The sequence below is a fragment of the Poecilia mexicana genome, unplaced genomic scaffold (genome assembly GCF_051168715.1).
Source record: "Poecilia mexicana isolate PSO_F unplaced genomic scaffold, ASM5116871v1 scaffold_10, whole genome shotgun sequence".
In the NCBI taxonomy this organism is placed as follows: domain Eukaryota; kingdom Metazoa; phylum Chordata; class Actinopteri; order Cyprinodontiformes; family Poeciliidae; genus Poecilia; species Poecilia mexicana.
The window spans coordinates 21,957,007-22,029,095 of record NW_028263379.1 but is presented as its reverse complement, the minus strand read 5'-3'; the positions used below and the strand labels follow the sequence as shown (position 1 = coordinate 22,029,095).

The following is a 72,089-nucleotide window of genomic DNA, read 5'->3' as shown; positions in this document are numbered from 1 at the left end:
ACTCTGATTTATTTCTAGTATTTTTCTAAAAACAAAAATGACCAACCTGTTCACGGGGACAAGCTCCAGTGTATCTTGAGGCTTAAGGGAGCTGAAAAACGGCAGAGATGTCCATTTCCTTCCTCTCACTACAAAACAAACTGCTGATTTGACTTTTACAAATGAAGCTCCGCAAATCCTTTCAGCTGGAAATGGATACCTGCAGACGTAGTGGAAATTTTGTAGACATCCATGACCAGCTGCAAAATAATTTAATAAGCTGTACTATGAATGCGCGACACATCTACATCCCAGACTCTTTAGCCGTGTAATTTCAGAATTTATGTGCAAGCAGAATCCATTTTATTACCTAATAGTGTCCTTGTCCAGTTTCCAAGGAAAGGAGTGCTTTCACATCCTTCAAATCTTCCTGAATTAGGATTTTGCCTTCCTGTCTGACAGTGCACTGACATCACATCACTGAAGATCTGCATGCCAACAGCTAACTTATATTCAAAATGAAGTCTGACAGTGGTCCAGACAGCTTTTTTTATTATTATTATTTTTATGATGATGTCTATCATCTACAGGGATCCAAATGAATAAAATCAAGTTCTGCAGTTCATTAAACATGAACCACAAATTGAGCTACGCATTCAGAAATCACATAAATTTGTTCTGGAACTGTCCAGACACTTCCACTGTCTTCTGCTTCTCTGAGGTCTGGTTTAGGGACAGCAGGGCCAGAGTGTAATCCCAGGCCTTCCAGAGTCACAATATGATCCATTTCAACCCCTTTTGGAAGCAATTTCATTATTGTTAACTCCACAATTCACCACTACACCTAATAATCAATAACAATAAACTAATAATGGTTAACAGTGTGAGTAGAAATGCTTTTCTTCTGGGTAGAAAAACAGAACAGGTTGGGACCGAATGGTAAGAACTAGGTAAGAAAATAAGTTGGTGATGGAGTGAGTCGACCTGGAGCCCACAGTGCTAGCAGACATCATAGACCTGTCTGAGAATCACTCTGCCTTGAACTCACTCTGCTTTCTAATAACTTTGCAAAGATGATCAGAATAGATTAGGCCGTTTTGGACACAGATTAATATTTGCTGCGTTATAAGAAGTCTACAGCCACATGTGTATCTGGTTGCCATGATGTACCGTCAATCCTTCACTTTAGCTCAATGTCTCAGACATTCAGTTCCACCGTTCTTTGCTGTCCTGTTGATAAGTTATCACATCTGCCCATATTGTCACAAGGACTTTTTTCCCCTTAGTAAAATAAATATGAACTGAAAATAGGATTAAAAATTATTAAACACATGAATTAGATTATTAAATGTGTTTGATAATCTGAAACATTTAGATAGGACAAAAATACAAAAAAAAAAAAAAAAAGAAATCTGTAAAAACTTTTTCGCAGCACCTCAATTGTCAATTACGTAATTTCGATTAAGACCTGACTGAAACGCCCCTGGATGACTTCATCAGGAATGCTTACAGTTGCAAAATCTGGGTGTGAGGAGCACACACTGTTTGACAAAGACATAAAACAGGATGAGGGCAGAGGGGAGCGTGTTGAAGACTAACGTGTGGCGCTGCTGTTGCAGAAGGTACGTCCATCAGAGGGGATTCTTGGCTGATGATGCCTAAAGCTGGATATGGTTTGGCAGGAGCCCAGGCTGCACACACAGAGCGCTGCTGAGTGGACACTTTGGCAGTGAGCGGAGCTCCCCCCCCCCCGCACCCTCCGGCTATTAGATGATTGCCTCTGAGGTTTTATGAGCAACGGTGAGACTTGTTATGTCTTCAAAAGTTTCTCCTGCAGTTCATAAGGATGTGAGCTCTTTGATCCTCTACAGTCAACCATGGTGGAAATTTGTGAAACTGAATTGTGCATGCTTTATTACTTAGGTGGATTACATATTGTGGCCTCAACTGATTGCTGGGCTTAAGGCCGTTCTATGCACAGGCAGTTCTACTTCTCTATACCCAGTTTCCAGTAAAGAGCCGTGCCATTTCACCTTTACTACACAGGCGTTTACCGACCGGATAAGGTTCATCATGATTAAAACAATTGTATTGCACAAAGCTGCACTGCTTCCAAATACCTGCCATTTACCCTAATAATGCCTCCTGTTCCACCCGAGTGTAAAAACCAAATGTCCCTGCTGAAAACTCCCTCTGTTTTAAAAGTGAGTGTGTGTCTGCGTGTGCATGTGTTGCATTATGTCTTAATAATGATTACCACTTTGAGATAAAGTTGTGATTAAAGAGTATTCTGGCTGTCACTGAAAGATTGCCTGTGAGTGTAGCACAGATGTCTGTCAGAAGAGGTTTGTGGAACAAAGTCAGCTGACAAACTAGTATTGACATGAGAATAAGAACAGATCAGATAAATTATAGTGTTCAGGTCTGCTTTGTTCGTCCTCCTTTGATCGGAAAAGCTTCAGCTGATGTGACTGGAGTCAATGTTACAACAAATCAAAGTCTTTGCTGTGAGAAAAATATTCTGTTCTCAGGTTTATCTTGAGCTTTCAAACTGTCTGATTGTTTAGAAAAAGACAATTAATGAGCAAAACTGGGAATGTTACCTTTATTAGAAACTATTTGTTGTCTTTGTATGGAAGTCCCAGAATCGTTTCTCAGATTTTCTGGACCTGAGATCAGAAAAATCTTGATCCGATTTGGGCTGCTGAAGTTAGCCTGAGTTTTACATAAACATTTACAACTCAGTTTAGCTTAATTTAATTCTATTCCATTTTAATTTGATCTCAAAGCCTTTGATTAAATGTATTTTTTTAATTTAGTTTTTAACCACTATTGTAGATTTCAACCCTACGTGGAATTACATTTTGTTTTATTTCATTTATTGTCTTTCTCTTCATTTTGTTCTTATTTATGATTATGATTGTTCCTTTTCAATTCAGAAAAAAATATATACTGGTGTGTGTTAATAAATTTGAATATTATTAAAAAGTTAATTTACTTTTCACTGAGTTAAAGGTAAAGGTCATTTTATTTATATAGCACATTTTCAGCAACAAGGCAATACAAAGTGCTTTACAGGAATTAAAAGGAAATGCAAACAAAATAACAAACCAAAGGAAAGAGCAAAAGAAGACAAAGCTAATAATGTTGATCTAAAGTATGTAAACTAGATGCTCCTGTTCAGGGTTGCTAAGTTTCCTCTGGTCTAATTCCTTCTCTGGGTTGGGAGAACAGGAGTCTAAAGTATTTGCTAAACTAGTTTTTCTGGATTCCAAGTACTAATCCCTGTTCTGGGTTGATAAATAAGTTTAAGTAAGTAAGAAAGTATCCTCTGGACTTTCTAAGTGTGCTCTAAGTTTGTAGAAGTAATGAGTACTCCGCAGTTCCTAAGTAATAATAAAAACTAAACACATTGTATAGATTGAGTACACAGACTGATGTTCTCAAGCCTTTATTCTTGCTAATTAAGATGATTTCCTGCTTACAACTAATAAAAAAAATAATATGTGAAATTAAAATATTATATTAGGGTGATGAAAACAAAGCTTTTTAAATATGGAAATGTGGGAGAGATGGAAAAAATACTTTAATGCAAACCTAAAAGTTTATTTCCAAAAGGTCCATTTTTTAATCTGACAGATGAATTCAAACTCATGTTCCAATTTAGTGAGATGTCTGAAAATCAAATTACACTGGATTGGATGTCAAGTTCTCTTTGGATGAAATACTTTTTGTTAGATGGTTAAAAAGCATTCATTGACCTCCAAACAATGTCTAAAATCAGTGTGTCATTCTTTTGATGTTTTATACATCACTGTTGTGATTTGGGACTTTGAGGCCAATTTATTTCATCAACACTGTAAAAGCCTGTCTTGCTGTGAGGAGTCGGAGGTTGTCCTCAACCTCCGAGGTTCAAACCTTTCGAGGTTTGAAACGCTGGCCTGTTAGCGTAGGCTTCTGTTGCCTTTGATTACTCATAAAAGACACTCGAAATTCCTTTTTGGACACACCTGGACAGCTTCAAATCTGCCAAACACATGCAATATTATCTCCACAGGAATCTTACAGACAGATAAATTGGACTCAGATTTTATCCTCCTTTTATGCAAATATACGTGTTGCTTTGAGAAACAAAGAAATGTTTCCCTAAACTCACCGCCACATTCAGTCACCTCTAGTAATGAGAACCAGCTTTACAGTTTCAGATGTAAATACACTGACCAAGAAGTTCAAAGTTCAGATACGATATGCAATATAATATGCAAATGCTGTGAGATTTTTTTTACTTATTAGAAAACTCTCCAAAGACCAAGCTAATTGATGCTTTACAAACAAATGGAACCTGACAAGCTATTTGGGAAAAAAAAATTGAGGATAACAAGTCATATTTTCTTTCAGATTTCAATGTTTTGACTTTTCATTTGTCTTGCTTATCAGTGCTAGTCTTTCGATTTTAGAAAATTCATTTACTGATTGAAATATATTAGTAGTGCAGCCAACTGTTTGAAAATTTTATTTTTCTGTCTTCTCTAAAACTATTAATCTTACTGGTATTTGGCCAAAGCTTATCTGGGTTTCACTGAAAAAAAGAAAAGAAAAGAAAAACAAAACTCAAAAGTTTCATTATTTTCTAAGCAGTTCACTTTTAAGAGATGATGGTGAACCTTTGTGAATAGAGGTTATTTGTAATTTATTTAGTAATTCTTAATTAGAAGTTTACCTTCTATTTGTATATTTTCTGCTCCTTATAGCAGCTAATAAGAGTGGAGCTCGAAATGAAAACCATTTTTTGTTTGCAAAGCAGACGGTTTGAAACTGGTGTCTGGCTAGATCTTTACCTAAATCCATTGGTGGGACCTTGTGGAATAAAATCTCTGGCTGGAAAATCAACAGCATAAATGTGAGTAAGAGTGATGAACTGTCCTGGGAGTATATGTTGCATTGGAACGCCTCTTTTTTAAAGAACTCAGTGTTTTCCTGTTAGAGACTTTCCAAAAAGACATCAGTTCATACCGACAGGAGAAAGCTTAAACTCACTGAAAATGTAGCTTGATACGCTTTAAGTGAATTTAAAAAGCCTTCGGGTTCCTGCTGTAGGCAGGCAGTCGTGTTTGCAGCAAATATGTTAACCATAATGACGCATAACAGTGAAATATTGGAAGAATCTCACACCATCACAAAAAAATGTTGCTCTACAAGCGAACGGAACCTGCCAAGGGTCAGGAGGTGAAGTGAAAGTAGAGGTCTTTAAAATCTCTTTGTTCGAAAAACTTTGTGCACATTTTTTTTTCCTCTGTTGAGTAACTCTTATGCACAAATTAGAAACAACATTGGTGAAGTCTAAATAGGCGAAGAGGGCTGAACACAATACCAGATGTGAAACAGGGTTTTGGGAGCAACTACACTGCAGATTGAAACCTTTTTCCATGAAATTTAATAAGATTATATACTACAGATTCACCAAAATCACATTAGACATCTAACAACTACCCATGTCTCCTATTCCTGTTGTTTAAATGCTTAAACTACAAACAAAAGTTTGAGCACTTACCTTTTGATCATTTTTGTCTATGTGCTGTTTGTTGACTTTTCGTCAGCATTCATCCAGTTTGGAGTATCACTGATTTTGATTACAACATGAATGAAGTATATTGTCTGCTGTGAATGCTCCTGGAACTGCACAAGTGGACCAACCAGTAAGAATTTATCTGATTTTCCGACGATAGTGGAACGAAACGGTGATCTCAGCGGTCACATGGTCCTGATTTCCCTGTAGCCTCTACCACAGTTATGCTATTGGAATCCCAACGTACTTTTGGGATTCATTCTATATATCCTGATGATGTAACTCATTTGTGTGCACACAAGGGAGATTTCGGGCACATGTTTGTGCCTGCTGGTTCTGGTCTTGCAACAGACATCTGGCAAGAGAAATGGCCGTGTGGAGTCTGCACAAACTTTTTTTTTACAAGTTGTAGTGATGAATGTAACCAAAGAAATAATGTTCTTTGCAAAATTCCTGCTGCATCTTCAAAAACACCTAAAACTAAGGTCAGAATGTGGACTAACATGAGGAATAGAGTTGAGAAGTGTCTTAGACCTGAGGTGGGACTGCAACAGGCAATGCCGTTCATGTTGAAACCAGAACTGACTCAATATTGGACCCATATAAAGTTGAGCCTTGTAGATTGGTGCTTTGCTCCTCTGGTGGTGCAATAAAGTCTCAACTTATGCTCACAAATTGAGCCGTGTGCCTCATCATCTGAGCTGTTATGACCCCTAACTGGATCTGGCTTTTGGTGCAGTGACATGTTATTGACCATTAGTTCTTTCTTGGTGTAGTCCAATTTCCCATGCTTCACATCAGTTTGATTCTTACTTGTTGTCGTAGTCGTAGTTTGCTGTGGGCAGGCACTACATCCTCCAGGGACAAGGCACAGGTATGACATCACATCCTCCTATTCCTATGTTATTCTCCTGCAGTTTTTAGTGTGCCGTCAATGTATCGACTCATTGATGAAGCATACACTCTTTGACCTTCTAATGTCGTACCGGTCTTCCATTTAGTGGCAACACAACAAAGAACCATTGAGGCCTGGTCTTCACTAGCACTAGCCTCTTGAAGTTGTGCTGTGGTACCAGTGTTGGCAGCAGATCCTTTAAGTTCTGTAAGTTTCAAGGTTTGGATCAGAACTGATCCAAGCCACAGATGTTTGATTAGCTTGAGATCTGGGAAATTTAAAGGCCAAAGAAAGACCTTAAACTTGATGTTTTTTCTCCTCAAAGGATTCTTCAAAAACAGCTTAATTAACGACAGGGTGCATTATCATTATCACGGTCAAACAGATCACAACTATGTCAGCATGACAGAGATTGATCTATCTGTTCAGTCTTTCAGGGAAAGATTGAACATAGTCTGAGAAAAATGCTTAGTCTGTATTTTTTTAGTAAATTTCCTAGAACTGACATAGCAGAAAGGTTTAAGAAGTTTACTTAACTTTGATGGTAAATCAGCTAAGAAGAAACTAATAAATTTAGGCGGCCCTTTCCATTGAGAAAAGACAGACTGATTAGGACCAGTGTAAAAATGGCGAATCTCCAATGTCTCAGAAAATGTGACTGGAACACTGTGACAGGAAGGTAAGAGACAATCTGGCAAGACTTTGAGAAGAACAGCAAAAATAAAGAGAGGGAGGTACAAGTGATGGTAATTAGCAGAATAAGGTGGGTGGGAGGATGCATCCAAGGCAGAGCAGGCATAAAGTTTGACAACGCTACTTGTCAAGTAATACCAAAATAGATGGCAGGACTCGTGGTTTTCCCACATCATGCTTCCTGGCACCGTTTTCTTCCACTGCTTTTTGTCCAGTTCAGACATGGCTCATGTGGATTATAATATAAGAGCCGGCCTTTGCTGCCCATGTAAAGTGTGCCTTTCTGAACCTGTTGTCACTTCATTTTCACTTTCATCCTTGTTTTCTTCCTTGAATCTTTTTTTAAACCAGAGGCAAAGCAGAAATAACCTAAAAAGGCTACAATTTAGAAGGTGTCTAGCTGCCTATATATAGTTTGATCCTTGACAAATGATCATAGTTGCCTGCTTTTCCAGCTGCTAACACATCAACTTTGAGAATAAAGGAGGTCACTTTGTCACCCAGTGACAAGTGTAATGATGACATAATCAGCCATCATTATTAATTATTCTGTAGCCTGTCGTATTTTGTTTCTTTTGCAAAGCAGAGAGGCAGCCTAATTTTTGTGACCAAACCATCCCAGACACACAGAGTATCCACTCATTTTTAGACAAGAGGCTATTGAGTTTGTGTGTCGTTTGATGGCTAGTCAATGAGCAGAATGATCCCATTTTCCCAGAAGATCTCATTAAAGTTGTTCTAAATTCATCCCTTTGCCTGGGGATTGGTAAAAAAAAAACCCCACCTGAACAAATAAATGTGAAAAGTAGTTCTTTTGCTTGAGGCAAAAAGGTTAAAACAGATAAGAAATTGCCCAATAGTTGTCTGATAAAATTGATTTCCTTTGCAAAAGATAAACATGTCGTTTTCCTTCAGGTCAAGCTGCGCTGTGCTCATCATACACTTTTCTGATCTCATCAAAACGTACTTTAGATCTGCTAAAACTCAAACAATCCCCAGTCTGTCTAAATGATGAGCGCATCATGATAAAAATCATAATTAAAATCTAAAAGAAGACTCTCTGAAATGTAAAAACGAAAGTCGAGGTAAGGCGTGTGGACAGTGAATTTCTGTATGGGAAGAAAAATTGTCCTTACATTTGTTTTGCTAGACTCAGCATGTGAAACTAAAATGGTACTTTGAAATCAGCAGGACATCGTTGGTGACCTGACCTCAGCCTTCGACTCTATGCAGTCGCAGCAGCCCTCCAGTGAAAACACAAGCTGTCAGTGAAGAAAACTCATGTTCTTTCATAAAAATGTGATCCCCTGCTGGGTTTGTGAGACTTAAATATACCCAGGACTAGCACAGCTGTGGTTTACGTGGTATGTGCTTGAATCAAAGGTCGTTACCTTTGTACAATTTTCCATCACATCCTCAAAAAAAAACATGAACTGACATCTCGGAGCTCTACTTTTATTACATTACAGCCATTTAATCTGAGGTTCCTACGCAAACCAGTGGATCGACTTTGTCATGTCTGGCATTAGGAGGCTTTCATTACTTGTTCCATTTTCTGTTGCCTGGCCAAAGGAAAAAAAAATAAAACTGTTTAAGATTTTTTCTATGAAAATGTACAACGTGTGCTTTACTATACCTTTTAACAGCATGAAAAACAACTAATAAACATAATCGCTAAACAACTTTTGATTGAAGGTCAGGGAAAAAGTTGTGGCATGTGACAAAAATCTTGACAAAAATGAAAGAACTGAATAAGTTAGTGGAACAAGAATTGGTTTTATTTACAGAAAAAGTCATGTTCATGTTATTGGCTACTGTAGTCATGTTTGCTGCCAGTGGTACATTACATCAGCCGTCTGCTTAAATCTACCAATTTTGGATTTTTAAAAAAATTTTTATAAAGGAAATACAATTTTTTCCTGACTACTTTTTCTGTGAAGATTTGTGTAAATTTCCAAGCTGCTCTCAAAAAATTGAATGCTTTGTGTGGGCTAATCATTGCAGGCATTTTCATAGCAATGCGGTGCGTATATAATCTTGATACTTTTTCAAACAAAATGTTTTGCAAGTGTTTTTACCTCTCCAACTAACTTTAGATGATTTGTTTCATTGCAATTTTATTTCATAGATCAAAATTGAGATCCTGAGATTGAAATCTGAAATGGAAGAATCTTTACACAGAAAAACTGTAAAAAGAAAAAAAACAAACAAGTGAGAAACCTTCCATTTGCACTTTGACTTGGAAAACATGTGGAAGATGTTCATTTTGCCTGGTAAAGTTAAAATATGGTAGCAAACAAACGCTGCTTATCAAACTACACACATAATCCCCACAGTGAAGCATGACAGTGGCAGCATCATACTGAGGTGATACTATTCTTTAGAGAGGTGGAGAAACTGCTCAGAGTTAAAGGAAACTTGTGGAGACTTTAGCACAGGGTGATAATAGAAAAAATACTGCAGTGGAGGTTTACCGTCAAGCGCGATTTGTGCAACTGTTGCTCAGGGGCTTGAATATAAATGCACACAGGAACATCCTTTTTTCCCACTTCAAAAATATCTCAAAAATATCTGCCACTTTGTGTTGTTAAATCCCAAAAATTCCTAAATCCCACTGACGTGTATGATTGATCAAAAGTTTGACGGTTTGAAATGCTTAACCGCAATATTTTGCTTTACTTTTTGCACACTTTCAATCTTAGACTGTGTTAGAATGATTGCTTTTGAAAAATTCAAAAACAGAAAATAACAGAGACGTGTGAGAGGCTGATCAGTAGTTGGCCTTCTTGAGATTTTCTTTTCTTTTCTTTCTTTTTGGCCAGGAATAAATCTGAAGAGGCTGTTCTGATGCTCCCTTTGTGCCTGCAGCGTAAAGGTCTCATCCCATGAAGTCTCAGAAGAGAAATGCTTTTAATGCTGGACAGTTTTATAATTTAGAAGGTATATTAATAGGGTTACATGTTTTTGCAGTCATAAATCCCTGCTCCCAATGCCCTTTCCAAATCCTAAGAACAAAGTGCATCTTGAAAGCTTAGTGTGGAAAAGGTTAACATGAACGTACAACCAAAGGACATCACAAACCTCTCTAACAAACTGGAAAATATCAATCTCTTTGTTTTGGTTCGCTTTTATAATATGTACATGTGAACACTTCACATAAACTTAAGCACCACAAAAGTTTGTTTGAGGCATTGTGATCATCTGAGTCTTCCAGGAGGACTTGCCAAAAGGGGAAAAAGAACATGAGTCTAAATAAACTTCACATGGAAGTTTGTAAATAAGTCCCAAAATAAGGCCTAACAGATAGCTCTCTTGACGCTGACCATGGCCAAAGTTCTGCGAGGAGGGAGATATTTTCATCCTGAGAATTGTTCTACACCATGAGATCGTTAGGAAGCGAGGAGAAGCAGGGACTTTCTGCTAATGATTGAAAAATTGGCCTGGAGACGTTTAGACACAGAGAGGAAGATGGATGGTCGGAGAGCTTTTTGCTAAATTCCAAATGAGACGTGCAGGGAAGCATCCAAGTTTGAGGGAAAACTACTTTCAGGTGCTCTACCTCACCGGTAATCAAACAAAGATATCAAAACCACTTTGTTTATTATCATTCATCACTTTTCTGGTGCTAGCCTCACTCTAAGGGTTAGGTTATCCTGAACTGTCTCTGTTGTTACGCTGCTATACACTTGCGCTGCAGGACGACAAACTGACCCACTTCCTCACTCTGCTACTTTCTGGTTCTACTACCCTCCAACTTGCATTGTCTCTGTTATTTTAACTGTCAACTTTGTTTTCTGATTTTATTTTATTTTTTTTGCTCCATAGAAGCTACACCTGGTCTGGCGTTCTGTTTGACTGTGACACCTTCCAGAAAAAAGACGTCAGCTGAAATATGCTGCCAACAACTAAACATTTTCTCTCTCTTGCTATTAACTGTTTTACTTTTTTTTAATGTAGAAAGCGCTGGTTCATCAGTTTCTGTTTCTTTTCTGTGTATTTGCTTTATCTTCTCAAACCCTCAGTTGATTGTAGCAGATGTCTGCCAGGTTTTCCTGTTTAAAGAGGACGTTTTCCTCTCCACTGTCGCGACATGCATGCTCAGTAAGAGGGACAGATGTAAATTAATAACACAACGCAAGGGATTGTCCACTGTTGCTATGTTCTCGTCTTGACTTGCAGGATTGAATGCTGCAAGTCAATCACTTAACCTGTTTTTCTAAGGTTAGCTTTGAAAAAAATATAAAACTAATCTGAATAATGACCTGAACTTGATGCAGAAAACACACGTACTTGTTGATAACTAAGATCAATTGGAATGTATGATTGAACTGAAATGAATGATTTTTGTGAAGTGCCTGGAGATAAAGTGGAGTTCATGAACTTCACTTTATCTCAGTTTTCAAACTCTAGAATACAAATAGAGACTTATGACCTCTTTACTTTTGGACATTATGTTTGTTTTTACAAATTACAAAATGTTTTTTTGACGACACAAACAGCATCAACTTTTGGTGTTATGGTTCTTTTTGCCATCTCTTCAGAAATGTTAGGCATAAATAGATTTTCTAATGCAAATCTAAAGACCACAATGCTGCTGACTGACCACTGTGAACAACTAACTGGCCCTGAAAAAGTATTTACACCCCTTGACATTTTCACATCTTGTCAAATGACAACCTCAAAGTTGTATTTTACAGGGACTTTAGGGAATGGACCAACACAAAGTAGTTCATTGCTGTGGAGTGGAAGTAAAATGGTGAATAATTTTCTGTATCTTGCAACCAAAAACAAACAAACAAACAAACAAACAAACAAAAACATCTGAAAGATGTGTGTTTATGTGTAACCCCTTTGAGTTGATGCTTTGCAGAGCCACTTTTGGAGGTATATCGCTACCACATTTTCTCATTCACACACTGATATTTTTGAACATCCTTTTTGCAAAGACTTTCACACTCAGACAGACTGTTTAGGAACATCAGTGTAATCATGCTGGATTTTTGTGAGCCAATAGCTGTGTAGAACTGTTTACAACGAAAAGCAGATTTTCCGTGTTGCAAACACATGGTTGCAGTTATGCTGGGACAGACGCTAAACATACATAATGACATGGGCTAGTGTACGTATGTTTTATTTATTTGAGTTTGAGTGCATCCACTGCATGTGCGTGCAGAAAGAGTGAGGAGGCATCAAGGAAAGATGTTGAACTGGACCACAGAACGAACATGCAGTAACCTTTTGGCAAATAAATACCAATGGATACAGGTGGTAATTAACAGCTTCAGTCAAGCCAGTTGGTGGACAATTATTTCCTCAATTTCTTTCCTAAGACTAAAATAAACTGATCAATTTGTTGCCTGAGTTGGTTCCCTAAATTGCTCCATTCTGCTGATAAATTAACATGTAAACATAATTTTTCATTGCTGAATATGGTTTTAATTTTTTTTGAAGAAATACCTGAAATTGTTTTAAGTTAGTGAACACCAGAGATGAATGTTTTCAAATGTCTTGTGCCCTTTGAAAACTCTCATATTAACGTGAGTGAAAGCATATTAATTTGTTTAGGCTATTTCTGCTGCCATCTTATTTGGCTTTAAACTGGACCAAAATGCAGACAAATCAAATCAAAATCACATCAAATTTTATTTGTATTGCACGTTTCAGCAGCAAGGCATTTCAAAGTGCTTCACATCATAACAAACACAAAGGGAGATAAACTATGACACAAAAGGAAGTGAAACTAAAAGGTAAAGACCAACACATATCAAGGCGTATAAATCAAAATTCACATAGAACAGAACACAAGAACAAGAAAATAAACACAAACAACTGAACTAATATGGGACCATATTTTTAATAACAATGATCACTTAAGTGAACCGAAAATGGCAAGACCTACGCAAAATAAATCAACAAGAAAATAACCAAAACACAACACAAAAGGAAATGAAAACAAACTCCCCAGGAAAAACAAATGCAATTTGCTTGATTTGTATCTAAAGAAATATATAACCTTTCAGACATTTCCACATTGTTTGTAAAATATTTACCTGCTCTTTGTTTTTGCCTGTGTGCTTTCCAAGCTTTATTTGCTAATTGGAGTCAAAAGGTGCCGTTCAATTACTGTTCAAGTAACGGATCAGTGCTCTGCATGATGGCGGATGAGTAGCATCTAATTTCGTTGGTCTCTTCCATTTGCCATTTCTACTCTAATCCTTGTCTTGTTTTCCCCATACACCTGTTATATTTTTATATCCCCTCTATTTTAGGGCTTTTTTGCAATCCTTTATTTTTAATTTCTGTTTCTAAAATCTGCCACTCTGAATTACAGCCCAACAAATGTGGCCGTATTAGTCCACAGCCTCTTTTACTCGCATTCCAAAAATGGTTCATGGCTCAAAAGACAGAATTAGGAACGAAACAAACTTTGACAAGTCATAGCAGAAATGTAAATAAGTGCTTCACTTTCATGGGTCTTATACTGTCAGTGCTCTGACAGTTACTTTAAATTTAATTGGTATCACCTGTTCTTTCCCTTTATCTAAGCAGTCAGTGAAAGAGAAGAACCCACTAAGAGCAACTTAGCCCTGGAATCACATGAATGTTGTACCGAAGAATAAGAGCCACCAGCTCTGAGGCTGCTGACTGCGATCCAGCAGAACAATTCACTCTTGGATATTTCCATTTATAGAGAAATGCTTTCCTCTAAAAGGGACAAAAGTATTTATCACATCGTACTTTTGAAAGGAAGAATAATATGAGGAAATTTATCAACCGCCTTCACACTTCAAATCGAAAGCATTTATCCAACAGTTTTCTTATATTTTAAAAATGCTGTAAATGATCAGTTTCACTGAAATATTTAAGTGATGCAATAAAAAAAATTGTGAAGGAGGTTTGCCTCGTTTAGATATCAGATAGTTTGGTTTGGAGACGACAGCCAACACGCCCAGGTGTCCAAGCAGTTTGCAAGATGCTCAGACGAGTCTTTAAAACTCAAAAGTGTCATCATCGTGGGACCGGCATCAGGTTTCTGCTGCTGTTTGTGTAAAAGTGCATGTCTCTACAATAAGAAAAAGACTCCACAAGTTTAACTTCAATGGCAGGTGGGCAAAGAGGAAATAGTCGCCATGAAAGACAATCTGCAGACTAAAGTTTGCCAAAGAGAATACAAAGGATTTCAGGAGTGATTTTCTTTAGACACATACAAATGATTTATCTGGGAAACAAAAAGAGGATGTGTTTGGTGTGACCATCTCATCATCATAGGATCCACAATGAATTTTGCTGATTCATGCTGGTGCTGGAAGGAAATGTGACATTATCTGAAAAGGACCTGGTGCTGAAGCAGAACTGGATGCAGCACCACCATGTCAATGATCCAGAGAAGATCAAATAAAGGAACCTGAAAAACGGATCCTGCAAAATGCAGAGGACCAAAGTTAAAATGGTGGGAATGTCCCCAGATTTATTTTGTCAGTTAAAAAAGAAAAAGAAAAAAAAAAAGCAATTTGCACCACCTGTAGACACTTAATGGACGAATAACTAATCCCAAAATAAAGTGTGTTACAATGACCCATCTTGGTTCAGAAAGCTGTCTCAAATCATAAAAGCAGGATTAAAAATCAGCTCTAATCTGGCTTTAAGGTTTAACTCTCCTTCATCATTTTAACTCTCAGATGAGTGATGATGGCTCAAACATGGAACGAAAACCTGGTGGAGGTCTCAGACGTGCCACCAAAACCTAACACCTTTTGTTTTTTTTTGTTTCTTACAATTTAATAGGTTTAAAGTAATGACATGCTATACAGTATGTGATTAATGCATTTAAACAGCAACTTTACTGAGATACTTCTGGGAGTTGTCTGAATAATAATGGAAAGAAACTCCACGTTTCCTGAAATCGGAGCCGTGGAGTGGCAGACAGAGAGAGGAAAGGAGGGGGTTTAAAAATAATTCCTGTGGGGCAACACATTAAAAAGAAGCACTGGGATGTAAAGGAAGAGTGGGATGTTAAAGAGAGAAAGCGATGGAGTTGGCCTCCAAGGACATTTTATGGAGTGTCCTAATTTTTTATGACGATCGCAATGGGACCAAGCTTTATAGGGACAGGTAGCATTGCTTACAGGTATAATCTATATACCTCTTTTCTCTTTCCAAGCCAAAAACAGTGGCAGTAGTTGTAAATTGTTGTGTCCTTGTGAGGGAGTTGTAATTATTCCCAGCCCCCAGCAGCTTGCAGCGACTGAAATTAGCAGACCAAATGCATCTGCTGTGCTGCACCCTGTTGTTTACAACGTTTTCCTCCATAGCTTGTCTCTGTGAAGTTTGATAAATGTTTGCCTTCTTGATTGTAATCATTGAAATCGTTGGCCTTGATCCCTCAGAGGAGGCTCTTATCGCTCAGCGAGTTTTAAAATGCATTTTACAATCATAATGGTCATCTTTCATGGATTTAGAATGGGTTATTGTGCTGTTCTTTAGGCAAATAAATACTTTTTACTAGTTATTTATTGTACATTTTAAATTTATGTGATTGCTGGTGAAAAAAACATAAAACCCCAAGGGAAGTGAGCTTTGGTTCCCCCAGGACCAAACGGTCCTGAAATAGCATCCGGCTCTAAAGTACGGAAATTCTTATGCATGTTAAGCATCTGTTCAGGACATGAAACTGAACAGGAACATTTTGTGACTGATGTTGAAGATTAATTAGAATCTCAATCTGCCTAAAACCATGACAGAACATAACATAACATAACAGAAGATGACTATAATAAAGTTAAACTATTCTTAAATCAAGAATATATTAAATTCTGTCTTTTTTTGTTTTTATGTGGAAGGAGTTTTTGATGAATTTACTCCTAATCAAGCCTGTTGTGACCCCTTGCCCACAAACATGTTTACTTTGACAACAAAGTCACTCAGGAGACTTTCACAAATACACATGCAGACTCAAATGTCTGCAGAACTAATTAAAAAGAAATCACCTGCGGAAAGATTCACATAAGCTTAGTTGAAATCTTTTTTTTCTTATTTATTTTTATATCTCCAGCTGTGGTCCATGACCCAAGGCCATCTGACAACTTGTCCGGAGGGTAATCCAAACAAGTACACGGTCAGTCTGGTATGTCCTGAGCTTCTGTTCTTATTTGTCTCTTCCTGTCTTCTTTGTGAGTCACAACCAAACTGCAGTGGCCAGCTTCCCATGTGAAAGCAGACCGGGTCTGCCTCACCATCTAGTTGATCTGCGGTTATCTGGATGCACATTTATAGCTCCCAACATTTGTTTGTACAGATACCCAAACTGGACCACAGAATTCAGTTCCAGTTGACGTTCTTGAAGCGTCCCACCTGCTCACACAGATGTAGAAATCAGAACAACCTTTTGATTCAGGTTTCTGACGTGATGTACTGAAGAAGGCATGTGAGGAAATGTGAGGGTAATTAATATCCCTCGAGCCTCAACCTCTATGCCTCTCCAACTTAAGTTAAGGGCCAACATCTTGGAAAAACATTAGTAGTGTCCAACATCCAGTAGCAATAAAAGATGCATGTTTGCTTTAAGGATGATCCCATCCAGTCAGTAGCTCATAACCAAAGAAAATTCAGTAAATATTGTAACACCAAAAAGCTAACGTTAGCTTAAATGTGTCAAATTTGCTTCGGTGATCACTTTAAAACCAGACTTGGACACAAACAACAGATCTAAAATTGGAGTCACACAATTGTAAATGCCACTAACAACCAAACATATAAAGAGGCCATATGAATACATCTTGGCAATTACAGCCGGCTGTCTCTGAGATTTACAGGTTTTATCCATTAAGCAGCAACAACAACATATGCATGAAATCAAGACAAAGAGCAGCCTGAAACCTGCTTTTCTCTGCCCTCTCCACGTTTACTCCAATAATGTAAGGTCAGTGAAGGCACAGAGTGGACATAAGGAGTGATTATTGGGAGCATTAAAGCCCTGCTGCCTGTGTAAACAATCTGTGCTTCGAGAAGGCACCATTGACCCATTAGACCAACGCTGCAGCAGCCAGGAAGGAAAACTTTGTTTGGGGAACATGCAGCGTGCCATTTATCACACATTTCTTCCACTTTTGTGTACAACATTATAATCTTATTGTTTAAAAAGCGAGCAAGAGAAATGCTTTGTGATTCACAGCGGAGCTTCCCAGGGAAACTTCATGGTACACAAGAGGCATAATGATAATTACACTGACTCATATTGTTATGGTGAATCTGAATTCCTTAAAAGAGATTAGTATGATTTGAAGGAACCAAAAAAAAAAAAAAAAAACATAATAAACTTTCCTAAAAATAAAAAAAAATATTTGCTCAGTTTATGACCCAGAAGACACAATGAGAGCCCACCATAAAGCAGTAATGGCATTCCCAGCGAATGCTAATCACCCATAGAGAGTTATAACTTATCAGCTGACAGCTTTATGTTTGAAGCTGCCATTCAAATTCAAAGTTTCTTTACATTTTCTTTACACCAGTGAACTGGAGATAAAGTACAGTTAGGTGTGCAGCTGGAAAAGTTTTTACCTTATTGGAAAAAATTTGTTTCGGTAGCATGGATCTGTGTGTACATCATGTCTCTGTTTTCTTTATCAGGTAGTTTTGGACACAAAATACAAAAATTATCATTCAGTTATGAGGTGTGCAGTTGTGGGACTCCACAGTTGATTAAATGTGTTAAATTTACACACGTGGACAAATTTGTCTCTGTTAATGACTGAAAAACCCTCAGTGCTCAATGAAATAACTTAAAACAGACAAAAGTAACAGTAAATGAAAAAAAAATAATATTAAAATTAACCAGTGAAAATCAGCCATAGTTTTTGAATTGTGGTTCATAATCACAATCACCACAAGCAAATAGTTTCTGTAACTTTCAATGAAACTTCACCTGTAATTTGGCTCTCTCCTCTTGGCCAACCTGCTCCAGGGGTCTCAGGTTTGAAGGATGCCTTCTCCAGACAGCACGTTTAAGCTCCTTCCACAGATGTCCGGTGCTGTCAAATCTATCCAAAGGACATTCTCCCATTCTCCCCATGAAACTATTACCTGTTGCTGGTTGTAAATATCCCCGTACGGATGAGCTGATTGATGTAGAAGTTGTCAGCCCATCTGCCTCATTGCTGAGTAAACAAAACCCTCTGAGTTCCCTGCAGGGTCAACCAATAGTCTCAAAATTATGTCATATTCATACTAAAGCCACAACATTTCCCTAACTTTAACAGTGCACAATCGAAAAGTCCGACTGAGCAAATAATGAATGATCTGCCAAATGAATTTACTTAAAAATTTTAACAGATGAATGAAATTAGCTCAGATGTTATGAAATGTTCAAATCTCTGCAACAGTTGAAGTGCAGAGTGAAATGAGATAAATGACTTCTAAAAATATATAAATACTGCATTTATATACGCAGGTATTTTTGAGCTGCGCAGCACTGCGAACAAATATGATAAATATATAAATAAATAACTAGCAGATTTAGATTTCAAGTTTCCAATTTTGCTGGAACACTGGCTCATAATATAACACAGATGAGAGTACAGAGTAAATTGCTCCCTGCATAATGTGGCGTGGTTGGCATCAAAGCCTTCACAATTATCTAAACACGGTTAGTTCATAAAACAGAGCAGGAAATTTTAACAATGCCCACAGCTGTGATAAACAGCTCACCTGGCACCGTTCCCTGAACCAATCTTCATCACCTCTCTCTGTGTAGAAAATGGATGTGGCCACATGACCAATTAGGCAAGCATTAGATGATTGAAATGATTTCATGTGAACTTCATCACAAATCCCCTTTATAAGTAAAATACAAAAAAATGTATATGACTTGTTGAATGTTATGGGTTATAATGTCAGAAAAGAAACTACATATAAGTTACACAGAATCGCAGCTAGAATGTAGGACTCTGTTTTACTTACATCTTTACTGAAGTCTTTAGATTAAACATGCTGCGTAGTAATTACTTCCTGCAGACAGTTTTATGAACAGTTTTGCTCATGAGTTACTTTCTATAAACTCCAAAGTTAAAAAGTTTGTCTTAAAAAGAGAAGCTGAGTGCTGCTCACTTGGGCCATATTAAAAATATATATATATTCCATTTGTGCAATTACAAAGTTTTACATTTAAAGTGGAGTGTGCAGGTTCAGCTCCATCAGTATTTGTGTTGCACCCTTAAAAAGAACTTAAAAGAAACTCAAATTAGCTTTTGTGCAACTTTATTAAACAAAATCCACGGTTCGAGCATACAGCGTGTGTAGTTTTCTCCTTTTTTTTTAATAATCTCAAGTCATGAACTTTCAACTCCCATCATGCATTGCGGCACTCTTAAAGGGGTATTATCATGACAGAAATTTATGAAATAAAAAAATAAAACAGTTGGAGCACATATTTAGCTATCAACCAATTGAATAATTCCAACTAAACACTAACTCAAACAAATGCTTGCCCAATATGATCAATATACCTATTAAACAATATCACGTTCGCAACATGTTTTCAGGGCTCTACACCCTCCCCTACTAAAATAATAAAATGTTTTCCAAACATTTTACACTTTAAAACTTAAAGAATGTATCCTTACTACTGGCTTCTAACATTGAACTCATCCAGGTACCATTTAGTTACATGTTGCTCTTCAAAACAATATCCAATACTACACATCAAATGACTACAAATGCATGTATACAGGATAGGTAAATTTACTTATATTCCTGTCTCAGTGTATTAACTTAAATAATCGGTACATTGGTAGGCCTCCCAAGTCCATTAAGTCACATATGGCTAAATCTACCATTCCACCTTATTAAATGTATCCACATTAAACATGCTTTACATGTAGTACGACCTCTTACAGACTACTTTTGTGTCATCTTATAAAACACTCACTTCCTTCTGTAAATGCATCAATAACTTATAAGTGTAGCTTTAGTCACTAGAAATACATTTCTGCAAAATGACTCTTGTAACGGAATATTTTGTACCAAATGGATAATCAAACATTTTCAATTAACTTTAACTTTAACTGTAACTGGAACTAGATATGGTTCAAATATTATTCCTATTTCTTCCAAGATTTGAAACTAGGTTTCCCTAACTCATCATATGTAAAGATGGATTTTGGTTGACGTGTTCTTGAGGACCGTCGCTCCTGTTCCACCTCCCCCTCCTGATCACCCTCTGAAGAAGCATTGATGTCTTCCTCAGGCATTTCAAGTTCAAGTGCTTGATCTTCAGGATCCATCTCCGGATTTTGACTGGTGTCTTGGTTCTGCATGTCTTCTTCCTCATGTCTCTTGTCCACTTGATTACTGGCGTCAGCAGAATCATTCTCATCCTGAAACTGGTTTTGTCTTTGTACAAGTCTCCTAGTTTGTGTTTCTTCTGCAGGTTGACTTGATCTGGATTGAAAGACTGGAGCATGTGGATTGAGGCTGGTAGTCTGGCTTTGACGGGCAATCCACACAGAATACTCGTCCTCACTACAGCTGTCAGAGTCCTCATGAACTTGGTCTTTAGTTTGGCGTGTTTGTCTGTTTACTTGTCTCTTTTGGTTGTGTTTTTCTTTTGGTTCTTTGGTGTCTTGTCCATCAATAAGATAAGGACAGGGTAGTAAGACATTCCTATGAAGGATTCTTTCCCTCCCTTTACCATCTAATGGTGTCACCACATAAACTGGACTGTCGTGCCCTCTTCTTTCTTTTATAACATGCATTTTGTTTTCCCAGTAAGCACGTATTTTTCCCGGTCCTCCTCTTTCAGATAGGTTTTGAACAAGAACGTGGTCGCCAGGTTGAAGTTCTGAACTCCAGGCTTTTCTGTTGTAATATTTTTGTCCTCTTTTACTTGCTTTTCTCATGTTTTCTTGTGCAATGCTGTAAGCTTCCTGCATTGACCTTTGCCATTTGTCTGCATAGTCTTGATGAGACTGTGACTGTTTTTGCTCTTTTGGAAACAATAGGTCAATAGGTAGGATTGGCTCTTTTCCAAATAACAGAAAAAAAGGGGAAAAGCCAGTTGATTCATGCACTGTTGAGTTGTATGCATGAACTACTTTGTTCAAATAGTCTTTCCAGTTAGGTTTTTGTGTCTCTTCCAGTGTTCTGAGCATGCTTAGTAAGGTTCTGTTAAAACGTTCAGCTGGGTTAGACTGGGGATGGTAAGGTGTTGTCCTTGAATGTTGTATCCCACTGTAACTCTGCAACTTTCTGAACAACTCATTCTCGAATTCCCTTCCTTGATCATGATGAATTCGAGCAGGGTATCCAAATCGCAGAATAAAATCGTCAAAGATTTTGCGTGCAGCTGTCTTTCCAGACTTGTTAGATGTTGCATAAGCCTGCGCAAACTTAGTAAAATGATCTACTATTACAAGAATATACTCTACTCCACCTTTACTTCTCTCTAGATGCAGATAATCAATCGAGATTAGTTCAAAAGGTGCAGAGGTTGTAATAGTTTGTAGTGGGGTTTTAGTTTTTCGGTTGGGTTTCTTTTGTTTCAAGCAGCGGCAGACTCTCGTAACATAATGTTCGATCTCTTCTCGCATTTTTGGCCAAAAGAACCTCTCTCTAGCCAATGAGATCATTCTGTCCGCTCCTAAATGACCCATTTCTTCATGGAGTTGCTGATAAATCAATGTCTTGAGTTTAGCAGGAACTACGAGTTGATTTCTAGTTTTTGTCTTTCGTCGTAAAACGCCATCTTTGTCCAGGTAAAGATGAGGCCATTCTCTCAGAAGTCGTTTTACTTCAGTTGGCTCTTTCACCTTATCCCTGTATTTAAGTCTCTCATTTTTCTGCTTTAATGTGATTACTCGTTGTGTCACTTGATCTTCTTGTTGAGCAATTTGAATGTCCTTCACTGCTATTGGCTCAACTGGAGTTGTACATGGAACAGTTAGTTGTGACAGTACATCTATATTGCATGTAACGGCTGAAATCCAGTCAGTATCACCACTGTGATCCGCTTTGAGTCCTTGCTGTAGTGCCATTATGTCATCAGCTTTACATTCCTCTGTACATGCTGACATTATTTTGTCCATTTCTGCAGGTTTGCGAGATAGAAAATCAGCATCTCGGTTCACTTTACCAGGTCTGTACTTCAGAGTAAAACGGAAATCAGCTAATTCTGAGACCCAGCGATGTCCTACCGCATTCAGTTTAGCACTTTTCATCACGTATGTCAAGGGATTGTTATCACTGTACACTGTAAAGTGTGGGGCATGGAAGAGGTAATCTCGAAATCGCTCAGTGACAGCCCACTTCAGAGCTAAAAATTCAAGCTTCCCTGAGTGAAGTTTGTAGTTTTTCTCAGTTGGAGTGAGTGTACGTGAACCATAACCTATTACTCTTAATGCTCCCTCCTGCCTTTGATACAGGACAGCCCCAAGACCTTCCTCTGAGGCGTCCACCTGTAACACAAATGGTTTCTCAAGGTCTGGGTAGGCCATTATTGGTGGATCTGATAAAGCGTCTATAAGCCTTTCAAGTGCCTCCTGCTGTAATGTTGTCCATTCCACAGACTGAGATGGTGGCAACTGTGAAGAACTTTTCTTTGAGGATTTGTTCTTTGTCTTTGGCTGTGACAACAGATCATAGAGTGGTTTTGCTATCCTTGAGAAGTCAGCTATGAATGATCGGTAGTAGCCTAGAAAGCCTACAAGGGACCTTACTTCTCTGACTGTTTTAGGATTTGACTTTTTCAAAGCTTGCACAGCTTCTACTTCTTTTGGATTCATCCGGTATCCATCTTCTGAAATGACACGGCCAACATAACACACTTCCCTCTTAAAGAAATCACATTTCTTTGCTCTGAGTTTGATTCCACATTCTTTTTGTCTTTGTAAAACTTTTCTCACATTTTCCACATGTTGATCAAAATCTTTGCTAAAAACTAAAACATCATCGAGATAGGGCACACATATCTCATCTCTGAGGTCTCCAAGACAACCTTCCATATACCTCTGAAAAGCAGCTGGGGCATTTGTTAGTCCGAAGGGTATCCTCAGCCATTCATAAAGTCCCCATGGCGAGATGAAGGCAGTGCATGCTCGGCTTTCTGGACTAACAAAGCCTTGATGGTAGGCTTTTCCTTGGTCTAGCACAGTAAACCAGGAATTTCCGCCAAGATTTTCCAAAATTTCCTGAATTCTTGGAATGGGATGTCTGTCAGGGTGTGTCTTTTCGTTTAATTGCCTATAATCCACACAAAGTCGGATGGTAGAGTCTTTTTTTCTCACAATTACTATTGGTGATGAGTAAGAAGAAGTTGACTCCTGTATCCACCCTCTACTGAGTAGATCTTGAATGTGCTTTTTCACTTCCTGATACAAATGACGAGGGATTGAATTGTATGTTTTTGTCACTGGAATGCTGTCTTTGAGATGTATTTTCATCTGCAGTTCAGGTATGCATCCTGTATCCCACTCATTTTGTGCAAAAACATCACTTTCCTCTCGTAGCATTTTTCTCACTTTGTCTTGTTGTTCTGCTGTTAAATGTGAAACATCAACTGGTGGATCCCATGTTTGTTTGTCAGTTTTTCCTTCATTTTCTGGTGTCACTTTCATGTCTTTGAATTGTGCATGTCCACTTTCACTTTGTGAATTCTTTGTGACTTCTTTTACATCTTGTATGTTATCCACTGTGGATAATGAACCAATTATTGTCCTGTTTTGTAGTCTGATATCGTTGTCTGTGTTATTTTCGACTACAACTGAAATCATAGCTCCCTCATCAGTTGGTATATGTATTAGTTGCTGTTGTATTTGTAATCCTTCTGGCCATGGTGTGCTTTCATTTGGTTCCAAAACTGCATGTTGTCCCTTTAGCACATTTTTCTTGAATTTTCCACAGATTACTTTGAACATTTGATGTTTTGGGATAATAACATCTCGTCTCCCTAGTCTTACTATTTGATTCTCTGACGAAGATTTGTCTTTACTTAACACAGAGAATACTGCTTTTGCCTTTTTGTGTCCTACGTCTAACGCTGACCCAAGACTGTGCAAAAACTTGTTGGGAAGAGTTCTGTCTGATGATATGTTGGACTTTGCAAGTTCTTCTATGACATTGAAACCCACTATTGGCTTGGTGATTGGCTGAGAGCTTACCAGAAATGGTACCAACAGTTCATCGTCTCTGTTCTCTGTAAGACTGAACTCAACTCCTACCCAACCCTCATAAGGTATCTCAGTCCCATTTGCTGCAGAAAGGTCTAACATACCTTCCTCAAGAAGCTCTTTCACTGATCGAATCTCGGCGTCTGGTAGATGTTCTCTTTTCCAGTCTAGGTCCACAATTGAAACTTGTGATCCCGTGTCCCAAAGAGCTGTGACTGGAACACCTCCAATGTTGCACTGGACAAGGTTCTTGCGTCCTATTAGTTTTGCTGTCTTTTCCTGTTTTTTTGACAAAGGCACATCTTTCTGTGGAACAACACTGTCAATAAAATTTGCAGTATGTACTTCAATTTTGTTGACATTAACTATTGAGTCTTTCTTTTTCCGACAACCAATAGCCCAATGTTCACTGCTTCCACATTTAAAGCAGTGTGTACATTTTCCTTCTGGGTTTGATTGTTCACATTGACGACATTTTCTGGGACTCTTTCTGGTAGTACTTGCATAGTATGCCTTAGTTTTTATGTTTTTGTCTTCAGTTTTCATTTTTGCCTGAGTCAAGCTAGTGACTTGGGTTGAAAGATTTTGGATAGCTTCACAAATAATTTTGTTATTGGCTTCCAGCTTTTCCACGATGGGGTTTGGCTTTTCTATCTGGCTTTTGTTTTTCTTTGAGCTTCCAACATTTTCATTTTTGCAGTTATCTTCTTCCTGAACTGAGGCCACTTTGATACTCTTTTGTCTGGTTGACAGTTTATTCCTTCTTTCGAGTTCAACACTGTAGGCTGCACTCATTTTTTCAAGAAGCACTTCATCACTCACAGTTGCGTTCTGCAAGTAAGGTCTAATTTCCACTCTTACAGCATCATCTTGTAATCCAGTCAGAATAGTTTGCAAAAACTGTGTCTGCACAAGTTCAGGATTATATTTTAGTCCAGCTTTGGCTCTATCAGAAGCAGTCAATACTTTTTGTCTAAGGTCCATTGTGCGTATAAGAAACTGAACAGGAGTTTCTTTGGGATCTTGTACTGCACGTGTTAAAGCGTGATAGAGTTCTGTTGCATCTTTCTCTATGAAGTGTGTCCTAAGCACTTGCCTGAGAGAGTTCAATGATAATTCTGACCTACTCTCTAGATAACTTTTTAATTTCACATCAGGTGCAATGGCTTGGATCACTGCTTCAACGATCTCTCCCTCATCGTATCCTTTTTTCAGTCCTCGTTCCATTTGTCTTTCAAGACTAGTAAAGTTCAGTTTATCCTTCTGTCCCACGTCACCGATTTGTCCAATAATCCGAAAATCCTTTCTGTATATTGGATGCAAGTTTACTTGGTCTTTGACTTGCGATGACTCTCTTTCAGAACTCGCTGAGCTGCTTGATATTTGCGGTGGTAAAACTGAAGGGGTAGTACCGATTTGTACCAGCAGAGGTTGCTCAACGACCACTTGTTGCTCAGCAGCGGTGCGCTCTGACGCAGCACCTGACAAAATACTCATATCGGTTTTCTTATTCATGTCATCTATTAAATCATTCGTGGTCAACAACACTGATAATCCACTGTCCTCTAAAGAAGTGACATCTTCGCTTTCCAAGTGAATAAGCATTTTTCTTCTTATTAACCGACATGACGACTTCACCTCTTCACTCAGCTGCAGGCCTAGCGCTTCACTTAAGGCATTTAGCTCGTCCAGTGACAGAGTAACCAGCTTCTTCTCAATATCGGCAAATAGGGATTCCCACTCACTGTCCATGATGCTTTGTCTTTGGTTGATTCACCACTTGTAAATGTTCATGTCAGTTTCTTTATCGGTTGCTTTTCCTTTTACAGTAGATGTCGTCTGGCTAGCCGCATTGCCACTTAGCTTAGCCACTAGCACGCTCGTGTTGCTCCGCAGCGACGTTGTTCCTCTTCATAAAAAAATTTGCAAACAGAACTGTTCTTTCTGAAGTATGCCTGCACCAGCTTTATTTATCTACGCAAATATTATTTGTGTGTCAAAGTACATGGTATTTTTCCAAGAGTGTCAAAATGATTGCATCAGGAATTTGTATTTTTGTGGAAAACAAAGAAAGAAAATAAATATATTTTACTTTTTTCAACTCTGTTTCTAGATTAGCCTCTTGTAACCTCAAAAAGGAAACATTTAAAGTGCCAGTAAAAATAAGGTGCAGTGCTCATCCTGCAGGAGCATGATCTAGTTGTCAGCATGCATACAAATGAGAGAGATGGCTACTCTACGTGCAAATGCAACATGTGCTTCTCTCCCAGGAGGAGTTTATATTTGGAGTTTATCTCCCGAAATATACTGAAAAAGAATGTGCCTCTAGATTTTGGCAATCTACTAAAAGAATTTTTCCACAGCTGTCTCGGTTCATTTGTCTCGACCGTCCTGCTCAGCTGCCACGATCCATAGCTGCCATTTATGTAAACATGCTGCACTGGTATAGGAGAAGCATTTGGTTTGATGAAGAAAGCCTTTTTCATCCAGAAATATAAACATTACACTCCAAATGGCCCACTAACTAGATTTTTTGTTTTTTAAGCTTTCAGCCATGCTTTGTCAATGTCAAAGCAACTGTCTGTGGCCTTTCTGTTGACTTAAAGATACGGTTGCCACTAGTGCTGAGCAGTTTCTTCAACAACAAGCTCAGAAATCACAGTTCACTGAGCAGCATCCCCAGATAACAACACCGTCTTGGACTTCAAACAAAGGGCAGCTTCGTCTTCTAGAATTTAATTTCCTATACAGTGAAATTGCTTCTCAGTGCGAAGGTGCAATGCAATCATTTGCTCCATTATGTTCACCAGCATTCTCAACAATGCAATAACAAGATGATGGCTCAGGTTAAGAAGAGAACGCTTGAATGTGAATTAATATTTCATCATTCAAGTCATGTGCCTTGTCTGCTGAACTTGGTGAAATGGATCCTAAAATATGTGCATTACCTATGTTAAAACAACAATAACTTAATTTTTTGTGCTGTGAAACTAGGATATAGGCAAAATTAAATCAACAGCCTCCTTATATTTCCTGTTTAAAAAGGGGAAAGAGTGCAGGAGCTAATGAAGACTGAAGTCTACCTCACAGGAGACCCTTGGTGTAGGCTGAGCATATAAAAACCCCAAGGTAGTCCAGCACATTGTAGCATGTGGCTGAAAATGATACATGGATATCTGTTAAAAGTAAAAGTTGGAAGGTTCTCAGTCCAGGTGGGAGACACTGACAAAAGTAATGGAAAATGACATGACAAAGGTCCTGTAGGACCTCCAGATTCATGTTGCAAAACTCAGCTAATGTTGTGATGAACATCATCTACATGAGAAGAAGAAATGAGGATTCAGGGTTATCAGTGCCAGACTGGGAGCCTGACTCCCACAGCTCCAAGGAAGAACCCCAGAGATGTTTGCATAAGTCAAAGGAACAGCTAAAATATTGTGCAAATCTTCCAGGTCCTTAGCAGAAGACCCCATAGTTGCACAGTAAATATGGTTTTTCTTGATACACTGACAAATGCAACCAGTCTTTCACTGATACAGTTTCTTTCATAGTGTTTAAACACTGTAAATCTTAAAGTTATGCCACAGATTCTCAACAAGATTTTTGTCTGATTTTAATCCAGCTGTAAAATCTCTGTCCTGCTAGAAGGTGAACCTCCATCACGGTGTGCATCATCGTAGCTGCTTTTACATGTACTCTGATTAAATTACACACATATATTTACCTATTAGGTGGCCTCTTACACTGGATTTTATTTGAAGGTTTTTGAGTAAAGGGGACAAATCCAAATATATGTAACACTTTTCAAATATCGATTAATAAAACATGTTGAAAACCATGTAGCATTTACCTTCCACTTACATTCTGTAGCACGTTGTGTTGGTCTATTACATTAAATCCCAGTAAAATAGAATAAAACGGGAGAAAACGGGACTGTACAGTCGACTTGGGCTCATATGCCATATTACAGCAAATATGCTCTGCTGAATAAAGCCCCCTTTCCATTAAAATCTCCCCTTAGACAGGTTTTATTTAGATCAGATACCTGTCTGGCTTGTCTGTGGGCTCTCACTGGCACTGTGTGTTCGGGGAGGCTCGACCTTCTCTTGCTTTTGATAGAAAACAATGGATGCCTCTGTTTTGCTCGGCCTGTAAGTGGGGTCTATGTTTGTGGCCAAATTTCTGAAAAACAACTGTGCGAGTGAGGCAGTGACTCTGTCTTCCTGTTTCTGCAATACCTCAGCGGCGAAGCTGCATTATATAGAGTCCAGCAAAAAATGTACAGCAAATCCTTAACAAAACGTTTATTTAGTAATTTTTCAGCCATTCAAGACTTGCTGGTGTGCTTTTAATCGCTGTCCTGCTACAAAGAACAACTATATTTAGGTTGATGGTGAACAGACGTTGTTGTTAAGGATTTTCTGGTAGGAAGTTGAGTTAATGGTTACATCATTTGCTGGTTCAGACGCTCTGATGAGTCTGAATCAGCAAAACAATCCCAGACCATCACACTACTGCTGTCATGTTTGACTGTCAGTATTATGTTGTTGTTTTTTTTCTAAAACGCTGCTACTTTGAAACCAGGTTCCAAAAACTTTAATTACTGTCTCGTCAGTCCACAAAATCTGTCCAAAATTGCCTCCTGGCCATTGACCCCTGGAAATAGGCATCAGACCTCCACGGCCCTCCTTGGTTACAGGCGGCGGATGTTCATATGTATGGATCTTCATGCATGTAAGGTATTAATATACTGTGAGCTATAGGCCTGAACTCAACTGAAGAGGGAATTTTGATTTTAAAAATGTATGATATATGTCCTGTCCAGACTTCACTTTTAGGAGAAATTCTGACTTTAACACCCAGTGATGCTGCCTGGATGCAATTTAAGCTTCTGCAATTACAGCATTATCTAAAATAAGGAATATGTTATAAATGCAACATCGAGCCACTTGTGTATCAATTTCCACTCTGAGAAGTCTTTCTAAGTCTTGTGTTCTCTGAGGCCTTTTCAGGTTATAATGACCCAGAAATGACTGAACTATTCAGGTGGATGTTTTAGAAATTATTCAGGGCAATTTCTGAAAACAATCTTTGAAAGGTTCTGTCCTTATGCTTTTTATGTGTGAGGTACACATCAATGAGGGAATGTGCTTATGACTTATTCCCCACTTATTTCTTTTCTCGCATTAGTGATTAATTGTTATTATTATACCCGTCTTGATTTAACTTCAGCAAAAGCAGCATGCCTACACCTAGAAAAAAATAGTTTTTTGTTATTAATTATGAATCTAACAGTTTTCCCAGTGGAAGAATCATGAGCTGCAAAGTGTATCGGTTTTCATGTGTCACTGTCAAACACAGATTCAATCGTAAATATAAAAATTAACTCTGGCCATAAAAAGTGAAGTAAAAAGTAAATCAAATGTTCTGCACTTCGCCAAGAACTCAGCAGATCAGAGAGAGACTTGTGAAGGGTTTGGTGGTAAAACAATATCTCCAGCTTCAGTATCACCATCTGCCGTTTTTAAGGATTTTTACTGTCATACCATTTGACAATTGCTGGCTTGTGGTATGAAATTAAGGTCCCAGATCAAGAAGTCTAATACTTTTAAAAAAGTTTTTGTTGTTATAGATATTAACTCTGAGAAGAAGCCCTCTGTAATCTGAGGTATGCAACCATGTGTGAAAAACAACTTGTGTATCTCTGAGTCAGTGTGATCCCAATCTTTAAAGGAGCAATCAACGACTTGTTTGCTCTCTTTGGGGCAGCAGGGCTTTTTGACGTATTTCCTCGACAGCTGATAGGGCAAACATGCTGTCAGGAAGTTACTACATAAAGATGAAGCTGGCACAATGATGAGTATCTCTCACCTTTTATCTTTACTTTCTTACACCCAGCGGCCTGTGAGAGACACCTGATTGATTAGTTCTGCTCAACTTTGTCTGAGCAGGTAGGGCTTGGTTAGTTTTATTTTAAAATGCCTGTTTTAGCCTTAGAATGATGAGTAAAATAGTTGCAGCAAGTTATGCCTCTCCTTAACTTTGCAAAATGAATGATGAAGTCATTCATACAATGAATTTTTACAACAAAAACATTTTTGTTATAAAGTTTTTGAAAGCAACAGACAATTGAAAAGTTTTTCAGCTGCAGAATGGCTGATCAGATTCATATGTTAAGATTCACTTTGAAACTTTAAAAGGACATTTGTGATGCAATGGAGCTAAAAATGTGAGCATAAAGAAACAACAGGGGATTAAACAACTCAATAGCAGGCATCATTTTCTATAATTTTTTTCTTTCTTTATTTACTGAACTAACATTAAGGTTAATACATGATGCAGTCGGAGTCCCGGTGCGTAATTTAGAAGTTTGACGTTGACGTGCAGAAGCCCAATCAAAATGTAATCATAATGAAAAAAGATGACCAGATTTTCACACGAAAAAAAAAAAAAAAAAAAAAACATAAATATGATTTACTAATATTTAAAGTGCGTCTACTCTTATGGTCCAACTTTAAACAATTCAAATATAAATTGCCAGATCTCTAAAAAATAAGACATTCAATATGACTGAGTTTTCTTCTGGCTAATAGTTTTATGCTGTTACCGACATAAAACGTTAACTATGATAGGAATGCTTCATCAAAGGCTCCATAACATTTTGGTTCAATGGTCTGTGTGTTATACGTTTAAAGACTTATACGGATTTGCCCTTTTTTCCTTACCAGTAATTATGAGTTATGATGTAACCTGACAGATCGTAGTTTAACAATTGACCCTTAGCCGTTTACTGAAGCAGAGACCACAGATCACACGTACGTCTGTCTGGTCCGACCCATCAGTGGTCCACACGCTTCCACAGGGACATAATAACGAAGCTCCAACATAATTGAGACATAAAGCCCACCACTACTCTCCATACACTAACATAAAACAGCTTCCAGTTGTTATTTGGCTTATTCAGAGGCTTCCAGAGCAGCGTGTGGCTCTTAAACCCCATCCACCAAAGGTTTCAATGACTACAGTTTTTAAAAAAAGAGTTAGAAAGGCAAGCTTAAGTAGTTTTCACATTTGTTTTTGTGCAAAATCTGTGCATAGAGATGAAATTACACACATGCAGTTTATAAAAAAATAAATAAATAAATAATAATAAACTCACCTTACTGTCTGTCATTAATTCAAATTAAACATTTCCTGTTTCGGTTCAAATAAATCCAAAATTATTTCTATTTCTAAAATGCCAGCATTTATAAGATTTATATTTTTAGAGATTTATTTTTTTAATCAAAGTACGGGTGGTAGGAATTATGCTCTTGCATGCTTTAAGAAATGCCTTAGTTGCATTTATTTTTTAAGTAGTTCTTGGCTGCACAAAAAGTTTGGTTTTGCAGATTTTTTTGAAAGAACTTATTTGTCATATTCTTTTTTAATATCTCTTGTTCGTTATTCTGCAATAGCCAGCCACGCCTTAATCTCACCACTGACTGACTACTGACCAGTTCTCTGTCTAACAGGTCCGGAAAATCCCTGAATCCTGGGTCTTACCCTAAAATAGGTATACAGGAGATTCTCTGTTTAAACTGGTGGCGGAGAAAACTCGTCTAGCTCTAACTACCTTCAGATCCAGAAGTTACAGCCCTTTTCAGTTGAGAAACAGTCGGCAGAGTAGCCCTCACTGCCGCATAGCTTCAACAACCACTCCTGTTAACGGTAGCTTTCCTCCTGAAAATAACGTGCACTTGTTATCGGCTAGATTGGATTTAGTGACTTAGATTTAAGTCCCAGGGCCATTATTTTAACACTCACCAAAGGAAAGTACGAAGCCACCACATCTCTGGAATCATGTATGTTAATTTTACTTATTATCAAGAGAACCCTTAATGATCAAACTGACTCAATTAATCTCAATGTCCACAAGTTCTATTAATTTTGATAGGTAATTTATTATGCAAGCTTTAGCAGGGGTAAATAACAAGCAGAGTTTCTTTCAGAGATTACAATTCGTGACAATATAAAATCAATTTGAAATCGATCATAACCTACTCTCATCCCTAACCCTAACCTGTGTCACTAGTTCCACTAAGCGAGGCTTTTTGGGGGCAGATCAACTCACACCCAGTGGCAAATTGATCTTGGCAGCTGAGGTCCTCAGATGTCCTTGGTCAGAGTCTCTGTCCTGGCGGAGCAAAGTTCTCTTTTCAGAAAAGAAGCAAAGTCGATCAGTCCGTTGTCCATTAATTATCTAGTCAAATTAAAGGTTTATTATTTCTGATTTTTTTCAGTGCTCCATAATTGTTTTGAACTCAAAACGTTTAGAAACTTAATTAAATATTTGTTCAAACTTGATAATAACAAAGCTCTGACCTTCATCAGCAGGTCCCTAAAAGAAATACCTGTTTTAATAGTAGTAGAAGTTAACACAAAACTTCTGTCTGCTTCACTTTTTGCCTTTTAATTGGGCTGCAATTCCTGCCTGAAGTGGACTGACTTCTAAGCATTTATATCTCTTATAATTCACTCACATTTTATCCTGAAAAATAGCAAAATTCAACACGTGTAGTGTTATCGGTCTCTCAGGCCCGCAGATCAGCTGCTTTTGGAGGTACCGAGATCAAGAAGGAAGCTCAGAGGGGACAGGGCTTCCTCTGTCATGGGCCCCAAATTAAGGAACAACTTGCCTTTGCAGGTCGGACAGGCCCCTTCACTGTCCACTTTTAAAGCTCGTCTTAAAACCCATCTATTTTACTTGGCTTTCAACACCAGTGGGATCTAGTTTTAAATTGTATGTTTTTGTTTTTAAACTGTAAGTTTTTATTTTATGTTTTTTTTTATTGTTATGTTGTGTTTTGATGTACAGCACTTTGTATCAGCTGTAGTTGTTTTAAAGTGCTTTATAAATAAAGTTGGTATGGTATAGTATGGTGTAAAAAGATTTTTTAAAACTTAAAATCTGACATTAATAATGCGATGCTGGTTATAAGTCAATGAGCAGAAGAGTTGGATGTAAATGATAAAGTGGTGAGAAGCAGAGAGCTGGGAAAGATTTAGCAAACACTTTGCTAGTTCAACTGGAAGACAAACACACAGAGAGAGAGAGACGATGTTTGTCTGCTCTACTTCCTGTAATGAGTTTTTAAAACAGGAAAAGGACGACAGTCCTGCTCAGAAATGATTAGACAATATATTTTATCATTAGAGTGAGTTAAGCCAGTGAAAAAAGTGATTCTGAATAGATATACTTGAGGAAGCGTAAAAATATCTTCAGCCTGCATGACATCAACGAAAACTGACCAGAAATTGGCTTGTAAATCTAAAATATGTCATAAAAACACCAAACGTAAATCATCTCTTGCGTTTTATTGTTAACGTTGTTAGACAAAATCAAAATTTGATTGTTAGCTGTGACATGTCCAGCTGCTTTGCTAAATGGACCCTAAAGTGTTAAATCACAGCTCCTTAAATTTAGCTTGTTCTCTGGGGAAATCAGCATTTCTGGCCTTCTTCTTTATTGTGTATTTACACACGTTTGTTTCTGCTGGAAATAAATATTTTGCTTTCATTACATAAAGAAGTTATCAGACGTGCACATATGACGGTTTTAAGAAGTTTTCTAATCACTTCAGAAACGTCAGTCCCAGAAGATCAGAGCTTATAGGATTTTTCAGTAAACCAGTGAGGAGTGAGCACTTACCCCACAGGATGATTTAGAAGAGACTCGCCATCCCGTGAAGGTGCTTTTTTTTGCTGATGCTAGTGCTTTTTTCCCCACATTGCTGCCGTTACGTACGAGGTGAAACAAACTGCAGTTGTTATCCGGTTCAGTCTCACTTCAGGGATGCTGCTTTCAGCTGAACGGGGCAAGAAAATACGCATTTTCTCACTGTCCCAAACGGTGGGACTTACTGTGAAAACCTTAGGAACAGAGAAACTCTGGATGTTTCTTACAGAAAACAGGAGTAACTCAATTCATCACTGTAATTGACTAATCAAACCTGCGCCCAGCCAGAAGGGTTTAAATCGAAGCGAGATTAATGTGTTTGCCAGGTATGTGGTGCCAAACGCCAGAGCTTTTAATTTTGCACTGGCTGCACTAATTTAGCCAGGCTGTTTACCAAGTTAATATATCCTCAGCACTTAAATAAAACGACAAGTGAGCTTTTTTTTCCCTTTGTAACTGTCTGACATTAAATAAAACTAAACTGTTTAACACCGTTAGAATTACCAAATTTATTTCTACATGCTTAATGCTAGGAAGATTAAACAAAATATTGGAGGATGTACAAAGAAAACTGTGGCACTGGGAATCTTGTTCAAAATAATTATTTAGTTCCTTTATATTTATTTAGTAAATTTCTCATCAGATCTGCTTTTAGAAAAAAAATAATCATAATAATATATTTTTTACTACTTTTAAAGATGTAAACCAGAGGTGACAGTAACCATGAACTGTTTCAGATGTTTATTTTATTTTGTGCTAGATAATAGAATATAGTTCATTAATATGATAATATGAAATATTACAGTAGCAACTCTGACAAGATGAACATAACTAGAGATAAAAAAAACGACTGGCATTAAATCAGTGAGAACTTTTTTATTAAGTTCCTCCCCTGTTTGTTTCTGGTGATTCTGACTTTATTACACAGCCACGAGGTAAAGATGTTCATGTTTTCCTTCTGTTGAATCTAAAACACAATATCCAGTGGAAGCAAGTAAGAATAGCGCTCTTTAACTACTTAGACCTCATCCAGAACAAACAGCAATACAATAGAAGCTCATATAACAATACTCCTTACTGGAAAGGTGACTTTGGCTGAAGAGGTGATTTAGAGGGGAAATTATGAGCACAAGATGTTCGTGTTGAATCTTCATACTGTTCTTGTATAATAAATGAAACTCTTGAAGAGGGAACAGGCAACATATTTTTCAGATCTTTTTACAATGATGATTTTCTAATATCTTCTGCTAAGAAGAGGGAGAAGTGAACCTGGAGGAGCAGAAAATCATTTGGGTTTATGACTGATATTTAGTTTCATGTATATGGAAAATGTTTTGTCAGCTCAAAAGTCTTCACATTCCTTCCTCAAACAGCCAACTTGGTCTAAGTTACTTACCCTAATTGAAATGCCAAAGGCATCTGTGAGAAACTCTGACACTCCCATCAGACTCCGAGCCAAGCGAGCTGCACTGCTGCAGCGACAGCGTCTCCAAGGAGACAGCGGAGTGACAAAAAAAGAAGTGCCTCCATGTTTCTGAGCTGTCTGCAGGGTGCAGCACAATGCAGCCCAGCTGAGAGGTCAAACGTGTAGCCTGGGAGGGATTTTACTGACAGTTCATTCATGTTTTAGTCTTTGTGGACTTTACAGTAAATCCTAAAGGCAGAATAAAAGACATCAGACTCACAACACACAGATGGTCTTTAAGAAAATACTGCAAGTCTTGGCTGGACAGGAAACTTTAAATCATTTTCAGTCACCAAGTATTCAGCTCTATTTTAGGTCCTGAACAGAGACAGAGAGATATAGAGATATTTGTAAAGGCTTTTGAATAGCTGTTTCAGACTATTATAAATGTAAACAAACAAACAAAAAAAAAATCGTAACTTATGTCTCAGATACTAATGTGTTCTTAAAAAAATGTTTTAATGTGAAAGAGAGGATTTAACTTGATCCTTTGTACAGAAACATGATCAAACTGCAACAGGGGGAGGAAGTATAAACAAACTCTTGCAAATGACTTCACAGGCTTCCATAGATCTGACAAGAAGGCAGATTTAATCTGATCAAACTTTTCTTTCAGATTATGCTGCTGCAGTCAATCTGAAAAGATTCACTACATTTAAGGCTTTTTACATCTTTTCATCAGCCATGCCAGCAACTGCTGAATGTATGCTGTCTTTAATATATATATATATATATATATATATATATATATATATATATATATATATATATATATATATATATATATATATATATATATATAATTATTACTAGCATTTGAAGAGCTGAACTTCTTTAACTGATGAAGAACAACAAAAACTATTTTTCTTTGAATTGTCCAAAAACCTTTCAGTAAGAAATTTGTTGCACTATATTTATATTTACAAAATGATGCAGTTTCCATTAAAAGTCCCTTCACCTTAAAGTACTTTGAAATTAAGGCCACGTTATTGTGACTGCATGTTATATAAAATCTGTTGGAATGTCACGTTTGCCCTCTCAGGTGGGCTTTTTGGTTATTTTTTTATTACTCCCTGGCTCATTGTCTTCTTTCCAGTTCCTAATTATGTTCGGCAGTGCAGATGGTGTGTTTCCTTCCTATCTTTGTTTAGCTTTTCCATATGAATCCAATAATCGGGGATCTCTGACTGCAGATGGATGATGTGCTCTTTGGACGGGACAGCTGGAAGTGCAAAAAATGTGCACATTGGGAATTCCTGAAATTCCTCAAAGTAGGTAAATTAATCAAGATTAGATTTCTCCTATGGCCTTGACTCCGTAATAACAATAGCACAAGCTGCAGTGTGAGAGTTCACAAAACTCTTAAGACGAACAATGCTTGAGTGACGTGAAATCACTGTGAGACATGTAATTTCCTAAGAGTCGCAAGAAAAATGTCAGAGAAACCCCTTCCTGCTTAAGTGCCCTTGACATGAGCCACTCTACTGATTGGATTGTTTTTCTTAAAAATGCTTTTGACTATTCCAGGGAAAGTGCATGAGTAGGATTATCCAACTAAATAATTTATAATAACAAAGTGATACATGTTTTACAGCATGTAGATGTCACTTTAGTTGCTCATCCCTTGTGTTTAGTTAGTCTTTAAACCTTTAATATGTATGTTTTAGCTTTTCCCCAGTTTTTTTCCTCCTTGCCGCTTCTCTTCCTACCTCTGCCTTCTGCCTCCTGCTCTCTCTTACAGCAGCACCCGGTTTCTGTTTAGTATCTGTCCATTGTCTAGGAACCACTTCTCCTTCACTCTTTCCTTGCTGGTTTCTTTAAGTTGTCCTAACCGTCTCAGTGTTTCTGTTTTGTGGCTTTCACATTTGATTGCTGTAAGTTGTTTCGTATCTTATTCTTCGTAAAATCGCCCACTTCCCATCTCAACCGGTCTGCATTTTGGTTCCAAACGTCACTAAAACCACGACAGCGTATTCACACTTCACGACGTTGCATCCACGACATTCAGCAGAGACATGCCTTAAGTGACACGTTTACTTTATATATGAGTGTTGATAATGATAACAGAAAATATTTTTGGAGTTGTTTCCCAACAAAGGGTCTTGGAATAGATAAAGATGGTTAAAGCTCTCCTCTGAGCTAACAATGGTCTTCCCTCTTGTTAAATATCTCATCTAATTCAAGCTACAACCACTGGAGCTAACATTTGCAGTGTACACTAATTAATACTTTTAACTATGACCACCACTACTAAGGTATTCAAATACAATAATTAACTTAAAGTGCTCAACAAGTGTGTCACATCATCAGGCTGATTAACTACAAACACACTGCATATCCAGAGAAAACTCTGTTTATTCCTCAAACAGAGACGCTGCGTGTGCTTCAGTCGAACAGAGCAGAACAAATGGACTGTCAATCAAATCCTGTCATTTACATGGAAAATAATCTTTCAGCACAGCTATTGCAATGTCAGTGTATGTCGTTTGATATATTGAATAATAAAATGACAACTGATTAAATTTACAAGCTGAGATGTTTAACAATACTGAAAATATCTCTGTTTTTCCAAGCACTTTAACCTGTTTGCTACACTTTCATGCTTTCTGGTTGTTGCATTTTGTCCATTTTTCCTCTTTTGTTTTACATTTGCCATCATGTTATGAATTATCATTATTATTTTTTGCATGTGAAATGTTGTTACTGCTGTATATTCCACTAAAATACGGTCTGATTCGTTTTCTCTCATCTCATCCAAACTGATTGCATCTGCGCCTCACTCACTGCTACGTTTGCTGAAATTGAAATCTCACAAGGTTATTTCTCAAGTATGGGCGCGCTCCACTTGACGTACAATACTGTAAAATTGGCACATTGTTAATGAACAATGAAACAAAAGCAGAAACACCACGACCGCAACCCTAACCCTGCAGACCCCCAACAGAAAAGGATCTGAAGGTCTTGTTTTGTAATGTTCAAATATAATGAATTATGGATAAAAGCTTTTTTTTGTGAGAACTAAGAGGAAAACCACTCAAATTAAATGTTATGTGTTGAATAACATGATTAAAGAAGAGCATGCGTGTGTTTTTCACCATGTATGACATGTTGGATGTTGGTCAAGAAGTTCAATTTTAGTCTCTTCCCACCGGAAAACTTTCTTCCACATATCTACAATGCAAATTATATTTATTCTTTCTTTGAATAAATAAATAAATAAATAAATAAAGAAAGAAAGAAAGAAAGAAAGAAAGAAAGAAAGAAAGAAAGAAAGAAAGAAAGAAATAATCTGCCACTTTTCCATAAAAGCCAGTTTTGAGAGGTGTAAAGTTAATAGTTTTCCTGTCAACATATTCTCCTAGTTGAGATGTGAATCTGAATTTTGGCTGCCATGTCTTGGTAGGTAAATGGATTGAACATCATAACGTGACATGACCAAAGATAGAAATCCTAATTTATGAACGTCTGACTTATATATGCTATAAATTTCTCAAAGTAAAACTGTGTGAAAACATGCACATGCCGGACTATTCAAATATTTCTTTGCAGAAACTGTTGAAAACATGCATCATTTCCTTTCAACCCAATCAAATATATAAAAAAATGTTGGAAAATGATCAAATGTTCAAGGGGTTCTCACTGCTTTTGTCAAATGCTGTATTTTCTTACAGGGGATTCTTCATCAAATAAAGCCATGTGTGAGAAGTTGGTCTCCTCTTCGAGATTCTGGGAATGAATATGACCGCTTTCATCTCTACGCTGTGCTTCTGGCCTGAAAGTTTACAGTTATATGTGTTTGTTCTTCTTTGAATGACCTTTAACACACGTGTCATAAGCATCGCAACGGCTAAAAAGCCTGTGTGAACATGTGCCGCAGAAATGTTCTCATGATCTTTGACACTGGCAGTGTTTAGCGCAGAGGACTTGCAGCTTGGCGTTGATTCATAACGTCAATTATGAGCGGGGGGCTTTGTCTCGCAGCTATGCTGAGGTGGTCTGACAGGAAAAAAACACTGATAGAAGCTGCAGGCAATAAGTCAGCAGGAGGACATCTGACTTTTTTTGTGAGCCTTGCTTTGAGTTTTTTTTTTTTTTTGGGTTCTTCTTATATGTTAATCTAGTCCATAACAAATGTAATATTTCTCCAATATGGACATGCTCACCAATGGTTTTCTCAACGTCTTCTGGTCCCGTGTTAGGATCAGGGGTGGCCAGGCCATGTTAGAAATAAAGAGAGAACGTTCTTTTCCCAGAGGACAGGAAAAGTTGGATCTGAATGAGGCCTGGGTCAGGAGAGATTCTTCCCTTCTGTACATCCTGATGTACTTCCTTTAAGCATATGTTTATGCTTGCACTTTTTTTTTTCCTCCGTCGATTCTGCAGGATAAGATTAAACTCCTGTGAATGTTCCTGGTGGAAACGATGCAGACTCCGTCTCGGCATCATGTGGCTTTATCGTGATTTCTTTCTCTCTTTTTTTTTTTTTTTTTACATTTGTTGTAATGTGCCGCTGGACAGATGTCCAGTGATGAATATTATCAAGCAGTAAGTCACTGACCCACAAAAGATTGTGTGTGTGTGGGAACAAACTCCTGCGACCGGTTCTCCCATAGTGATGCTGTGGTGAGTGACAGAACGGGAGTCGTGGTGGCTTCCCAACTCGCTGGATGTGGGAGGGAGAATATAGGAGCAAATAAAGACTGGGAATGTTCAGAGTAACTTTACAAGATGCATTTCTGTCTGGGTCAGATATTATGACCCGAATTCTGGGCCATCTTTTCCACCCGTGGCTGTAGTTTGTGTTTCACTTCTGTTCTCTTTCCTGTTCTCCTTTACACTCACCAGACGTTTCACACAGGTCAGAATGAAACCGTCTCTCCATCCGCTTTAATCTCCTCTGCTGCTCTTCTTCTGCTCGGGGTGTTTGGAGGCGTTTCCGCTCCCAAACTCACCATGAGCTCTGCTCTCCCCAGCGGGATATTAATAGGAGAGTGGAGTGGGACACGGAGATACACTCCCAGGAGGGACGATGGGTGGGAAGTAAAAAGTGGGAAAAGGGCCAATCTGCACATTCACCAGTAGTTGTAAATCCATCATGCATGAGTTGCGGACACACACACACACACACACACACACACACCCACACACACACACACACGCACACACACACACACACACACACACACACACACACACACACACACACACACACACAAAGATTAGAGCTGGTTCTTGTGGAGGAAATTAGAAATAAATCAGTTGAGAAAATACAAAGTGCACTTTATACAAAGTACAAATTTATATTGACTTTTCCCATAAAGGCTCTTAAAATAAGTTTCTGTTTTGGGGGTAAAATTTCTTCCAGTCTAATTGATTGGTTTAAAAAATGGAAAACAGGAAACTATAAAACTTTCACTTAAATTAACTGAATTTCTGTAATACGTAAGTTTTCTAATTTCATGGCTTTAAAGTCATAATGTCAAAAGTTTATCAGAGTAATGGACTGAGACCTGATGCACCAGATTTGGAAGTAGGTGCTATACTGGTCTAGATCCTCATACAGGAGGCAACATAAGTTATACATCTATTTATTTCCTATACCTGCTTATCCTTGCAGGGTCAAGGGGAAACTGCGAGTTGCTCATATTTGTGACATGTAAGGAAAAGAACATCAAGTTTTTAAATTAATGTCAGTTGAATTCAGCTTATTGATTCGCCACAAATTCTCAAACAATTCAACATCTCATGGCACTACTAAAAACACAAAAATCACAGGATTCAAGATTAGTTCCTATATTAAAGAAAGACGGTTATTCCCAGCAGAATCTCCTTTAGTGACTTGATTTAGGACAGAAACTCAACTAAAAAAGTTACAATCTGAAGCATCCACGAGGGTTAGGTTCTGATCATGAGTTCCAGATTCATAACGGAATCGTTGTTAAAACAATCACAGCAAAAAGTCTGGTAAGGACATACGGACCACTGAGCCACTCCACAGACCTGTGTGGTGTTGGAGTGGTTTCACTGAACTGCATGTGACACATTACTGTGCTACAGTATAAGTGTTTTATCCTTGGGGTGAGCCGGTTTCTTTTGTTAGGCTTAAAATTCAAACAAACTTGGAAAATATCCTCCTCACTTACTTACTTTATTGAGAACTATCCAGTGTGAAGCACAAAGGGTTTCATCGATGTCTTGTTGTTTCAAGTAATTTTCTTCTGTCCTTATGGGGACCTCTTTAGTTTGATGCTGCAATGTCTTTAGTTTGATGCTGCAATGTCTTTAGTTTGATGCTGCAATGTCTGATGATCGTTGTTGTGTCCTGTGAGGCCAGAACTCCAAATCATTGTTCAGAACTGGAGAAGGTTAACGCGAGATTATAAACATCTTCAAGAATCAAATAAACAAGCAAACAAAAAAAATTTCATTTTAGATTTGGGGTATTAAACTAAGACGGAGGTTTAGAGTATAAAGCTGGATTTATTCTCATGAATATGCTGCCAGAAAAGATTCAACTTTTGTTCCATTTATTTACATGTTCTCTCAACCTAGACAAAAAAACATGCAGTGTGGTAGTAAAGTAGTAATAATAGTAAAGCTAATTGCAGGAAGTACACATTACATTTAAAATAAATAAATAAATAATAAACAAAATAGCAGCATTCCTTGTTGATCTGATGTTTCGTTAGCTCTGTCCTAATGAAGACAGACCTACCTTTGTCTGAAGCTGCTCAGACAAAGAGAATGTGTCTTCTGAAGTAAATGGTTCCAGTATCATGTTTTTGTTTTCAGTGGTAATGTGTTACACTTGTTTCAGGCCTGTTGATGTCTCATTTTGGGAACGTTCAAATACTCCAAAATAGCTCTTCCTTCATGCTGTGTAGGGTTATGCACTCTATCAGCATTTTGCTGAGGGAGGATGTTTAGAAATCTAGAGGAAGCGCTATACTTTGAAGCAAGAGGCTTGTATTTGCATCCTGTAACTTGACCATGATTGTCACACTTTTGTTTACAATGTTTTGCACTCGTTTTTGTTTTCTTTTGGTATAGTTAACCAAACTTCCTAAGGTTAAGAAAACATTACGGCAGGAAGCTGTGGTCTATTGAGAAAAGCCTTTCTGCTTCAGATGCTGAACATTTCTTTAGCATTCTGCAAGACTGACTTGCACATTATGCTAAATTGCTGTCTTTTCAATGTGAAGAAGTTATTGACAATGACAACAGATCATACCAGTAATTCATGGGAGAATATTTTTCTTTATTTGAATTTTTGTCTTATTGAGACAACAATTTACAAGTTCCAAAAAGTATAACACCAGCGCACATTAGCAACAAAGAAACAAAGTAAGAACGGCAATTGGGAGTTGAAGGGTAATTGATTTAACACAAACTGCAGACAGATTGAGTGGAAGCAACAGGTGGAGGTGTTAGACTATTGACTCTCTTAGCATCCTTTTTCTCTTTTTCAAAGAGAACATCCATGTAGTTGCATTGGGATTTGTTTTATTCTAATCTCTTTTATTTGCACTTATTTAAAAAAATAGTGGCAATCAAATTTTAAAACAACTTACTTATTTGATCCAAGTGTCAGCAAATATTTCTATATTTTATAACAATAGAAGCTGCTTTTTTAAATAAATATACTTATTCCTTTAGGAGTGACAGCCACCAAGGTGAAATGATCATTTGTCACCTTTTTTTCTATTTCAACCCCTTAACTGTCACCTTCAAAATGCTTATTTGTAAGTAAATGGCTCCATGACACCAGTGTACTCCTGACAGTTATTAAAGTGAAAGGGGTCAGCAATATAAATTATTTACTCAACAACGTTTGGTTCATTTCCCTTATATGAGAAATTACATCAATTAAGAAATACTCCTTTATTATACAAGCGCAAAGAGATGTTATTGTGATGTGACTTTTCACATCACCTTGTTTGAATTGAAGTTGTTTAACTTTGCTAACCTTCTTATAAATGATATTTCCATTTCCAACTGTCATATATCAGGGCTCTACTTGCATTGGATAAAAACACAATGATACCAGGTTGGTAATGCAGTCAGTCAGTTCAGAAAACTTCATACTGACATGCACGTGGTTTGTTGTGTGGTTGTTACTCTTTAAATCAAAAGTTCCTGTTTGCTTAACACAAAGGCAGCTGATGCAGCAATTACCAACCTTTCCTGGGTGATTTCGACAAAAGACACTGAGTGACTTCAGTGGTATCATTTCCCCTTTTCTGTTTGTTTCCAGTCTAATCAGACATCAGCAAAAGTCAACCAGTCATTTGTTAATGCCTCCATCTTGGCTTCAGACCAGCTATTCTGCTCTAAAGTCCATTTTTAAACTTTTATCTTCAAAGCACATTGACAGTAACTCCAGTTTAAACCAACTATCTTGGTTTTGTTTTATAGTAGAGAATATGTATATGAGTAGTGCAAATAAATTGGAATGTTGTTTATAATGCTAATACATTAGATTGTCTAAGTCTCTGGGAAACTGATTGTGCAAAAATAGTGTTTTTTATTTTAGGTAATAAGAATTTTGCCATTAAAGTCAAAAATAAACTGTCCTTAGTCACATAGTTAAATATATTTCCACATTTTAATAAAAGCATGAAACAACTGGTATAAGACAAACATTTTTTGAACTCTAATGAAACCAAGAGGTAATGAAAAATCCCAAAAGGTCTAAAAATAGAAGATCTTGCCAAATTAATTCTAATCCTTCAACTTTTTAAATATTTTGTCACACAAAAAAAACAAAAATGAGAATATATTTCATTTGGATTCTATGCAATGAATCAACACAAACCTTTATAGAAGCATTTTTTTTTCTTTTGACAAATAGTTATCTGGAAACTGTGTGAAGCAATTCACAGCCTGTGGCAGATGGGACTTGTCAAAACCTTTATTTTGCTTTGATTGCTGCTGTGCTTTGGATCATTGTTCTGCTGCGTTACTGAGGAGGGCTTCAGCTGAAGGTCATAAACTGATTACTAAGCTGGACACAGTGCATGGCTCAGCTTGTGTGCCTGTTTTCTACTAGTTTTCTACTAGTTTTCTTCAACTGCTAGGCCAGATTACCCACAGCTGCAGCACTTCAGGCTCATCAGAGGAACAGCTCAGATGGATGGCTGAGGCAGGAGAGTGACGCCAAAGATCGAGTTACTACTTTTGTTTGTTTCCATTTTCTGGTCCACACTCCTTACCAGTTGGTGGCAGTAGTGCTTCCTATAGTTGTTTGCCAGCCATTGAGATAAATAAAAATAACTCTACCAATTACATACAGCAAACAGAAATAAAATCTATAGTGAAAGCAGAAATGTGTTTAATCTGAAACATTTGACAAAGTAGCTAAGGCAAAAGAAACTTGTACGGTTGTAAATAGTTTTTGTCAACACTTGATGTGGCTTTTGGACATGCCTAATGATGAACCATAACAAAGCAAAAGAAAATGTCGATTTAGTTTTTTAGTTTCATTCTTTTTTTTCTGCACATATAAATCAGACCTGGAAACAGAACAGGCCACTGCAGCATCAGAACTGTGATCTCAGGAAACACAATTCAGTGGTGGATGACAGAGATGACGGCAGGAAGTGGAGAAAGTCTTGACAGAGGTGAGAAGAGGGTAGGAAATGACTGACAAAGACAAAATATTTTTCTTACGCTTCTCTGCATATTTATATATACACACGCACACACATACTGACACTTTCTTTACATTAATAATGCACATGACAATGAGCTTTCAACATTTCCCACATCGTGTAATGTGAATTTAAACACTGCTGGGAGATACTGACTGAAAAATGTGAAAAAGCTTGAAGGTCTTAGAGCAAACTCTCTTAGGGGAAAAAGAAAAATGAGACCAGAAATGATAACTATTGGTGAGTTTTGGCAAAATGAATGAACAAATTCCAAGAGTGGACTGTTCTAAACTTTGTCCTAAGTAATTCACTTCCTTTGAGCTTTTGAGACGCCGTACCACGTCATCTCAGACGACAACACGGTAAAGATTGGATATTTGTAAAGTCATAGTACAGATCAAGTTGATGACAACGTAGAGGGGAACGGTATTCTTTAATTTCACCAGCTCATGTCACCAGCAAAACTGACATGAGCTAAAAGTCCTTTCAGAGAGGAAAGTTATTTCTTGCTGTCTTTTTTTCTCAGCAGAAACATAAAAAGCCATACTGCAGTTTGCAAATGCACACTAGGACAAAGACCTTAATTTTTAGAGACATTTCCTGTAATCTGATTAAACTAAGGTGGAAATGTTTGGCCATCACGACCATCATTGCATTTGGAGAAAAAAGTAGACACGCTTGTGACATCTTAACCATGAAGTACGGTAGTGGCAGCATCATGTTTTGGGGCTTAAAATAGATCCAATTGCGAGGAACGAACATTTTGTAGAAATAATGAAGCAACAGGAAGACATTAACCATAAGCATGCAGCCAAAGTGGTGATGAAGTGACTTAAGGACAACAAGGTCATTGTTTTGGTGTGGCCATCACAACTCACAGCAAACTTAGTGTTAAATCAATAAATACTTCTGAAAAGCAATGTATAAAGACATTTATGTTACTTCTTCCATATTTGCAAAATGAAGAGAAGATAAACATGACATCTGGACATCTTGCAAAAGCACAGCGAGAGGGTGAAAAATCACAATGTATTCATGAGGCCACTTTTCATTGATTGAAGCGTGTGTTTAGGAAGCAGAATAAGATGGAACCATAATGAAAGTGACAGTGAAGAGCTTCTTTAAAACACCAGTTGTCTTGATCCGTTCAAAACAAACAGAAACAACAAGGCGGTGTACTCTGCAATCAGCCCTGACAGAATGAAAGCCGCTCGGCTTGTTTGTCGTTCTACGGGGTGTGCTGAACCTGCTGCGCATTTTTTTATTTTTTTTTTAGCAATAAAGCAGACCTAAACAGCAGAAGCAACATTTGAAAGGATGAGGGGATGATGAAAAGCTTGACAATCAAGAGATAAAATGTGTGTGTTAATGTGAACATCAACAGACTTTAAAAAAAAAAATCTCTTATTTTATCAGCAATGGCCACGTCAAACTAAATGAAACTAAACAGCCATATGAAAACAATGTAAGTAATTTCCCTCACAAAATAGCAGCAGTATTTCTGATCAGTTTTCAAATCTCAAACCAGCCTCTTTGAAACCTGATTCTGTGAGATAAGTTGCTCATATGTCATGTTTCCTCTTAGAGCTTGTGTCATCACATATTGGTATTTGAAGCTTCTGCTTCTGACCATAGTGACGTCTGTGTCAACATTTCCGATCGCTGCATATTTTCTTCGACTTAAACATCAGCCTACATTTGTTGCGAATAAGTAGGAGTCATTTCAAATGTATTGCAGTAGAGGTGATAGATCACAGTCCTAGGACTCCTTTCTCATATGAAGAATTAAGATCTAAATGCAGAAAGGCGCTGTGCTGATTTCCTTCCTTATTTCTTTGAAGGAAAAACGAAACTTCATAATTTGGCTAACAAAGGACACAGTCTGGACCAGAGTGTATGTGGTGGCAGAAATACATGGTAGCCTCTCTTAAGGATATGCTTACACAGTACCCTACACCGATGTGTGGTCTTTTGATTCCTTTCCTTCTCATCCTGATCCAAGGTAAGTGAATATTTTCGGGGTTATTTTTAGCTGATGTTATTTGCTCGTTGGCTGAAGGGTACGTGTGGGTTTCTACGTTTGATCTGTCATTGGCGTCTCTTTTCAGTATCATCCTGCACCATTACAGTCACTGGCTACATTGGGCAGGATGTCACTCTGCCCTGCAGCTATGATGTCCAAGCTAACGGAATCGTCAGTTTCTGCTGGGGACACGGGCAGGTGCCCCGGTCCAAATGTAGCAACACGGTCCTCTCGTCGGATAATGGGGATGTGACTTTCAGAGAGTCCCCCAGGTACCAGCTGCTGAGCCAGGTCATGCAGGGTGACATTTCCTTGACCATCGTTAAAGCTCAGGAAACAGATTCTGGGACCTACGGCTGCAGGGTGGAGATTCCTGGCTGGTTCAACGACCAAAAGATCAACGTACACCTGATTATGGAAGAAGGTAATGCTCACTAAATGGGACATCATAAAGTGATGCTATCTTATAATAATACCAGTCTGTCCAGGCAACTTATGAGCAGCATTGTGGAGGATAGTATACAAAGTTTGATCCCTCACATATTTCTCACACAAAATGCGACCTTTAGCCCTCTGTTAGATTAAAACTACTTCCTCCATGCAAATGCAACCACTGTCCTTAGTTGAGTCACCCTGTTGAAGGCTATATAAAATGTGTAAAAACTCAGTGTGTTTAAGTAGTAGATGTGAAAAACACAGGCTATATGCAGCATTGACAGGTAAATATAACCTGTTGCTAAGAAGATGCATGTTGCTTCTAACAGCTTTAACTGTACTTCTTAAAATATAACTAACTGAGGGTACAAATGAGTTGCAAAGGTTGCTGACACCTGTCCTATGGGAACAACAAACACTATTCTACTGAATTCTTAAACAATATATCATTTAATTTTGACTGTCCCTGCTTCAACTTGAGCTAACCGGAACATTTTGTTTGTTTTCAGCTCCTATGGAAGAACTTGACGTCCAAAGCACAACAGAGGCTGTCACTGTGACAGTAAGCAAAGGTAAGTAGAGCTTCTCTGTACTAAAATAAAACACAGCTGCGTGTTTTCAGTCTGAATATTAGCATGTTTTTATTTATAATAAAACTTTTCTACCTGTTCATTACGCATAAAGTGATCATTTTTGACAGTTTAATTTGTTACGGCTGATGGCTAAAATAAACCCTACAATCCAGTTTTCTTTGTGAAGATTGCCTCCTGTCCAGCAGAGAGTCAATTAAAGCTTGGGTATAGCTGTGTCCAAACATTAATGGAAAGTTGTGTGGACAGAAGAAATGTGGTAGAAACAGGTGCACAACAGACATGGGTAACCACAGCCTTCAGAGGATTGGGAACCACCAGGAAATGGGCTACAGATGTTGCATCACTGTGTGGTTTGAATCATTCAGAAAACATGAAAGGACCAGACTTTGGACATTCAGGTGTCCGCTGAGGATCACCAGGAACGATCTTCCCTCCACGCAGGACTTGTATGGGGTTAAAAGGAGGGAAGCGATAATCTCTGCAGACACCACACATCCTGGATACAAACTGTTTCGATTTTTACCTGCAGGTCAGCGCTACAGAGCGCTATTTGAAGAAAATAGAGGCAGGTTCTAAACTGTCTCTCTGATGAACACTTGACAGCCAGATTAATCCCATGGTTGTTTGCAATAATTCAACCTAATAATTTAACACTACGCATATACATATTTACAAGAAAACAATGTTAAAAAAATACAGATTCTGATTCTTTAAATTCTTGATCTGGCAGATTATTTGCTTTCATTAGATGAATGAATAATTTTTTTTAACTTTTATGTTGGATAGATCAAATTAATAAATAAATTTTATTTCTCTACAGGCTCAAAAATACCAAAAATTCAGAGTGTAACAAGTCAGGTAGGTGGATGTTATCAAAACAGATATGTCAATAGCTAATTTTTAATAAGCACAACAAGAATCTGATGTGACAAAAATGAATTCCTGAATTGTTTTTTTTAAGTTTTGTTTCCATTTTTGCATGAGTTTACAAACATCAGGAAAGAAAGTGAAAAATGAAATGACAAAAACAAATATATATATTTTTTGTTTTAAAAAGAATATTCTTATAAACTAAAAATGAATGGGAGAAACTATAATTAATTTGTATTTGTTCCTGTCTTCCATGATAAGGTTAATTTTTCACTGCATGAAAATTTCAAAGCTCTCTTAGAACCAGAGAACATTGGGAGGATTGCAGCTATTTTCTTCCTCACCATAATCCTAATCCTCATCCTCATCATCAGTAAGTGTGCAGTGGTTTATAGATTGTGACTCATCCATCTGCTGTCCGGATTCATTTTAAACTAATCCTTCTGCTTCAGACCGAAAACATGTCTAATCACGGCATTTCTCCTAACCAGGGAGGAAGGTCCTGATGGGGAGGACGACACGTCAGCAGCTCAACACCAAGACAGCCGAAAATATTTACGAGACCATCCCTATGACTCAATGATGCTCTGCATCAGGGAAACAGATACAACAGGTTTCTACTGACCTTAAACCATGTCAATTTATCAGCTACTATAAATTAAATGAAAAATTGTTCTCAATAGTAAACAGTAATCTCACTAAAATAACATACAATGTCTAACCAGTGATTCCCAGATAAATGCTGATCCCTAAAGTTAATTAATCTGCTTGAATTTATTTGTAACCGACATGAAACGATTGTGATGGTTTACAGTTGTGGGCACAGTGCCACCTACTGGACAAACTGCATAACGTTATAAACAATGAAATGACGGGACAAGTGACGCGCTTTGTACTTCGTCTCCTCCTTGTTTCTTCTTTGTTTACATATTAAAACAATGACTTCCTGAATTATATCAATTAACTGCATGGGATTTTTTTTTTTTAATAAACAGTGGCGTAACTCGAATTAACTGTACATAGAAAAAAGTAATAATTGAACTATTTATTTAGTATGTATGATTCAAAGACTGTAAATTATCAGTCAACTTATTTTGTCTGTGGACTTTTGATTAGTGGTTTGGTTTTTAACCTTTGCTGTATTTTTGCTTTAGAGGAACATAAATGATGCTTCATTACATGGCTCTCCATGAGAAAACAGGACTCAGAAATGGCGTTGGAGTAACCACACATTTGTAAAAGAGGAAGCTGTCGCAGGCTGCTGAATAGTTTTATCCACATTCTAAGAAGTCCTTGGCTCATTAAGCAGCCACGCTGTGTTTTTAACACTGTTTGTAATTAACAGTATCAACTTGTTAAATTGAATAAAGTTTTCGTCTTTGTAAACTTGAATCAAACTTGTCTTTCTAATTGATTTATGCACAAAGAAAATGAAAGTTTTGCCAGTTTTTTTACATCTTCAAGATTGGATCATTAACCAGTAAAGATTTAATCATCTATCCTAGCAGCTATTCTCCACCAATCATGATAACAGAACCACTTCGTCATTACCTAAAGTGAGCAGTGCAGCTTAAAAAGAAAGAATATGAAGCTTAAGCTGCATTGCCTTCAGACACTGAGCAGATTTGCTTTAATATATTTAGAAACCAGTCATTAAATGGTTGTTTGTACTGGAGGCATTTAATCTTGATTAGTATCTGGCTGTGGAAAGGAGATCGGGGTCCAGATAGTAACCAGAACTGCAGGAGAAAATACAAGCCTCAACCCCTGTGCCTTCACCCTTCCTTCCCATTTGTAGGCAGAAATTTACACTACAATAAAAATAATTAAAATGTGGGATGTCATTATTGTAGATTTAAGTAAGGAGTATGCTTGATTAAAGTAAGATAATTTCTACAACTTTTCAAGCTTTGTGTGAGTTATGTGCACGACTTCCAGACCCACAATGTTGCATGTTCATAAGAGGCATCTTGCAGAGCATTTACAGATTATGACATCTGTGGTCCTTCATGTTTTAAATAATAAGGGACTGAGCTTAAAAAGACATATGATCATGTGAGAAGCCATGAACAACCTGAGAGATTCTGAAACGTATCAGTACTTCCATAGTAATAAAGTTTGATGACAGGATGTCAGTAATGTTGCCTTGCAGCAATAAAGTCCTGGCTTCAGGGTCTTCCTGCAGAAAGCTTGCCTACGTGAGCTCTCCTTGAACAAAGTACTAACAGTTCAAAATCATTAAGATTAATAACAACATTATCTCCCTAGAAGCTATTTTCTGTGTGGACAAAGACGACAAATTTCTTAACTTGTTTCCAAGTAATGAGTGTTGTAAGTACATTTTTTTATCTTTCGTTTCAATAAAATGTCAGTTTCTCTGTTTCTTTTTCAGTTCCTGTTTTTATATATTTTTAATATGATCATGTTGCAAATTCCCTTTGCGATGTTCTGACCGGGGATTCCTCTCACCCATTGAACTTTGGAGATGCACCCAACATGATTCATACCCCCTCTTAGAAAAATACTTAAAATAATATTTTCATTTCACCAACATGGAACCAAGAGTGTCGACTGAAATCTGTCGTGGAAGCAATTAGGGTCCCATCAAGGAAGCCTCAAAGAACTGACCCACGTTGTCACAGATACATCGTCTTGGTACCAATGGAAACAAACTGGTCTGTATTTGTAAGACTTGGTATTGCTAACAAATTTTTTTTTCCTTTAATTTCGAGAGTAATTTTCTAAATTTGTTAAAAAATTTAAATGAAAAACGAAAACCTTTTCCAGAATTGATCCACCATCTACATTATTATGTTTTGAGAGATGCCTGTCACATTTTCTATTATCTTTGCTGAATAAAATCTGCCATGAACAATGTGCTCTTCCACTAGGTGGAAGTTTTAATTTTATGTCAAAGCCTCCTTGACTCTGTTCTGGTTTTACATTCACATCAAGAAGTAAAAAATGTGTTGTGTGACCTTCTGAACCCTTCCAGGGTGAAATTCATCTCTTACCCAATCACAACCCCTCTGCAAACATCAACAGAAATATCAATATTGAAAATTATTGAATTATTAAGTGAATAAATTATTTTGTTAATGAAGTGGTGTAAATTGTCACAAGATTTAGATATTTTTTCAATTTAAAACTTAAAATAAGGTGTATTAGTTCTGAGAAAAGGTTAAAAATACACTTTTTTCTGCCATAAATTTTGAGATTATATTGAACCACTCCATTCTCATGCTTCAGAGGAAGTTTTTCTTTTCTTTTCTTTTTTTTTCCAGGGTTACAAAACACCCAAAGAGACCCAAATGTTAACTCAGCAGTTCAAAAACTATGCAAGAGACCATGGCTTTGGGTAAACCAGACTTTCTACTTTCACTCGTGTCACAGAGGACACATTTGGTTCATCTTAAATGCTTTGATGCATGATGCATGCATGATGGTGATTAAATCCCAGCTCCAACCACCATTCATCCCTGCAACATGCTTTTTGTAGTTCTGGATGTAGAATATTTTTTATGACTTGTTGGATAGTTATTGCTTGGGTTTATAATAAATAAATAAAACTGACACAGACGTAGACGGACAGAACCAAAGGTTGGAGAAAGATTATTTCTTTATGAGCCTTAAAGCTTGTGTTACTGAGGGGAAACGGGGGATTTTAAAATCCTCCCTTTTTGAAAATATTCCCCTTGGTTGCTTTTCACCCATAATTATCTTAGTTGATACATGAACTATTCATATTTATTATTGAGTGCATAAAATTAAAATGAAATAAAATAATGTAATAACAAGATAAAATCTGATAAAATGTTAAAATAAAAAGGAAAATAGCCGCAAAACATTTTTATTCCTTCAAATGAAAAAAAAAAACAATATCTAACATAGATTTCTTTCATATGTGGAAGAATTGCCATTTGCTGTATTTTTATCCTTTTCCTCCTTACAGAACTAGATTTTCTTGTTCAAAAACATTGACTTTATGATTTTTAATCCCAATTGTCTATTTGAAATACACATTCGTAACCAACTCCGTCTTTCTCAATAATGTCACGGGGTCCAGGATCAATATATAATCTCTGTCTAGCAGTTAAAACGTGATTATTCCCAAGTAAAGCTAATTTTAAAAGGTTCAGAAGTAGATTTTTAAACAGCATCCTCTGAGTTTCAAGCATTTTCCCAGAATAAAGCCATAATCCAGATTCAGAAGCAGACACTAGGTAGCACAACAAGTTACACTGAGAACCTTGAGAACCTTGAGACTCTTGTGTCTATTCATCAAAAAGAAACATTTTTCCCCTTCTTCTTCTTGCAGAAGGGAACCAAAACCACAGGAAAGGAAACAGCTCTTTTCTGCATTCCTCTTCTGCCACCAAAAGTTGTTGGTGTGAGCATATCAAGGGAGGCGTCATGTGATTTGGAAACACTTCAGGGCTGAAGCCACTCTACGGTCAGTTCAAAGGTGTCCGACAGATGAACTAATCACTAACTCAGGAAAACTCTGCAGTGTGATTTATGTGAGAATGAAGTTTATCACTTTGTGCTGCTGTCTTCTCTTTTGGGTGAACACAGGTAAGACAATCATTAAGGAGAGTTTTATTTGATAGCATTAGACTTTTCCTTACACTTTTTGTTTGTTTGTTTGTTTGCTTTTTAGGTGATGTCTCTGCAAACCCCATAATCACCACAGTGGGAACAGATGTTACTCTGAGATGCAAGTATGATGCAGGGTATTACGGCCAGCTGCCTTTCTGCTGGGGCAGAGGGAACATACCTAAAAGCGGCTGTGCCAACGAGGTGCTCAGGTCAGACGGGACCAATGTGCTCAGCCGGCAGTCGGAGCGCTACGCTCTTACGGGTAACCTCGGCGCAGGAGAGGCTTCTCTGACCATCAGGCAGGTTCAGGAGAGCGACTCCGGCATATACGGCTGCCGGATAGACATACCGGGCTGGTTCAACGATCAGAAACTTGAGATTACTCTCACAGTAAATCCAGGTACTCTTTTCACTCTAGAAAGCATATTGCTGAAATAATCCACTTTGCATGTCAAAAAAAAAAAACATCTGAAAATTGACAATTCACAGTGAATAGTAATTATTACATTTGTTGTTTGTTTGTTGTTAGTAACTGGTAAAATACTGCATTTCTGTTTTAGGACGACCTTTTCCTCTAAAGGTGGAAACAAGAGAGGTGAGGGAACGAACTATCACTGTACGCTGGACCGCTCCATTTAATGGTGGCAGACCCATTACAGCCTACAAGGTGGATTTAAAAAACAAATACGGTAAGGACAAGAAAAGCATGCCGCTATGTGCTGACATGCTTTGCAAGCTGCTACCAACAGTTTGCAATGTCCTGCTAATGTCTTGAGTTAGTCTATAATATCTTTTTATTCCTGAGGAGATTTGTTTCTGCAACCGTAAAAACAAGCATCAGGATCTTCAGATTGTTTTTCAGTGGGTTTTCTTTGGAAGTTTGCACAACTCCCTGAATAAAGAACACTATATAAAAGGGGCAGATATGATCTCATTTTATTTCTGTCCAATAGCGTCTTGGGATACGGCCAAAAGAACTGAAGTGCCACAGGCTCACCTGACTCAGGTAACTTTGGTTGATTTACGTCCTGCCAAGACTTACAACCTCCGCATGTTTGCAGTCAACAATGTGGGACTGAGTGAACCCAGCAATGTTCTGATATTTACAACGAAAGAAGCAGGTAAATCCCCGTCCATCAAGCCTTTAACTGAATCATGTCAAACTTAAACAAAGCCCATCATTTTGAAGGCAGTTAAACTTTGACCTCTCTGCAGCACCTGAGGGTCCCCCGGTCGATGTGCAGCTTGAGGCCCCCAGTTTTGACTGCATTCAAGTTACTTGGAAGGTAAAGTTACAAACTATATATGTGTGTGTGTGTGTGTGTGGGGGTGTGTGTGTGTGTGTGTGTGTGTGTGTGTGTGTAGTATGTCATAGAGGGAGCGAGAGAGTGACAGAGTAAGGAATATATGTTTCAGAAAAAAAATGTCCTGCGTTTTTCTGCAACTTTGTGCCAGTTCTCCCCTTAACCAGAGCTTGGTCCAAGGTTAGTTTCACACCGTAAAAGTGAAATTGATCATTTTCCTAATTATCACCACAACTTTTAGAGTTGAATTCAAAGTCCCACAATGAACTTGTTATCGTACGTCAATATTTTTGTGACAAAAAGTCTTTACAAAACAGATTTATAAAAAGAAGATGGTCCACCTTATTTATGTCTTTTTATTTATCTCCTGTTCTCTTTGTTTGCATGACATGTCTGTCAGTGGCTGCTGTCTATAACAAACCTTTTCTCCTCCAAATATTTCAGTTTCAATTGTCAAAAAGCAAATGAATGAAAGTTTGGCTATTAGTGTATGAGCCTTTGGTTTATATTAGGATCATCTATCAGTGACTGGTGACAATGATTTGAAAACCTATTTTTTTTCCTTAAAACATTTTTTTTAATGTTTGCTTTTAACATTTAATATTTTCGGACCATCTGACAATTTTTTTTCTTTAAAAGATATCCTGATTTAAAAACAAAAAGCAAATTTTCTTCAATCTGCTCCATGTGGGAAATATACACACCCTCCATCAAATCATGAAGTAGGGCAAGTTGTGACTTGCCACAATCAGGGTTATCACAAAAACTCAAGACGTGGGCTAAGTGGTCACACAAAACAACAAATCATGCACCACACATGAAAAACAAAGTTGATTCAACCATGGGAAAGAGACTGGAAAAAATGGGAGAGTTTGAACCCAATCACCAAAACAACATCTCAATAAAATCAATGAGATGATCATTGAACTCAAAACTAACATTAGACTTTAGAAACAGAAACACACCTGAGATGCTGTCATCAGACCTTTAAAAACCCTCATTTGTATGAAGGATTTAAAACATTTCTCCACTGACATTTAATTTAAAATGTAACTTTGTAAATGCTTATTGTTGCTGCCAGAGGTGAAATAACGAGGTCTAGACAGAACTTCCTGTTTCACATAGCATCAGGTTAGCTCAGATCATTCTTAAGCCTTACTAATTAAGAAAAGTAATAAAATGTTTGGCTCTTTATTCACAAAGGTTATATTTGTCCATCATTAATGTTTCCTAGTTTGTGTTTCTTCTGAAACATTTATGTGTTATAAAAATTGCAAGGGGAATTTTTTTTTTTTACAGCAATTCATGAGCAATGTGAGGCACCACTGATGCATATTTTCTTATGGTCACCATGCTCTCAGCAAGAAGGACAAATGTAATGACTCATAAAGAAGCTGCACTTTGTCCAACAAGGCTCTCAGCTTAAAAATAACAAAAGCTTAAAAATAGATTGCAAGACAATGGTCTTATTGCTGAACTAAGTTCAGTCCATCATATAAAAAAAACTGTATTGTTAAATTAAATTTTCTCATTTTGTTCTGGCACTACACACGCTGAGATAATATTCACCTCATCACCTTCACTGGTAAAATGTGTTTTTTTCCTTCTGATTAGCCTCCGAAGGTTGAACTCAGAAACGGCGTCCTGCGCAGCTACGTCGTCAACTACAGAGAGTACGACCCGGCGGCCCAGCAGCTTCCAAAGTGGCAGCAGCTCACTGTGACGGCCATGAGCGAAGGACAGAGCGTCAACCTGACCCACCTGAAGCCATCAACCCGGTACAGTGTTCAGGTCCAGGCCAAAACCAACGCAGGAAAAGGACCTTTTTCAGCTCCAGCTTTCTGCACCACTCTTGACAAAGGTATGCTGGAAAACACAAGACGTTTAAATTAAAGATCCACTTGTCGTCAGATCAATTTCAAGTTTTATTTCTGTTTCAAGTCAAAGAGACAACAGTGGCAACTACTTTGTTGTCTTCTACTACTGCTTCCACAAAGCTGAAGGAATACACAGGCTCTACCAGTGGTGGGTATTATCAGATGAAGACACTGGACATTTCAACAAAATGTTTTTTAAAACTGTGAAATAAACTAAGAGTCTTAACTCTAGGTTTTTTTTTTCTGCTTTGCTCCAAGCTCACACAGCTTCAGCTGGGACTGTTTCTACATCCACAGTTTGGGATGAAATCTCTTTGAAAAGCACAACCCTCCCAGCAGGTTTCAGACATTTGTGTTTTTTTTTTACATAAATAAAAGCATTTATTTTGTCTCATTTTAAAGAAGAATTAATATGTACTAGTTTAGACTTATACTATCATTATACAAGGTTACTTGTTTTGTGGAAGAGGGATGTTTAAATACATAAATTCACCAGGTGAGTGTAAAAAAAAAAGTCTGGTAATGAATGTCCTGACTGTGCTGCTCCTAGTGCCACCAGATCCACCTGTAATTGTGTTGAACGAAGTGATAGACAACACAATTTCACTTTCCTGGACTCCCGGCTGTGAAGGTGACAGTCCTATCACTGCTTTCTACTTGGAGTATAAAGCAGCAAACGGTGAGAAAAGAGTCCTTTGGCACAAAAATATAAGCATTTTCTCTAATACACCGTTGATCACGTCAGCTTTTAAATACATTATTTAGAATATCTGTTTTCTTCTCAGCTTCATGGGATTACTCAAAGGCTATTATAGATTTCAGCTCCAACGAGACAGAAGCCACGATAATAGAGATCAACCCTTCAACATACAGCATTCGCATGTTTGCTAAAAACAGCCTGGGCACCAGTGAAGCCAGCAACGTTCTCACTGTGACCATCGAAGAAAGAGGTATTGTTTTCTCACCGTTCTCACTTGAATGTGTTTTAATGCTGAAGCAGACTAGATATAGATATTTTCCACATAGAGATGTTCATGGCAAAGCTGAAATAGATCCAGATGAAGATTTGCTCTATTTTCATGAAAGCAGAAGGAAATTTGTGTTTGAATTTGCAGATTTATCAAAACATGGTTGCAGTTCCTCAAGTAGCAATTTCCCTACCTATGTTTTTCTAGTAAATGCTTGTTTGTAGAAAGAAAGTTTTATAACTTCCCTCTGTTTAATTTCTCATCTGGGTGTGCCTGACAGATCAGCAAACGAGTAGCAGAACGCCCACCACATCCACTGCTACTACAGTCTCTGTGAGTATTAAACTGAAACTAGTTACTACAAACCGTGTCTGTTAGTGCAGAAAGCAAACGATGACATTTACCCCCTGCTGCTGCATCTGAGTAATATCTTTGAACACATACTTTGTTTTATCTTTAGTATTGTACATCATCACATTTTAAGATGTATTTATTAAGTGTGAGTAAAAAAGTACATTAAAAAATAAGGGAAATTATTGTGTGAAGTAGTGTACTGAACAATTACAGTGTATATTAGACACTTGTTGATGGTATAAGATATTAGCAGAATTTAGAAATATCATGGTTTTCACCATCTATACATTGAGAAATCTCTAGGTGTAACTTTATCTCTGGCCTTAAAATAAAGCAAAAACTAAAGGAAGAAGGTTTTGAAGGATGACTGGAAGAAGTGGTGGAAGGAAAGTTGGGATTAGGATTGGGATGAGAGTTGGAGTCAGGATTGGGGTTTGAAGAGGTGCTGGAAAGAGGGGTGGAATTAAGGTTGGAATCTGGGTTGAAATTAGGATTGAAAGGAGAGATAGAATTAGGTAAATTGTAGAAGATTTGAATACCTCAAGACTTGTTCAAAATGTCCTGAATGAGCAGAATATGGCAAAAGGTTGAAGTAGCACAAAGCAGATTTAGGAGGTAAAAAAGTGCACAGAAAAAAGTGGAGAAACTCACTTTTTATTATAATGATATTTATAGCAATGATGTTGATGACTAACTAATAAGTTATTGTTAATTAGTCAGTTTACCTGCTCAGTTCATTCTGCTGCTTTACAGAGATTTCACTGGTGGCTCGCTAACATACGTTTTCAAACAAGGGGAAAAAATAGTAGTAGTCTTCTTTCAGCAGGTAGTTGAGCAGAACTGTGACGTTATACTTTGTTTTTCATTTACCCGAAGGAAAAAGTTACTCAACACTTTCTCTTGAATCCTAATAAATTTGTTTACACTGTATGAACTGCATTATGGGAAGGTTTTAATATTTTTAACCCTTGCCTTCTGAGAACCTCGGTCCACCAGAAACAGGCCCCGACCTCGTCTACGTTGCATAAGAGCCTGCTGGTTCTGTCATTTGGAAAGAAAAAAAAAAACTGCAATGCTTGTCTAGGAAGTGAAGATTTTATGAAAGCAATGCCTGAAATTAGTGCAGTGACAGATGGGGTAGCCAACTGTCTGAATCGCTGTGCATGCACTTTAGTGAGAAGCTATGAATATTTATGCAAACTACGACCAGGATAAGAACCATCTTAAACTGCAGCACTGTGTGGAACATGAAGTTAATTTAAACCATTAACAACGATGATCTTTGTCTCTCAGTTGAGTTTCCTCCTGTCCAAATGTTCAAATGACCACCTGAGGACATCAGATGAGCGTAACAGATGACAACAGTGATATCAGACTGTTTGATTTTATTTCAGGTCTCGTTGCTGAGGTGTTTTGTTAAAAAACTGGTATAGTGAATTTATCTTAATTTTGTCTGACAGGAGACTAAAGCAAGAAGCGGAGTTCACACATCTGCTATTGCTGTGCCTGTTGTGCTGGTAATATTGATTGTTGCTGCTCTTGCTATTTGGCAACTTCGACGTGAGTTTTTTTTTTCTCTCCTTATTGCATTTTATAACAACCAGACAAATTTCTTGCACTTCTTTGATCCTTATTCTCTGTTCACAGGTATAAAACAGAGAAACGGCAGCCTGAACATGTAAGTGGTTGTTTTAAGTTACTTAAAAGAGATTCTGTTAAATTGTCAGCAGAGTAGATCTTAGCTATGGTAGCCGGCTGGGTGAATGACCTCAGTTTGGAAAAACATAGACAAGGGTCAACAGGATAGTTGAGCTAAAGGCTAGTTTACATCAGGTTTTGTCCCAAAGGCTATTTCTGTCGTCTTTATTTTTTTTAAATGCCGCTCTCTGAACTTATTTTCAGTGATGATTCCCTTCCCTGTAGTGAATAAGTATCATTTTAATAATTTATAATAACTCAGAGTGAAAATTCCACATCTGTGTGATTAGCAGATACAATTATTTTATTATTTAAGAAGTTAATTTTACTGCTGTTTTATCAATGAAGCAACTTTTGCATTTTGACACTAAAGTTACGCAGCTCGAGGCTCCCTGCTGATCAGTCTGCCTCACAATGTCCAAAGGCTTGGATTTAGCAAAAGACTCTCATTTCTGCTTTAACTTCATAGCGGTACCGTCTTTGCTGGAGGTTCTTCTACATGTACAACGAGGGTTTGCTTCACAAAAAAAGAACTCGAGATGGTCCTGTATTTGTGTGACAGGCTTTTTAAATTCCCCAATTGCGTTTGTCATCAAAGTAGACAGGCCACACTGCTGTAACAGGAACTTGTGTTTTTATGAGCTTCAGTCATTGATTTAATCGTGTGGGTGCTCTTGTAGAGGAAGTGTATTTTGAACTTTATAGCTGCACAAGCTCTGCTTTGCAAGAACTCATTATTTTCAGTACATGCAGAGGGAAACAACATGTTTTGTCTTCCTCACCCAGCTGCCAGTGGCTAAAACGCCACGTCAGGTAAATAAGCACAATCTTAAGAATAGTCTGGTTTCATATGTTTAGTTAGATTCTAACCTCTTCGGTTTCTTGAACTAGCAGCATTGTTGCTAAGAATCTGCTTAAGTTACATATAAGTGGTTAGTGCAGACATTATTCATTATTTCATCTTATTTTTTGCACAGTATTAATTTTCCTTCTGATAGTTACCCTGTTTCATTTTGTAGTACATCTGCTGCATGAAACAGTCTTGTGGGTGGATCATATTCCTCAGTGAAAACAACTGTAAACATTTCAGCAAAAATATCTATTCTACAAAAGAAACAATAAAAACAACAGAAGTAATCAGTTTTATAAAATCTGAAATAACAATTCTGAGATTGTTTTAAAAGGGTAAAAACATTCAAACTCTTTTAACTCAGAGTCTGAAACAACATATTGTTTCAGAAATATTCAGTAGCTCTACTAAGTAATTCTTCTCTACTGCTTACAGGTGGCTGGCCAATGGAGCCATTCATTACAAAGGGTCTGAGCCGCTGCAAGAGCTGTGAAACTTACTCTGCAATCAACATTTGGAAACTCATTATGCCAACTAGATTAAATATACCAAAGTGTATTTTTTATATTGGAGATAATTTGCTAATATTGCCTTTGTGTGTATTCGAGTCTAATGCTAAAGGAATGATAAAAATACAAAGCTCCTTTAAGATTTTTATAGCAATTGTACTGTAAGTGGCAGTACAATTTCTTTATTTTTTTTTTTTTTTTACATTATGCATTTCTTATGTGTCCATTAAAATGTGCATCAATTGACAGAAGGCTCATAATATCCCATTTAAATTCAGTTTTTGTTAAATACTGCCACCTACTGGAAGTACTTTATATAGTCCATGATGAAAAATGTGCACTCTGTCAATCCCTGTTTCATTAAATAGTGCGAAGTAAGCTAAAAATGCATTTATTAAAAAAATATGTTTAAGCATATCTTGCTGTAACCATTTTTCTTTATTTTTGCAAAACTAACAGTTTTGCAAAGTGTGGTTTAAAAAAATTAGATAAGTAAACTGTAGCTCTCATTTAATTCGATACCTACTACTACCCAGCCAGGATGCATGGGTGGGCCCACTTGGGTTTGTTGTGTGCTACATGGGTAATGAGTGGGCATGGGTTTTATCTGGGCGAACTGTATGGGACCCATATGGTTATCACATTTGGGATAAATGTATGGGCCCTATTCGACATTAATGTGGGTTAATTGGGAATGGGACAAAAATGGGCAACACTATGTTGGGCCCATGTGGTTTCAGTATTATGGGCCCAACATGAGAAGCCCATTTGGGCTGACCGCATTGAACCCACGTGACAAGCATGGGCTGACCTTACATGGGTTGGACCTGAGTGTGGAAATGTAGGCCCTAGTCCTTTGTTATGTGGGCTAATGGGACAAAAGTGTAGAACATTTTTCACTGTATGTCAAAAGCAAAAGCTGCAAGAGCAAGATTATCAAAACTTGGAATATATTACCTGAGATGTCTGATTGATGGTCTTTGCCAAGGCAACTGTTACTCAGCTGGCCTCTAATGGAGTAGATATAAGGTAAATTGTAGAAGCACTTGAATAAGCTTTTCCTTCTACAAAAGACCTCGACCATCGTTGAGGTCACCAAGACAATGGTGACCTCACCGTGGAGGTCACCATCCAAGGAGAATATATTACAGAACATCCATGTCTGGCTAATGTTTGAACCTAAAACATGCTCACTGTATGATCTTTGTGTCTGGCTCATTTTCAAAAATTGGCTTCCAGAGGACCAGGATATTGCTATTAAAAATAACGCTTCAATGCTTTATTCTTTAAACTAGTTGAGTATTGTTCTAGCTACACTTTGAACCCCTAACATTTTTCTTTTTATTATTTTACAGAACAGAACAGTCCAGTCCAGTCTGGATGTCTTCTAGCACTTCTGTGTGTGACATCTGTTTTAGGTCATGGTTGTGAGTGGACTTTTGTCCTTGCTTTTTGTATTTTTTATTTATTTTTTATTAATTGGATGTTCAGACTTCCAAAAGGTTTATTGCAGCCTGTTCGCAGCAGGATTTCATTCTTATTTGGATAAATAGTTCAAATTAGACCATCATGAAAAATATTACAAAATGTTTAGAAAATAAATTCAAACAAAACTCATTAAGTGAGAAAGACGAGTAAAATTTTGAGCATCTGTTTATTTTCATATATCTGCAAACATTTTCCAAGTCATCAACAAAAATAAAATAAAATTTAAAAAAAACAATGTTTCTGTTAATGATTCATTTTATATCTTTTAATCTGGTTGCAATTTAACCTTTTTGTTCATCTTTGCTCTGTTGGCACCGTTGCCAGTGTCGGCACTCAAACCTGTTGATATGACAACCAAAACAACATCTTCGTTAACCCACAGACCAGAGAGTCATATATGACCAGAATGACCATTTCAAAAGCAGGAAGCTAGCTTCCTGCTTTTGAAATGGTCAGGTTGAATTCTGACAGGTTTTCTACCACTTTAGAGTTCACTTCAACTGGACCGAGATTTTTAGGTGGATCGGAGTAGGGTTTTTAAGTCCATTGTGGAGTTCAAATTTGCTTTCTGACCTCCCCAAAAGCTCTGACTTGATGAGACCACTGTTATTCTCACAGAGCTGCACAGGTTGCAGTGCAGATAATCTGCAGTTTGCATTTGACCACATCCTGTTTCAACTCATGCTGGCATCAAACAATAATGTTGTTCTCTAACAGAAAGGAAGACCCTGCAGTTCTACCCTGCATGTTATTTTCAAAGTGTTATTCTATTGATCTCATGTCTTCCTTTATGTATGGAGGCATTGTGCTTGATGAAAACATAACTTTTAAAGTTCATGTTGACAATCTTTTAGAAAATCTTAAACTAAAATCTGTTTATTAGTAACAGTTTGCTTTTCTATTATCATAAGGAAACAACTTGCTCTAAAATAGTTTTCTTTCTTATGTCTAATTTATTACATACTTTTTCATGACTATAAGACTATTTAAATTGGTCATGCATTAATTAAGCACATCATTTGATTGATAAATGTTTGAGTATTGAAATATTAATGCAAACATCTGGTTATTGTGCTCTGTATCACAGCTCTTCCTCTCTGAATTTAATTATATATGACTAAATAAGTTGAATTGTCCCAATGAAGTTCATAAGTTCATAAAAGTCTGTTAGATGGGTTAAGATGAACTAACATCTCTGCTCTGCTGTGAACCACTCAAAGCCACAAACCAAACCACTGAGACCTGTTGAACTTCTGACAACTCCAGGAATCACATGACCAAAACCTCAAGGTCTCATAACTCCATCAACGACTGGAAAGACAACAGGAAGTGATACCATGCACCTTACCCAAGCTGTCAACCATGAACATTTAAAAAAATGTGTGTGATGAGCCATCACAATGCTGAAGCATCTTGGACTGTTAAACTGACCAATCACAGCACGTTACTCCTTTTATGGTTATAGAGACTAAAAGGTTGTTGTTCTGAAGATGCTTTATGCAGAATCTAATAATCCACAGTACATTTATCATTTAAAATCATCTGTTTTATTTTAAATCAGAATAGAACTGTTAAAATTTTAAGTTGTTTTACACAAAAAAAACATTTACATTTGATATTGATATTTATGTTTTTATTTACGTAATTTATATTTATACATTAAATATTGTCATTTCTATAGAGAGCAAGCCAAGAAAATACTCTTACATTTTGAAGCACAAAACATTAAAATAAAAACAGTACAAAGTAACATAACTCATGTTTAAAGTATAACCACAGATTACCAGTTTCACTCTTCAGTTGCAGAAATATTTAAAAAATCTTCAATCTGTCCCCAAAGAATTAAACTTTAGTGAACATTGAAGATTATTCTGGGACCAATAAACAAAATAAAAGAGTTTCACCATGTTCAGAATATAATCAGGTTACTTTACAGAGGCACCGAGTCTCAACCACAACTCAGAGTTTAGAAATATTTAGGAAGTGAACAAACACGATTAAAGTTGACCCAGTGAAGATATGTACATCAGAATATTCCTGAGCCGTCGCCTCATCATACTAAACTTTGACTAAGAAACCAGGAATAGTTCAGACATTATAATCTACCTACACATGTTTTATTTCTTAGAGGTCACTGATCTTCAAACCTTCCAGACTTTGCACAGCAATATGGTTCTTACACCCTTGTCCATTGTGGGGTCTGGAGGTGCTGATGCCTCTCCAGCGAATGTTTCGGATGAGATGTGGAGTCACCTGGGCAGGTCATGTTGTTGGACAGGATCTTCTTGCTACAAGGAAACTGTGCTACCAACTGCAGCACTGTTGCCCTGGTTCTTATCAGGGAAATAAATTTTTCCAGATTAAAGTCTTACATACCAGCAGTGTTCAGTGATGGAAACCTTAGATTTTATTTTCCAAATGATACAGATATTTTCTACTATGAAGACCAGAGTAGAAAACATCTACATCTGTTTAGGCTAACAGTAGGCTAACGTCTGAAGGCTAACATCTGTTGGTTCTGATAACATGAAGAGTTTTTGGTCCATGTTGTTTCTGCCATAAATGCAGAAACTGGAATACAAGGAAACAACGTCGGTCAACATGGTGGTTCATGTGATAAGACATGTTGCTTCAGTTGCTGGTGAAGTTGCTGCTTCGGTTGCTGGTCCAGATTCTGGTTCGGTTGCTGGTCCAGTTTCTGGTTCGGTTGCTGGTCCAGATTCTGGTTCGGTTGCGGTTGCTGGTCCAGATTCTGGTCCGGTTGCTGGTCCAGATTCTGGTTCGGTTGCTGGTCCAGTTTCTGGTTCGGTTGCTGGTCCAGATTCTGGTTCGGTTGCTGGTCCAAATTCTGGTTCGGTTGCTGGTCCAGATTCTGGTTCGGTTGCTGGTCCAGTTTCTGATTTGGTTGCTGGTCCAGATTCTGGTTCGGTTGCTGGTCCAGATTCTGGTTCGGCTGCTGGTCCAAATTCTGGTTCGGTTGCTGGTCCAAATTCTGGTTCGGTTGCTGGTCCAGATTCTGGTTCGGTTGCTGGTCCAGATTCTGATTCGGTTGCTGGTCCAAATTCTGATTCGTTTGCTGGTCCAGATTCTGGTTCGGTTGCTGGTCCAGATTCTGGTTCGGTTGCTGGTCCAAATTCTGGTTCGGTTGCTGGTCCAAATTCTGATTCGGTTGCTGGTCCAGATTCTGGTTCGGTTGATGGTCCAGTTTCTGGTTCGGTTCCTGGTCCAGATTCTGGTTCGGTTGCTGGTCCAGATTCTGGTTCGGTTGCTGGTCCAGATTCTGGTTCGTTTGCTGGTCCAAATTCTGATTTGGTTGCTGGTCCAGATTCTGGTTCGGCTGCTGGTCCAGATTCTGGTTCGGCTGCTGGTCCAGATTCTGGTTCGGTTGCTGGTCCAGATTCTGGTTCGGCTGCTGGTCCAGATTCTGGTTCGGTTGCGGTTGCTGGTCCAGATTCTGGTTCGGTTGCTGGTCCAGATTCTGGTTCGGCTGCTGGTCCAGATTCTGGTTTGGTTGCGGTTGCTGGTCCAGATTCTGGTTTGGTTGCTGGTCCAGATTCTGGTTCGGCTGCTGGTCCAGATTCTGGTTTGGTTGCGGTTGCTGGTCCAGATTCTGGTTCGGTTGCTGGTCCAGATTCTGGTTTGGTTGCGGTTGCTGGTCCAGATTCTGGTTCGGCTGCTGGTCCAGATTCTGGTTTGGTTGCGGTTGCTGGTCCAGATTCTGGTTTGGTTGCTGGTCCAGATTCTGGTTCGGCTGCTGGTCCAGATTCTGGTTTGGTTGCGGTTGCTGGTCCAGATTCTGGTTCGGCTGCTGGTCCAGATTCTGGTTTGGTTGCGGTTGCTGGTCCAGATTCTGGTTCGGCTGCTGGTCCAGATTCTGGTTTGGTTGCGGTTGCTGGTCCAGATTCTGGTTCGGTTGCTGGTCCAGATTCTGGTTCGGCTGCTGGTCCAGATTCTGGTTCGGCTGCTGGTCCAGATTCTGGTTTGGTTGCGGTTGCTGGTCCAGATTCTGGTTCGGCTGCTGGTCCAGATTCTGGTTTGGTTGCGGTTGCTGGTCCAGATTCTGGTTCGGTTGCTGGTCCAGATTCTGGTTCGGCTGCTGGTCCAGATTCTGGTTTGGTTGCGGTTGCTGGTCCAGATTCTGTTCTCGGTTGCTGGTCCAGATTGCTTTCTCTAATCACTTCTTCAAACACCTTAAAATATTTCTCACGGTCTTGCTGGGTTGGGATTCTTTCAGTCATATAACGCTTTGCAGCTTCTCTTAATTTGTTTTCCCCAACCTCTTCATGCTCTTCCAAGGCCACTTCATAGATCCTTGTTCTGTCATAATCACAGCATTTGCTACTGTATTTCTTCCAATCAATTGCTTTAAATAGTTTAATTATCACTAGCACCACAAGGATAATGAGGACTCCACCAAAGCCCCAGTACTGAAAGGAAAGGTTTATTGGATAGTTAATCATGGCATTAGTGTGTTTTACTAGTGATATTATTTAAAATAAAAATCATAACATTCTGCTAAACAGGAATTTAAATAAATCACTTACCCTGGATATATTCTTTAATTGTGTGATGATCACCTTTTCTTCGGCTGTGATGTTGTTTTTTTCTTTGCAGGCTAACTGTGACTGTTGCTCAGAACCATCATTCCGACAGCAGACAAACCAATCTCCATCGATCAACACTGACAGAAACCAAAGCAAGCTAACAAGAAGGGCTTTGAACAAGGAATAACAACATAACATACATTTAGATGGACATGTAGATGTACAGGAACATTTTAGTCTACACACTTTAAAGCAGGTCTCGTCTATCCATATCATCAAGGCAAAAATAATTAAAAATGGTAAAACCATATACAAAGAGCAGTCATCTGTAACATTTTTGCAGGTGCATGGCACATCCCCTTCAAACAGAACATTGTAGATGAAAGTCACAATGAGGGCGGCAAAGATGCTAAATTTCTTCAGAGGAAAACTTGCCAACCAGTCCTTCATCTTCGGTTTATGATTGGAGTCTGCCAACAGCTGCAGGCTGAGAAACAAGAAGTACCACTTCCTGTAGTTCGACCAAAAGATACCGAGATTTCACTGTGAAGAGAAAACATTTTTGGTTTCTGATTTACAGGAACTATATAGAACTATAGGTATAGTAATACCCAGTGATGGCATAGTTACTTTGAAAAAGTAACTTTAATCGGATTACTGATTACTCCTTGAAAAAACTAACTTAGTTAGATTACTGACTACTTGATTTGGAAAATAACTAAGTTACATTAAAGTAACCTTTTTAGTTACTTTCAGCAGCTGCTGCTAACAACAACGCTCTGCCACCTGTGAAAATTACATTGAGCTTTGCCAATACTTAATTGTAAGTTATTTTATAATGGTAACATCAACAATGTGTCTCCAATTGGTTGAACTGAAGAGATTTTTTTAATGGTTACAACAGTACAAAAAAAAGTTAGTAACTTGTGTTTTTTTTCTGTGTTCAGCTACTGTCTAGAAAACTCTAAGGATTTTAAAGCTCCCTCCCCTCCCCGCAGCCTACAGGTTATGGCCCTGCCTTTGGTGTCAGAGGTCAGCGCACAGAGCTCCTTCTGCGGCTCCACAACTCAGATGGCTGCTGCACAGATTTGTGACACTTATCTTCATATTAATAGTTATAATGGCGTTTAGTTGCACAACTTTACAGACTCGTTCATTCGTATCTGTTTTCATGTTTATTGCACTGCTCATATTAGTCGCGATGTTTGCAATTTTCTGGAGCGCAACGCGAAGCTCAACGTCACAGGTAATATATTAACATCAACAAAGACACAGCGGGATGGATCATTTGGGAAATGGACTAAAACTAACTGGATGTCAGACAAATTCTGGGATTTCTTATGAGTCTCTGCTTATTTCCAAATCCAAATGAGCAACTTTACGTTCAAAAACGAGCCCAAAAAGGCGACTCATTAAATTTGCAAGTGACTTTAAAAAAAGAAACAAGGCCAAAGCCACTTATAATAATTGGACTTGGCAAAAGAAACTCAAAATAGTTCCTGTTTTCGACCAACAAAATGGGCATCTCCCTCCTCTCTCCATTGTTTACATTTCTGTCGCTGCTGATAATGTTGCACACAGACGACGGTCCCTCGACAAGATACATAGAGGAAATACAATTAAATTCCAAAAGAAGATAGTAATGCACAGTAACGCAAAAATGATTTTGATAAGTAACTTTAGTCTGACTACTTGATTTGAAATAGCAACGCGTTAGATAACTCGTTACTGAAAAAAGTGGTCCGACGTCAGTAATGCGTTGGTAATACCTATAGTTATTCTTCTGCTGAAACGTAATTCTGAAAACCCAGAAACACGTCTGTAGTTCTGGAGAGCAAAGGTTGGCTGAGCTTTCAAACAAACTGACGAAGTCAACAAAACAAGATTCATGTCTGATACTGACTAAACAGATTCTCCCGTGAGTTGGGCAGATGGCTGCCTGATTAGGATAACACTGAGAACAGCTAGTGTGGGTGAATGAGAGTTCCCTCACCAGATCCGCTTCTAAAGCCGGTTTGACCACAAATATCAACCACTGATGCTGCTGAAGTCACTTCTGCAGTGGAAGAGTCATCTTGTTACAGCAGCACTGAAAGCCAATGATGATATTTTATTTCTGTACCATCTATAGACCAGATAATGATTTAATCTCCATTAATTCATTGTGTTTAACTTTAATAACATGTTCATGTGTGCTGCTGCCAGGTCACCACTGTGAAAAGAAAGGGTTCTTGATCTCAAAGTATTTTTATCTGGATAAATCAAAGTTTAATAAAAATCTATATTGATATTGTATCGTCCTTTTTCTTTATCTGTGATCCCAGCATGAATTTTACCATGGTTCATGTAGCAACTCACTGCAGATCAACATGTAAACATAAGAACTGTTTATTCAGTGAGAACCAGCAGCTGTTTCCCAGCTCTACCTGCATCTGGTGCAGGATCAAACCGGTGGTTTTCTCTTCCAGTTAAACACAACAAATATCTCTATCTGTTCCATTTCATTCTCCTCATTTTACTTTATTCTACTGAAGGTACAATATTTTCATTGGACATCCATTCATATGAAGCAATGATTTGCCTTCCTTTCCTGTAATATCCATCTTCTTATTCCTGCTATTATAAAATAATTGTTTTTATTTATTGCATTTAATGATTAACATAATTACCAGGATCCAAATATTCAGGTTATTGTAAGAAATTAATGTTTTCTGTCTTTCTCTCCTCAGTAGCAAACTCCTGTTTATGGTAATGTCAGCAGTAGACGAGTGTTGACAAGTAGAGACCTCCGACTTTTCCACAAAAGATATTTTGACATTAAATCAGAAGTCGTTCATACCTGGAAGCTACGCCTTTAATCCCAGTCTGTCCTTTCAGCAAGTTGGATGTCTTTAGCTTTCCTGCAGTTCTGTGGCCCCCTGTTAAATCCAGAATAAATTCTAAGTTTCTCTTTCTCGCATATAAAGCCTTAATAATCAGCTCTTTCATCTGTCAGAGACCTGATTTGTCCAGATGTTCCTGCCGGGCCATGCTCCTCCTGGTTCCCCCCTGCTGCTTGTCACATCCCCCTTAGTGAACTTTTTACTCCATCTCCATGGAAAACTATTATTAAGCTGGTCAGAAATATTAGTGCAATTATTTATTCTGAAAACAACTTAGTGTTACATCAGTTCTTATGTTTATTTTTGTGTTTGAAACAATGCAGGCGATTGTCTGCTGTCGCCCCCTGCTGGTCAAGGCGGAGTGATGCTGCAAGTCAAAAATGACTCGATGCTCTGCTGAAGAAAAACATTGAAGATAATTTCAATAAACGAAGCTACTGCACTGTTTGATAACTATGATGTATGTGTGACTGAACTGAAGATACATTTTTGTGAGACCCAGAACAACATTTAACAATACGAACTGAATTGAACTCATCTGGGAGCAATGTTTTGATTCAGAACGGATTTAGAAAAAAATACCGGACCTTCTATGTTAAAACCTCTTACTCTGTATAATATCAGTTGGTAGTTAGTAACTTATGAAGAAAGAAAGCCTGTTTTTTTGTTTTGTATTTCCTTTATTTTGTTGTTGTGTAAAAATGTAGTTTCTCTAATACAGCTTCTAAAATGAGGCAGAAGCCAAAAGGAGCGCTTCTTTAAATAACACGTACCCTAACACTTTTGATAACTCAGAAAACTCAGCTGAGTTATCAACAGTCAAACACAAATCAGGTTCTACAATTAAAATTAATGTTAACAGATCAACAAATCAAATATGGAAATAAAAAAACTTAATAAAACCGTTGGAACTAACATAGTAAGACCCAAATGACAACATAGAATAAACTGCATGTAGCAAAACATTGCTTATAAATAACAAATGAATGTTAAGAAGCAAACACAAAATAAAACCAAAGCATAGTCATCTTTAGATCAAAATCTTATAGCAAACTGAAAGAATGGATACTGCACATGTTCACGCAAGTAAAGCTCTGATTTTAAAGGAATGTGTGGCATACATAAAAAATGCATAAGGGCTGCTGTCTTCAAACATGGAGGATAGATAATGGCCTGTGCAATACTGGGCATGCCTAAACAAAACATTAACATTACTGTTTTGCTCTGTGTTTTTTCCACCAACAATAAGGGCCTCCATGCTGGTTTTCTTTGGAAATTTTTATCTCTGTAAAAATTTATAAGTGTTCTGAAAAGAACACTTATAATGTTCTTTTCAAAAACCCAGCAGAGATATGTGTATCAAGCAGAGGCTGCAAATAGTGAAGATTCTTTAGAAAGTTCTGTCAGTGTTTGGACTCATTTATTCAGGTTGACTTTTAACATGTCTTACGGTGTTTGATGTTGTTTCTATAGTGTTCTTATAATTTCATGATGTTTTTATATTCTTTAATATATGTCCATATTAAAAATAGCCAAAATATTTAGGAACATGTCCACTTTTATGTGAAAGCCCTAAAAGGCAAGATAAAAATGTTTTTTTTTTTTTTTTCTCATTTTCTAAGTTTAACCAAAGTTAATCATTCTCACAACTATAGACGTTATCTGCAGGTAAAGAAATTCAGCAGCAGATGATTTGCATTGTTTTTAATGTTTGAAAGAAGTTTGAGGATGCTAAGGTGTCAACATTAGCCTGTCTCTGCCACGGGACAAGCAGTAACCAGGTCTCACCCTGAGTCCCACCTGACCCCAACCCAGCAGACCAGAGGAGGCTCAGGATTCACCGACACATGGGGTTAACAAAAAAGACAACAAGCAAATATTTACCCAATCCCTTCTTTCCCTGCACAGCCAAAAAGACTGTCTGGCTGCTTCCATTCAGATGCGGTCTGTTCTGCCTGTGCCACCTCGACTTC

The 72,089-nt window shown here is 37.8% G+C and overlaps 2 protein-coding genes across 2 annotated transcripts; both read left to right on the top strand.

The window, feature by feature from the left end:
- Positions 1-46,765: 46,765 nt before the first annotated feature.
- On the top strand, positions 46,766-50,440 carry LOC106928378 (hepatitis A virus cellular receptor 2 homolog). Its single transcript, XM_088009654.1, has 6 exons — positions 46,766-47,124; positions 47,231-47,569; positions 48,090-48,152; positions 48,994-49,031; positions 49,305-49,416; positions 49,535-50,440. Exons 1-6 carry the CDS (start codon positions 47,019-47,021, stop codon positions 49,624-49,626), a joined length of 750 nt encoding a protein of 249 aa, XP_087865780.1. The 5' UTR covers positions 46,766-47,018; the 3' UTR covers positions 49,627-50,440.
- A 2,981-nt stretch (positions 50,441-53,421) lies between these two features.
- On the top strand, positions 53,422-61,619 carry LOC106928377 (protein sidekick-1-like). Its single transcript, XM_088009653.1, has 14 exons — positions 53,422-53,618; positions 53,704-54,042; positions 54,203-54,331; positions 54,596-54,763; positions 54,858-54,928; positions 56,561-56,807; positions 56,888-56,971; positions 57,082-57,162; positions 57,374-57,502; positions 57,609-57,773; positions 58,072-58,124; positions 59,606-59,705; positions 59,793-59,823; positions 61,129-61,619. Exons 1-14 carry the CDS (start codon positions 53,570-53,572, stop codon positions 61,184-61,186), a joined length of 1,704 nt encoding a protein of 567 aa, XP_087865779.1. The 5' UTR covers positions 53,422-53,569; the 3' UTR covers positions 61,187-61,619.
- The last annotated feature ends 10,470 nt before the right edge of the window (positions 61,620-72,089 follow it).

Bases quoted from the DNA above. Each gene is read 5' to 3' on its own strand.
- LOC106928378 (XM_088009654.1), top strand. From the start codon at position 47,019: ATGTGGTGGCAGAAATACATGGTAGCCTCTCTTAAGGATATGCTTACA. The intron at 47,570-48,089 runs GTAATGCTCACT...GTTTGTTTTCAG, and splicing joins ACACCTGATTATGGAAGAAG to CTCCTATGGAAGAACTTGAC. The intron at 49,032-49,304 runs GTAGGTGGATGT...TTCCATGATAAG, and splicing joins TTCAGAGTGTAACAAGTCAG to GTTAATTTTTCACTGCATGA.
- LOC106928377 (XM_088009653.1), top strand. From the start codon at position 53,570: ATGAAGTTTATCACTTTGTGCTGCTGTCTTCTCTTTTGGGTGAACACA. The intron at 54,929-56,560 runs GTAAAGTTACAA...CCTTCTGATTAG, and splicing joins GCATTCAAGTTACTTGGAAG to CCTCCGAAGGTTGAACTCAG. The intron at 58,125-59,605 runs GTGAGTATTAAA...TTTGTCTGACAG, and splicing joins CCACTGCTACTACAGTCTCT to GAGACTAAAGCAAGAAGCGG.